The following is a 71,783-nucleotide window of genomic DNA, read 5'->3' as shown; positions in this document are numbered from 1 at the left end:
TCTCTCTCTCTCTCTCTCTCTCTCTCTCTCTCTCTCTCTCTCTCTCTCTCTCTCTCTCTCTCTCTCTCTCTCTCTCTCTCTCTCTCTCTCTCTCTCTCTCTCTCTCTCTCTCTCTCTCTCTCTCTCTCTCTCTCTCTCTCTCTCTCTCTCGTGATTTATTTGCCTCAGTTCTAATATTTGTCAGCACTGTGTTTTCTTCTCCTTGTCTAAATGTCATCCCTTCTTCGAAGACAATATGGAGAGAGAGAAAAAGAGGGAGCAGGGCAGAGGGAGGAAAGAAAGGGGGAGGGGGGACACTCGTAAAAAGAGCAACAAAAGTTTGGGAAAATTAAACATTAGGTAAGACACGTTCACACAGACCCATTTCGGGACAGGTCTGAGTACTTCTGCTGTTCTATCTATCAGGTTATTTATTGTTACGACACGTATTTCTCTGTCAATTTCCGCTGGCTTTCACGCACAACTCTTTTGTGAGAGTCTCAGGATTTAAGGGCAACATTTTCTGATGCACCCTTCACTGATACTAGGTAACAGATGCTCAAGTCACATGCATTGACAAAAGGAATTCCCCCTCTCTCTCTCTCTCTCTCTCTCTCTCTCTCACTTACACACACAGACCTGCAGATGTATGCATTTAGACAGTGATTTGGCACTAGACTTTTGGTCAGTTGCCCTCTTTTTGACGCACAACACAAATACAAACACACAGTTGAGTGTGTTAGCATTTGTATAATCCCACGAGTTGAAGGCACCATCCTGCGGGACTCATTAAGCAGAGGTCACATATTACGTCCTGAGTAAATTGGACAATGAGTGCAAGCTCATCCCTCAATGTTAATGTACTATGGCCGAAATCTTCACCCCTCCCTTCTCTGAGGTCTCCAACCCTCCCACCCTTTATTCATCCTTCCTTTATAACCCCACAACCATCACTTCATCCACACTTATCTGTTTTTTTTTACCTTTGGAATTGTTCATTTTGCTGGACAAATTGGATTACTGAAATGGAAACTTTTTCCCCCACATATACTAATACAGATCTGAAGGGAATGGAAGTGTTTTCTTAGGATAAAAATAGAATTTCTATTTTTTTTATAGCTTTTTTAGTTCATCAAAGAAAATGGAATTTCATAAAAGGATTCTAATCATTTATCTATACAACTAATACATTTATTTTTCCTGTTCTGATTATTTTACTCAACCAAAGAGATATTGAGATATAGATATCGATTTTTTTGACATGGATGAAAATGCCATAAGATGAATATCTCTCTCTGTGTGACAATAAGATTACAACTTAGAGGCATTTTATCTTTAAAACATAAGTGGAAATAATTACAATCATCAAGCTTGTGTTAAATTTGGATAATTGACAGATCTGGAACTCGATTTAACCGGTTCGTCGACAGGAATATTTTTTATCCTTTTGGACCTCAAAGTGGTAAAAATTTATCCTTTAATACATTGCGAAGGCTGTCTAATTGTTTTGTTTGAATTATTTGAATTGCAGTAAAAATATCTAAATATAGATATATAATATAGTCATAATCTGTAAAATTTTAATTATTATTATACAAGTCATGCATATAAATAAAAGCAGTGATTAAGTATGAGCAGTTCATGTTCAAGTAATTGCTAATTCTATTTATTATATAATGTAACAATTCAGTAATGTAATTTCCTGTCTATTGATTTTGACAGATATGAGGGGAACAACCCCAACGTAACAGGCACAACTGAAAGAAACACAGTTGAACACTAATTCAGAGACAGACAGGTAGACAGACAGACAGGCAATCTGATGCCAACAGTCTCCTCAGTGACTCTCACGGGACGACTCCTCCTGCTGTTGCTATGGGCACCCCACCTCACCATGGCAACCAACTGGCTGTAAGTTGGCTTGTGTGAAAGCGTTTGTTTGTTATGCCATAGGCTAACTTGTAAAAGATGGTGACATATTTCTTTCTCACACAATTCTGTTCGTTTCCTCTCCCTGTTTTTTTTATTTACCTGTCCCGACATTCATTGACAAAATGTCATCCTTTTATTCATATGCCAACTTTTTCTCTGACACTATTTTTCTGTTTTGTGTCTGATTTACTCTCCATGTTCTTCTACTACGCTGTACCTCTCTCTCGCTGTAGTTCTCTGGCACGTCTGCCACGCTCGCGTCCTGTGTCTGGTGCCGAACCATGTGGCCGTCTGAGGGGATTGTCACCAGGCCAAGTTGGGGTGTGCCGGGCACGGGGGGAGGTCATGGAGTCCGTGCGAAAGGCAGCAGAGATGGTCATTGAAGAGGTGAGAGAGCCTGAAACACAATGACTCACAATGACAATTTTGTGAACATTCTAACATTTATTTATTCAAGGACATGATGGCAAAAAAAAAAAAAATCATGTCAAAAATATACACAGAAGGTCCTTTATCACACATTTTACTTCTTATTTTGGAATGTCAGTTTTGGTTTAGTCCTGGCTACCAAAAAGTACTGTAAATTTCTACTGTCATTGTCCCAGAAAAAAATACAGTTCATTAAACCCACATAGACCATTTTGTACTGTCTATTCCTTGTAACCAGAGGTGTAAAGAGTGCCTGAAAACCATACTTAAGTAAAAGTACAGATACCTTGTAGCGAAAATGACTCCATTACAAGTCACCATTTGCAACACTACTTGAGTAAAAGTCTTAGGCCTGGTTTCACAGAGAGGGCTTAGACTAAGCCAGGATTAGGCTTTAGTTCAATTAGAACATTTAAGTAGCTTTTATAAACGTGCCTTAGAAAAAAACATTGCTGGTGTTCATTTTGAGAAAAAACAATGGCACTGCAGTGCAAATTGCTTTCAGTTAAAACAGCTCAAAAATGCTTTTTAGTCTGGGATTAGGCTCTGTGAAACACCAGGGGCTATCTGAGCAGTAGTGTCTTACTCGTACTGAATATAGGCTAAAATATGCACTAGTCCTCAACATAAGAGACATGCCAGTGAAAAACAAGACACAACTGTTACTGAACACCTCTATTGCAATAAATCAAGGTCGACACAACAGCCTCTTAAACGTAAACAAACACGGTTCAATATCCTTCAATATCCAATATCCATAAAAATGTGTCTTTAATATAACGAATAATTTAAATAATGTTAAGTAAGATTGAATAGTCAAAGCCTACTTGCACTGTACGTGTTGGGTTTCGGCCTCATCACCAGGTACAGCCATGTCCTCATCTCGTATTTGCTGCCATTCGTGTAAGGAGCTTTGTTGACAAGTTTGAATGAATAAGGGGAAAACGCACAAGTTATTGTATCTTCATTGCCCTGTAGATGGTGATATCGCTTCTTTTGTAGCAGAAATAAACTGTTGCAGAAAAAGTTAGGTGCCATGCTAAATGTAACGAGTAATTGCATTTCTGACAAATATATTCAACGTATATATTTACGTATAGCCTACTTAAAGTTAGGGTAGGTAGGATTTTTAAAAAGAGAGTATAAAAATCAAGTGACTGTAGACCTTTTAATCTGCAATAAACACAGCTCATTATTTCCATTCGGGACTAAACAATTGATTGGTTTGGGCGACTGTCACTCACTCTCGCAACCATGGCTACCACCCCTGTTGCTAGATCTGCCCATATGCGCGCGCACCCGTTTGATTTGAGGAGTGCAAGAGGCGCGGAACCTACGAAGAGTAAAATTATGGCAGAAAAAGAGCATTCAAAATTCAAAGCACCTGCATATGCAGTCAGCGAAGGCAAACAAGACAAAAACTACTTCCTCGGACCCTGGTTAGTTCTGCTTCACCCTCGACCCCGGACCTGTCCTCGAACCGACGAAGCGGTAACGTTACTTGTCTCCGGAGTGTAGTTCTCATTAGAGTCAACAATGTTTTCATCATGGAAACTCGCAAAACACCGTATATGTTATGAATCTTACACGAAATTCACCTTCATCACATTGTAACTGATGGTAATGGAAAAACGTGTATCAATGTAACCTGTTTTTAGCTTTGCCTTATAAATATAGCTCGTTACCTATAAATATAGCTCGTTACCTAAATATAGCTTGTTACCGAATCAAACTAAGTATATTTTAAACTTTACCAGTATCGATATGCTAGCTTGATAGTGAGTACTAAAATAAATCTTATTTGTTTATATTTATAGTGATAAAGTTAGGTATTTTATTACATGTGTTTCTGACATGATGTCACTGCATGCACTGCGCTCCTTCCTCTCCACTCGTCTCAGGTAAATAAATGCGTCTTCCAGCTGAGCCTGAGCATTTGGCGTCGCGCGATCATGTGTTTTGGGGGCGTGGCTTTGGAGCACAGAAGGGAGGGGGTGGAGTGAATGGAAATAATGAGCTGTGTTTACAACAGTCGTGAGAGGTCTACAGACACTCGATTTTTATACTCTCTTTTTCAGAGTACTTACATTTTAATTATGTATTGGTATATAAAGACAGTTTAAACAAATTTGGAATGTTTTTTTTTTTTTAGAAAAATCCTACCTACCCTGCCTTTAATAAAAAATGTAGTCAAGAGAGTAAAAGTTGCTAACATCTTTGATACTCAGTCAAACAACAATGTCGCCAAAAATATTGTAAAAAAAAAAAAAAAACTTTACTAACATTCCATTTCATCTTGTGCTACTATATTTCACGTGGAACTCACATGTGAAAATGTCAAAAACTTGACAAAATTTCAGATGCAACTTTCCTGCCTGGAAAGAAGTGAAACCATGTCTTAGTGTTTCAAAAAGCATTAAAAACTTTGTTTCTTTTTTGGAATTCCAAATCAATGATTGTAGTGAAATTCAACTTTTTGATTTTTCAACTCTTGAGACCAATAGGCAGTGGCATCTGACCTTTGGTAGTAGTATGGATCACATCTTCCAAACTGGCATATAGGATAATGTACCCAAACCTTATTTTCTGATGCACTGGCATCACTATCGTCAACTTTATGGAAATGGTACAGCTTTTCCTCTCTGTCTTCTATCAAATTCACTAACATCAACCTAAAACAGGCAAAAAGACTATTATACTGCCTGCCAGACTAGTACTGAACAATAGTGCCAGCTACACAGAAAATGTATCCTTTAAAATGACTTTGTCATTTATGCATGACGCACAGTATTTGTATTAATGTATTTTAAATGCAATTTATAAATTAGGATGTCCCATAGAGGGTTAAGTACAGTAACTAATTACATTTACTCCACTGCTTGTGATTGCAAGTAGCCCCGGTCACATTTTAGGACCACAGATGTTCCTAGACTACAAATGAGCCTTGATCTTTAAACTTTATGTGACTTTAACAGTTTCATATCTGCATATATTAACTCTGACTTACATGTTCCATTTTAACCACTGCAGTGCCAACATCAGTTCCGAAACCGGCGTTGGAACTGTTCCACCACTCCTCGTGGGATCAATGTGTTTGGACGAGTCATGAACCAAGGTTACAACAATTATGTCACAACATATCAGAATAGAACATATTGGATTATTTTATGCTACAACTTTCAAATACCTTGCTGTCATGGCTCAAGTGTTGATTTAATTTAACTGATAGGTTTATTGGTAAAAAACATTTTTTATTTTTTTATTTATAAATACCAATATATATGGTGTTAGTGTATGAATAGTGTTGGACAAAGGGTGGCCTTCAAGTCAAAAAAGTTGAGAACCACTGTGAATTTTTGTGTTAAATTATTCATTATTTACCCACATTCTTATTTTATTAATTTCACAAGATGCAATCAATACAATCAGCTTTAAAGGACAACCCCGTTTAGCCTTGCTCAGTTTATGTGCTGTCTTCAGGCACCCGTGAGGCGGCTTTTGTCCATGCTCTTTCATCGGCAGCAGTTGCTGTGGCTGTGACTCGGGGCTGTAGCAGGGGAGAACTGGAGAGGTGCGGCTGTGACCGAAAGGTCAGGGGGGTCAGTCCTGAAGGTGAGTCTTAAAACATGTCAATAACAATTTCACACTGACAAAAAATATATGCCAAACATGTGCCTCCTCTTGCTCACCCTAAGGTTTCCAGTGGTCAGGTTGCTCTGATAATCTGTCCTATGGCGTTGCATTCTCTCAGACCTTTGTGGACGAGCCAGAGAGAGCTAAAGGCATGTCATCAGGGCGACCGCTAATGAACATTCACAATAACGAAGCAGGACGGAAGGCAAGCAAGATGTTTCACTTATTGATTGATATCAAAACTTATCACCAACTGCGTATTGGTTTTTATGGTTTTCTCTGTCCTTGTTCAGGCTATCCTCCACAACATGCAGGTGGAGTGTAAGTGTCACGGTGTTTCGGGGTCCTGTGAGCTCAGAACTTGCTGGAAGGTGATGCCTCCGTTCCGCCGGGTCGGTGCTGTGCTGAAAGAACGCTTTGATGGGGCCACAGAGGTATGTGTTACAATGGCTCTGTTCCAGTTGCCTCACTGACTGTTGCCTACATAGATAGCTGTCTTCTAAGGCAGAATCCTAACTGAGACGGAAACTCATAAGTGATTCTCATGACTGATTTTTTAGAATGCTTTACTTAGGTAGAAACTGCATATGTTCCACAAATGGCACTCTACACTGAAGTTTTACAGTTTCAATAGAGTGCAATAGTGATCAGTCACTTTTAGCGGCCTTGGTTTAAGGCTCTTATCAACCAGGTGAATCACAACACTACAAACTTTGATTTGAAGCAAATCATTATTTTAAAAATCAGACAATAAGACAAAGGTAAAACTGTGTACTTAACGCTTTAATGAGGGAAATAATTACGATTCCATGAAGCATTGCAAATGACATATCAAATAAAATGGAGAAATATAAAACTATTGATTTGAAAGCTGATTACAGATGTAAAAAGTATGTTTATTGCAAAACATGCATATGTGTACAAATATTTAGGCATAAGGAAACTAACTCGTTTACCTCATTTGCAGTGCTTCATTGGTGTGGGTTGCGCTGAAGAATTCTTTTGGCATGATTTACGTGTAATTTTCTGACTGGTGGAGATTTCTCTGCAGAATCATAAGTATCATCAGAATTTCACAGTTAAACATGCTAATTTAAAAAATAAGTTGAAATAATGTGGGGCTGATGGCTTCATCAAAACCATATAACGGCGATAAACAACCTCATAGCTCACAGTAGGTCTGCTTTAAAGGTTTCTAAGTTATTGTCAAAAATTCACTTCCAAAATCCAACTGTTGCACTCTGTAGAGTTTGGTGTTAGGATGTTGCTAAGCTAACAACACAAAATTCTAATAAGCATAATAATGTGTTTCACACGGGTGAAATAGTTCATTTTATTAGTTTGAATCATTTCTCATCAATATTTCTAAGCACTGAGTGAAATCCACCATCTTGGATGATTTTTGGAGTTTGTCGCAATGCATTCTTGGATTACATTCTCTGTGAAGGATACATACAATGCTGCATTAGAATTTTGCTATTGCAGTACTGTAGAAGAAATCTGTGTATGTAATTTGCCAAGTTCAAGGGTCACAGCCACACTTTCTGCTTAGGTACGGCTGACACGCGTGGGCTCTCGCACAGCTCTCCTTCCACGGGACCCCCAAGTGAAGCCCCCAGCCACACGGGACCTTGTCTACTTGGCTTCTTCACCAGATTTCTGCCGCTTAGACCCAGACAATGGCATTCCAGGCACTGCAGGACGACGTTGTAATGGTAAAAGTGTAAAAATCCAAATTACCAACTTAAATAATCAGTATAAAATTAATTCTCTTATCAATTCCGTTTTTACATGTCATTTCATCGCTCTTTACTCATCCTTTCCTATTGTTCCACGTCCTAGGAACCTCACGGTTGGCACCAGATGGATGTGAACTGTTATGTTGTGGCCCAGGTTTCCGAGCAGGCCGGGCTGAGGTGGTGCAGCGCTGCTCCTGTAAGTTCTCCTGGTGCTGCTCAGTTCGTTGCCAGCAGTGTAAGAACACAGTGCTCATACACACCTGCCGAGAATGAGACATACCTAGAAAAAGCGCACAACCGCACAAGAAGCACCTCATCTCATGCCAGCCTGCATTAATGCCCACATGATGAAGAACAAACCTGCTCCATCCAAAACATCCTGCATCATGCCCTGAATTTGGTGAATTTAAAGTTCTTTTAAATGTGACATTACAATTATTTTAATCTTCAATAGCACTTTTGTTGAAGGGCAATGTGTTGAACTGGAACACACAGACACCATTACATTTCTTAAATGCTCAAATACACATAAAATACAAAAACCATTAACTAACTTCTTCAGACAACGCTCTTAAAGCCGAGATTACCCTTGAATAACAGCAGGAGAATAATGTTAGTTTAGTCTGAGGCCTTAGCATTAAATTCTAGTCTAGAGTTGCTTTCTCCCTGTGTACTGTATTTATACTTTCTTTTCAGTTTTGCTGGTTATGTTTATTTATTTGAGTTCATCATGCCTGTGTGGCATTATCTCTGGATGGAAAGTTCCACCTGCAAACTCTTCGGCTTCAGCTGTTTTGTTTCGGCTTGTCCTATTGCATAGATTAGAGGCTTGTTTATTATTATTGTCTCATTTTTATAATCTAAATGGCTTAAAATAAAGTTGTTTGAAATCTTAAATGTGGAAAGTGGTTTTGTGGATTGAAAATGTATGGATTGATACATTTTAAATGAATATTTACACTAATGTTGGGGTAGGTATAGGACTTTTTGAAAGTTGTCTCTCATGCTCATTGAGGCTACATTTATTGGACCAAAAACAGTAAAACCTAACTTCATTTTAAAATGTAATTTATTCCTGTGATGGCAAAGCTGAATTTTCAGGATCATTACTGCAGTCTTCACTGCCACATGATCCTTCAGAAATAAATCACTGTGATTTAGTGATCAAAAAACATTTCTAATCAATGATTTTCTGGTTATATTTTTGTCGAAACTTTTTTTTCTGGATTCTTTGATGAATAAAGTTTAAAAGAACAGCACTAATTTGAAATAGAAATCTCTTTACTGCCACTTTGATCAATTTATGCACCCTTGCTGAATAAAAGTATTAATTTCTTAAAAAAAAAAAAAAATAAATAAATAAATAACCTCAAACTTTTGAAGTGTACATGCTTTAACGTTTGTCTGCTGAAACACACCACCAAATACCATAATAATCTAATAAGCAGGATACAAATACAGCTGTGTCAGTCGCACCACTTTTATTACAAATATAGTGAGATTCCAAACACCGCAGAACTTGACTAAGAAAAGGCAACATTATAAACCGTCATCATCAGTTATCATCCTTTTTACTCACACGACTGTTATAATCGGTTATTCAAAATATTACATTTCAATTTGTTATTTTATTAATAAAATCACAATCAAATGGTACTCTAGCAAAAAAAATCATAAAAAAACTCAAGTTTCAAAATGTGGCACCACTAAATTCATTCACCCAAGAGAAAAACAGTAATACATTTAATACATCATACTCCAAGTCAAAACAAAAAGAGAAAAAGGCAAAAAACAAAAAATAAAATTCAGTTTTCTAAACAGCCAGCAGAAGGCACTGCATGGCTCGAGAGTAAATGCACTTAAGAGATTCTAGGAGCATGAACCACAGAAGAGGAGAACAGTCTGGCTCATACAGGAAGAAACAAATGCTTGTGAACTAAGAATCCATTGGCTCCCACAAAATGTCCCAAACTCTCTTATAAACCATATAACACGTTACTTCGGAGGGGATGTGGCCATACTGTGAGATTCCTATAGCCATAACACTCTGATCCAACATAAAAACTGTTTTTAATAATTAAAATATCTAAAATTGTTACGGTTTATTTTTGTATATGTTCTATCCAACGCCATTGTCAGTGATTAGAGCTAATTATACGCCCAAACCAATAACGTTAGCTTGCTTTTGTGCCAGATACAGTCCAGAACGTATTAACAACAGTAAGTGACCACATATAGGACAGAACCTGCCTAGAGGTGTCGTGTGAGTCCAACGTCTAGAACTGGCAAAAACGCAACATTAAAAACTGAAAACAGACCCTAAAGCAACACTAAAAGGCAAACTTGTCATGAATCGCCTTTGTGCCCATGGCAATTTTGCAATGTAGCGAAAATGCTCAACTGAAGAAATTCAAGAAAGCTCAAATCAGCTTACTGCACGCACGCTATCCACAGGTTAGAGCAAATAGCTGAGCCCTGCAGAAGCGCTCATCAGAGCAGTCAGCATGTTCGCCTTTACACTTCATGAAATGTGCTGTTTTTAGACATTGTGTGCTAACCACCCTTGTGCAGCTTAGAGCAAAGCATGTGTCAGGGACAAACCCGACATTTGTCCAGCAAAAGCATTTCAATTCATTCATTTTTGATGGCGATCAGAAACCTGAAGCATTTAATCTCATATATTTGTGCCACTGTCGCACATTTTTTTGGATCGATTACATGTAATTGACACTTAAAGCATTAAAGTGGATCTTTATGTTGTTCTGTAGGCATCACATGCATAAAGTGCGCCTGTATCTTTTTTTATCTTTGTTTGTAAGGGTGTTATTGGTTACAGGGTTCTCTAATTTCTTCCATTCTTCTAGAAACATTTAGAAAGGCACAGTGTGCATTTATTTGTTTGCAATACCATGTTTGTTGCCAAATTCCTCAAGTATCACGTTTTCTTTTTTTGCTGTTTTGTTCCCATGATTTTTCCCAATAATAACTCTACTCCAAATCCAAGCCCTACCAAACTTAAAAACCCCACCAGAATGTTTCCTTTTCTCTGCCTCTCTAGTTGGAGTGAGCGCAAAACCAACTGCTTGTGTTCCTACAAAAGGATGCAGCGCTTCTTGGGTTTGGTCTCTGGAGGTTCAAGGGCAGCGAGTATTGCCTCGTCGAAAACATTCTTAAGGCCTCTCTGTAAGAAAGAGATCATAAAATGAAACATCATTTGCAGTAGGTCACATGGGTGATGATAAGTGAGGAAGGCTGTTATGTCATCATAGGTGTGTGCGGCTGCTCTTTTAACCTGTGTGAGGGCGGAGCACTCCACGTATTTGACAGCTCTGAGGTCTCTGGCCAGCTTCTCCCCGCTCTCAGGTGATATGGGGCGCTGCTTGTTTTTGGCAAGTTTTTCCACAGTGTTACTGTCGTCCCTCAGGTCAACCTGAGTGCCCACCAGAAGGAATGGAGTGCGTGGACAGTGGTGAGAGATCTCCGGTACCCACTTAGAGAAAGAGAGAGGGGGACAAATGAATGGTGAGAGAGTATAGAGAGCTATTTATCATAGCACAATCAGAAACAAACATCCCAACAAACTCAGAATGACAAAGTGTGCAAAACTGGATAAGCTAATCTGACCATCGACAGAGAATCACGGAGCTGACAAAACATTTTCCTGATAACCAAATTTAGTCCAACTGATCACTTTATATTAGCGATGCACCAATACCACTTTCATTTTTGGTAATTGCTGAAACTGATACCTGTATTTTCACTGCATTTTCTTATATATTGAGTAGAGAAACCAAAAGAATATATATAATTAGTTGGCTTAATTTGTTTAGTTAAAAGCATGTTACAATGTATTGTATGAGCCTCTGTTACTTTAACTGTTCATTATGTTGCTCTATCATATTTTATCTTTCATTTAAATGTGCTCTAAGCGATGTCATGCGTTTTTTAGGCCAAAACACTTTTTGTCACATACAGCAAACATCTCCTCACCATCCGCTAGCTGCCTGTCCCCTGAACACACTGTAAAAAAAACGCGCTCTCTGTAGACACCCCATGCTCCACAAACGGCAACAAAAACAAACTGGGCTAACCTGCACCACGAAACATAACAAACCGTTCCAGCCAATAACCGACAAGAAGGATTTGGGGTGTGGTTTGGGGGGTTAGTGCGCGGATGAGGAGGAGGGAGGGTCTAGCTAGCCTCCGTTTTGTTTGACAATACTTTAAACGTCAACAAGAAGTGACGTCACCCAACATCACTTAGAGCACCTTTAAAGGGATGGTTCAGAGTAATTTCAACCTAAGGTCCTTTGCATCATGACCTCGAGCCAAACAGCTAACCCGGACGTCGAGGTCACTTCCATGATTTGGGAAAAGCCCGTAAAAGTCCTGGCAGAAAGCGATGCATAAGGATGTAGTGTAACGACGTCCAGTTCCAGGAATGCAGTAATATTTTGTTTGTAGTATCAGTTTGCAACAATTATTAGTTAACACTAAGTTGTCAACACCTCAGAAAAAAATAAAAAAACATTTGGATATGCCAAAAATACCCGGGCTTTTCCCAAATCACGGAAGTGACCTCGACGTCCGGGTTAGCGCTCAAAGTAATAATGCTCAGTAAAGAACAGTACTGAACCATGAAAATGTACTGTACTTTTAAATATAAATAAATATAAATATATTAAATATACCTTTATCATTCATGCTAGTTCATAGTGCATTAACTTAAATTAACAGATGTAACATTTAAAATTGTATTAGTAAATGTTAAAATCGAATGCATTTTTGATTTGTTTGTTTCTGTCGGCTGCATGAACATATCAGCGTCTCGCGTCACTAGCTTTAAATATGTAACTTATTTTGGCTAAGGAATGCATAAAAGAGACCAGCTGGATTGATATAAACTAATGCAAACAGATGGTAACAACTGTGACATTAAACATTTGGGTCAGGCTTACGTGTGTTTTTGTCAAATTATTCAAACTGCTAGGTGCTACTAATGTTAGCGTCCTCCCAGCCACGACAGCAAACAAACTGCTGTTCTCCTCTAATGCAGAATCTAGTCAACAAACTAATTACTCTATAATGATATGATAAAACATAGGGTAGTGTACTGTATAACATACCGATTGATTGTCTATTTTAAATTTGGAAGTCTCCCTCTCTGTGCAGCGCGCAGTCTCATGTGTCAAAACAAACTCCACGAGGCGTCAGTGATAGGTTTATTTTGCCTCTAGAGGCCGCTCTCGTACTGTCGTATGACGACAGCGGACCCTTCTAAGCCGCTCCAGCAACTGACGCAACCCAAAACTATCAGTATGGATTTTTGTCGATAACCGATGCGTTCCAGCGTTGATCCAGCGATCAATCGACAAAACCGATCAATCGGTTGACCTCTAGCTCTGACCCGACGTAGCCCCTATTCTCTTATATCGAAATCTTCAGACTTTTTAACTTCTCATTTTAGACTTCTAATTTGTGACCAGAGTTTTGTTCAGCTCTGTCCTCTGCACTTCCACATTCGTTAAATCTCACAGAAGCTTATGGTTTGATTACGTCATATGTCGTATGACAACCTTCCGCCGGAACTCGACTCTCTTGTGAACGCACGCATGTTTTCTTACAAAAACCCATTGCTTCACTTCAGAAAGGCATTTATTAACCCATTGGAGTCATATGGATTACTTTTATAATGGATGGATGCGCTTTTTGGAGCTTCAAAAACTCAGACACTATTCAGTGCCATAACAAAGGTGGGAAGAGCAAGGATATTATTTATTATAACTTTGGTAGTGTTCGACTGAAGGAAGAAAGTCACATACACCTAGAATGGCTTGAGGGGGGAGTTTTTTTGAGTGACCTATTCCTTTAAAGACTTCACACTATAAATCTGAAGAGAAAACGACTAATAAATACAAAATCTCTACATAAATCTGATGCACACACCGAGGTGCAATGAGTGTGCTTTTCACATACACACTGATTTAAATAGATTCTTCACATGAGTTCCATTCTCCAAGTCCAGCAGGAAAATCAGGTACTGCTAAGTGTGTGTTTTAATGACACTAAACATGTGACGTCAGTGTCATCAAAGTAAAACCTGAATGTATGAAACATACTATGCTGTTAAAGAATGTATCAACACTGTAATGTATCTGTACATGATACCATGCCATAAATATGGAGGAATAGTAAACTGAAAATGTAAACACTAAATCATGACATAGTTTAGTATACCACCACCAGAGAGAGGGAGCTCTTCCATGTCCTGATGCTCAAACAGTGAGACAAGCAAGAAAGCAGAAAGCACTTAATAAACACCCACCTTCTCTTTCACATTCTCAAAGGAGGAAGGAGAAACAACAGAGAAGCAAACAAGGAATACGTCTGTCTGCGGATAGCTGAGAGGCCGAAGTCTGTCGTAGTCTTCCTGACCTGAGAGAACAGAAACAGATGCAGTTCATTACAGCCTCTCTTCTGCTCTGAGAGTCATTTGAGATGCAGCTTTTTTTGCTGAACACAACAGCAAAGATTGAGTAATTCAATCCATCTTGAAAAATAGCAAGAGGAAATTATAAATTAATGTACACTATCATTTAAAAGTGTGGGGTTGGTAAGTTTTTTTTTAATTTGTCTTATACTCACCAAGGCAGCATTTTTTAATCAAAAATACAGTAATAACGGTAGTATTGTGAAATATTACTACCTATTAAAATAATGTTTTCTATTTTAATATATATATATATATTTTTTTTTTAAAATCATTATCAATGTAAATGGTTGTGCTGCTTAATATTTTCGTGGAAACCATGGAACATTTTTAAGGATTTTTTGATTAATAGAAATCTTATCTCTCATTATAAATGTCTTTACCGACACTTTTAATCAATTTAATGTGTCCTTAATGAATAAAAGTTTTAATTTGCAAACTTTTGAATGGTAGTCACCGTGTATATTTTATATCGGACCATTTTTTCTTATTGTTTCACCACTTAATTAATAAATCCTTATCCTATATCAAAATAAAATAGTTTTTATCAGGCTGTGGCATACATATGTAACATCATCAAATGTGTTTTAATGTCTAAAGCCATATCCGAATACACATTTTTGCTCCTCGTATACTGAGCTGTGTGACATCCACTAGATAGTGAATAGTGAATAAGCAAATAAGTCAGCGGGTCTAAACGGTATGAATTATTGCATAAAAAGCCTGTAACTTATGTTTTCTCATGAGTTCAGCACCGTGGCAAGATAGAAATGAGCAGAGGCCAAATTTCCAGTTTACCATCTTCTTTTTCCACAGAGACAGCTATTCTCTCATATCTCTTGGTATCATGTTGACACTTAAGTCAATATTATGGTAACCAAAGTTGATGTACTAGATACTGACTGAACAAATCAGTCATCATTACATAAAAAAAATTAAAGTGTGGGCAATCAAATCAGATTAATGTCTAGAGTAAACAAGCGCCAGACCGCATTACCTGCTGTGTCGAAAAGCCCCAGCGTATACGGTTCCCCTCCGATCATCACTGTGACAGCATAGTTGTCAAAAACCTGCAAAACAAACAAAAATAACTCATTTATATACATTGTATTTCAGACAACACTACACATCTAATACTAAAAAGGTTTCTACAATAATCTAATCAATATCCTTTGACATACACATACATGAGAGCTCCTAATTTGAAACGGCACAAGGCACACAATAGATCATAACAGCTACTATTATTACTCATAATCATTCATTCACTGTGCCCCCTTCCCCAAATCAATGACCCTTTACTCCGTTACCGTGGGAACATATTCAGAGGGGAATTTGTTGGTTGTGTATGAGATGAGGAGGCAGGTCTTTCCGACAGCTCCATCTCCAACCACCACACACTTTATGGTCTGCATCTATATGGTAAAAGAGAATGGATGAAAATTATGTTATCACTTACAATGGCCCTCGTGGGATTCAGAAATACCTCATTTAGGAATCATTAGTTTCGTTTAGTCCCACCGTTCACTGTCGCCAATGTCAGGGTGAATGCATTTAGCAGAATTGTCAATAAGCCCTAAGTGATGTGATTAGATTTCAGAGACAAAGGCAGGCATACAGAGAGACATCTACAAGAATGTGTCCGATTTTATTTGCTTCCGCATATTAACGCTGCTTAGAGGAAGGCTTTATTACTTTGTCATTCTCGCACTAACAATATCGCCTGCTTTTCAGCTTCATTGCGGTTTCTGAATTTTATTGTTTATATTAAACCTTATTTAAACTTTTCGTCTTTATTTTGAAGACCAATTAAGGACAATAAAACAAACGAAAACCCTGATAGCTTAACAGTTAAAAGTACAACACTAATGCTCCTGTTTATCGTTGATTCAAGGCTGTGTTTATTTTATAAACACGACACGGGACGCATTTTATTAAAAATAAAAGTCGGATTTTACATTAGAATGATTTAATTCAACTTTCTTCCCCCACCAATAAAGTTATACACTTCACCTGATAAATTTACTTAATTGAATACTACAGTGAATAGCGATGAAATTGGTAGTTTGGGGTTATTATAGAAAACGAAAATAATCCTGAAGAGATTTGTCAGCAGTGAAGTAAATCAAAGTTTTGTGTAAAGAAGGCGACAGGATGCTGCGAGGCTAAGCTAACGCGCTAGCACTGCCGAGAGGCCACAAATCACCCTAAATCAAAATTACACAACGGTAAAGCCTGACAAAGGACGTGTACTGTTTAAATACAGGTTGATCGAATAAAAAGCCATATAAAATAATGCTACAGATTAAGAATTGCTTACCGTTCCTCTCCGGCGACTAGGCGTTGGTTACGTCCGGGTTTGAGAGTATCAATCTGACGTGATGAAAGCGAAAAACGTCCAGTTGTAGACTCTGCGATATTCAGCATGCCCACTCTGCGCACACGCCCAACACAGGCTGCAGTTCCTCTCAAGTGGCCGCCAGGGGCGCACGAGGGCTTTTTAGGATTATACACATTTTTTATTTATACTTTCAAGTGGAATATATTAAAAAATACATTCCAAAATGAAGAATGAAAAGCGTGTGGTCCAAAGGTTTGAGAATGCTAGTAAAATCATTATATGTCTATGATTAAAATGCTTTTTAATTCCCATTTCTATTAGCCAATATATTATATTAATACATACAATTTATAATAAAAAAAGTCCTTAACATGAACACACTAGGGGGCTGCTAAACCCATATTTTTGTTGGCTATTATCCAAAAGTCATGGAGGACAAGTTTTTGTGCAGTCAAAAAGTTTTAGTCAAACCACTATGACTAAAAATTATATACAAAAAATAAACAAGATCTGAAATGAAATGAATAAAACAAGCTTGATATAGACAATCACGTGACCGAATTTGGAAACGAGTGGAAGGGTGGCTTTCCTTCTGTCGATGAGAGGCTCTCTGTTGGCGTCCTGTATACTGCCATCTAGCGACAGACAAGCAAAAAGCTCTATTATTTATATTTAATCTTGAAAAATATATATTTTTTTTCAACGTGAAATGTAAGGAATTTCGGAACACGAGAACAGAGAACAAAGCCTAGGCAATTTAAGGATTGTATCAGGATAAAAGCCCCCTCCTCAATCATATGCATATATATTGTACATATACATACACATATATATTGTAATGTATAGTACAATTTTACCATTTCAAATTACCTAATATTTTGCACACATTAATCAACAAATGCACACTCAATGCCAAAATAACAAATATATAAGAAAATAACAAATCCTAAAAATATCAATAAAATAAAAATGTATACACAAAATAAAACAAAATTAAAACGTATAGTGTAGTTAATGTCTTTAATGCAACTCTCTTGTTTCCTCACATTTTCAAAACATATAACGTTAACTTTATTGCACAACGTCCATACTGAGCTTATGCCCAAGCATCAAATTAATAATGCTCTAAAAACAATAAGATAACCTTCGAATGACCCACGGGAGACCAAAATATATAAGCATCTGAACCAAAATAATAATAAATATTATTATTTTGAGGGCAGAGCTTAAACTTTTATCTTGATTCACCGGAATGTGAACAGGGCTGTTCCCCTCCTCTTCCTCCCCCTCCCATCGCTCTTTTCTGTTGACGTTTGGCTTTTGTGCCTGCTTTACTAAGTGCACGTAATCTTCCTATCAAAGCCATCTCTTCCTCAATGGAGTTTATTTTTTAGTGTCAGCGCGTGACACAGCATCGGTTCTGATGTAATACACCCCGAAAAACAGCGCGTGAATCTCTTAGAAGAGCAAGATATTCGCCCAAGATCTTCAAGGTTTTGTTTCCTTTGTCATACTGTCTTCCTGTGCTCATCTGCGGCGGTTATTTCCGTCGGTCCGTCTGCTCTGCGTGCTGCTGTTTTTCTCGTCGGCTTGTCATAATTCACCTTGACTTGTACCTCTCCGAATCTTGTTGTGGTTTAAAACAAATCATTTCAGCGCGCTTGTTATTATGCTAGGCTAACGATCTGAAATAGCTTGCAGGCTGTTTTGGATTAGCACCTGTCTGGAATATTCGAGAGTATTCGCCTAGGTATAAATGTTCTGCAGAGCTGCTTTATTATATCAGGGTGTTTTATCTATTTCGCTCGGTAAATTGATGGTTTGCATTGTGGTCAAGTAATATAACGTGCAGGCCGAATTGTGTAATTCTCCAATTGAGCGTGTTTTGCGTATCTGGCAAAGGGAGCTTGATGATTGGTTGACCAATTAAGAGCCCCTGAGCTATTGTTGTGTTGGCTTTTGATTAAAGAGACTGAAGTTATTTATTGGTGCAAGTTCAACCAACCAAGAAAGACCAACAAAAATGTTTCACTACTTGAATGATGTGGATGACAACCCATACATGATGTGAGTATTAGTTCTTTTAAAAGGGCAAATGTTTGAGGATTACAAAACAATCAATTTGTGCTTTCAAATAAATGTTATGACTATAAATGATATGCATGTTATTTTGCGACAGGGATCCGTTCGCGGCACACAGGCACCAAATGAGGAGTCTCTTTGGGTCATTTGGGATGGATCCGTTTCCTCTCACCCCTCAGATCCAGCATCCGCGTACACGCATACAGGTAGCCGACAGAGCCACAAAAACAGGGCCCGGTTTGAACATTTTAAGTGAAAATGACCATGTTAATATGTTGACTATCAGTTTGATGCTGATTTGGCATCTCTGACGGCAGTTTGTCTCAATTGTACTTTTAGGTGTTATAGGTGATTTTAGATTTGTTTTAAAAATGAAATTGTCCATTTTTTGTATAGCCACAAGCTGGAGCCTTGACCCCCTTCGGCATGATGGGAATGGTATGATACTGTTCCTTGTTCACCCTTTTTGCCTGTTCAATGAAGTTCACTAATTTGATGAGTGACAGAAATGGTGCAGTATCATAAATAATTTTAATGTGAGTGCATTTTGTTTCTTCTCAGGGTGGAGGTTTCATGGACATGTTCAGTATGATGAGTGGGATGATGGAGAACATGGTGAGTTTCATGGTGGCCTGGCAGCCACAATTCTGAAATATTGAAACACTGTGGTTTTCAATAACAAGAACAAGGCTTCCGTTTGTTGATTGCAATGGTGCATTATTGTTTGCAGCTTTTGAACTGGAGTAAGTGCAGACTGTGACTTTCAAGTTTCAAGTTATTTTAATGTGAAATCAACATGAAATATTTGTTTTGAGAGAATACAATTGCACAAATGATTGAGGTCAACTGATCTTAGATCACACTTTCATAACTTCTCTTTGTCTTCAGGAACGAATGTCTGGTTCTCCAAACTGCCAGACCTTCTCCTCCTCCACAGTCATCTCATACTCCTCCACAGATCCAGGAGCACCGAAAGTCTATCAGCAGACCAGTGAATTCCGCACTGCTCCTGGGGGTGTAAGAGACATAGACACACAGCAGAGTGTTACCATGTTTTACATATACACCATGTATTATGTTATAGACATTGAGGCAGGCATGTCCATGACTGATTCTTAAACACCAATCTTGAATATCTGGCACGTATCTGGATATATGCCCATTTATAATGATGTTCTCCATTATTTGTTCATCATTTGCTAAATTGCTTCTGTCATGATGGCTAAAACATGTATGCAATTAATCATATTCAGAAGATCCATTAAAAAAAAACAAAAAAACACAACCAAATGATTTTCATATCATTTGGTTCTGTTAACGTAATTCACATGTGCATTCTTCCACGGATCAGGGCACAGCGGCAGATTAAAATACTCTGAAAGGGTTCCACGCATTACGCCAGGTTCACACATGCTCCGTTTGCGATGCTTATTTGATGTGTATTTTTTTCTGTGCCCACGTTAACAGGATAGAGCATTCTGCAGGAGTGCAGCGATCGTTTCCAGCACAGAATCTATTTTTGCTGTGCTCCACGCGTTGAATTAAAGTGACAGCACATTGTTCGCATAAAAATAAAAATGGATTGACATGAAAATTTAATAATCTAACCATAAATGCTTATAATTAAACTATCTTCTTTCACAGTCAACACTTGGCTTTTTGCCAAAAGTGTAAAGCAAGGAGAACTACTCCTTACCTCACACTTAAATAAAAAAGGCGACAAAATTGACGGCACTCGTCTCTTCGTGGAGGTGGGGAAACGTAAGGTTCTTTATGACCCACAGGATTTATTGTATATAGATTTAAATGCAAAATCTATATGGCATGTGAATTGGCTGTTTTTGTCAAGTGTAAGTTTTCATTTGAAAAGTTTGTGATTTTAAAATACGAAAAGTATATTTTACAACTTAAAAGAATGGTTCACCTAAAAAAAAATTCTGGCATTAATTACTCGCCCTCATGCTGTTCCAAACCCGCAAGACTTCCGTTCATCTTCGTATCACAAATTAAGATATTTTTGATAAAATGTAAGAGTTTTCTGTCCCTCCATTTGCAGCTACGCAACTACCACTTTGATGCTTCAAAAAGTTCATAAATAGCTTGTAAAACTAATCCATATGAATCGAGCGGTTTAGTCCAACATTTCTGAAGAAACTCGATCGCTTTATATGATGAACAAATTTATTTTGGTTTTTTATTCACATATAAACATTGATCAGTGAATATAAACAGAAGCTCAACCGAGCTTGCTTAATGTGGAGAACAAACCTCATTGGTTCTTGCGGAAGCTCAAACGTGCTGCGTAACACATTATCACATATCAAGCAAGCATGCTTGAGCTTCTGTTTACCATAACTGATGTGTGAGTTGATGAATGTTTATGTAAATAAAAGCCTAAATTCAATCATATAAAGCGATCACGTCTCTTCAGAAAATTTGGACTAAACTGCTTAATTCTAATGGATTAGTTTTATGATCTTAATTTGTGCCCCTAAGATGGATTGATAGTCTTACTGGTTTGAAATGACATGGGGGTAACGAATTAATGACAGGATTTTCATTTTTGGGTGAACTATCCCTTTAATATATAAATCTGTATAGAACTAATAAATTTAATAATCCGTTTAAATTTGAATGTGAATACATCTATGAGAGTTTGTATAACTGCACTGTGTACAAAGAGAATCACAATGCTGAAAAAACATTTTCAGTAACAACTTTTGGATTTAAAAAAAATATGAATACATGTTGTGTTAGTGGTATACAGCCGCAGATCAGTTGCGCACTGCAAATGAATCATATGTAAAAACAATGCGTTCTATAATACATAATGCATACGCACTGCAAACGGAGTATGTGCGAACCTGGCGTTGCTAAATAGCATGAAACATACATAGAGACCAAAAGTCTGATTCTGAGTGAGTGACTCTCATGAGGTTTTTTTTTTCTGTGTGTGTGAATTTCAAACATACAAAGCAACCATTTAAGGCCGACCCTGAAGTGAGTGACGCTTATGAGCTGGTTTTAGTGAATAAAAAAAAAAACCAGCACGCCCAGTGAAGTCCGGTTCTTGAGCGAATGACTCTCATTAGCTGTTTTTTTTTTTTTTTTTTTACAGGACCAGTCAAGTCTAGTTCTGAAGCAAATTACTCTTATGAGGCGGTTATTTTTAGTTGATTAAAAACATACTGCATGACCAGAGAAGTCCGATTCTCAAGCAAATGACTCTTATTAGCCAGTTCTTTTTTTCATACACTGACAAGTAAAGTCTAAAACATCTGTCTCTTGTAATGTAAATGAATCCCAATTTTTCTTTTCAATTAATATAACTCCCTGAACCACAAGTCATTCATTTAATCATGTCTGAATCTATGACCTAAGAACTGATACTGTTATGCTGTACTTGTAGCTCTTGAGACCTAAATCAGTGAAGTTCGCAAATGGTTGTTCATAAGACAACCTAAAAACAATAAGGTTGTTCATGTGTGTTAAAAAGATGAACATTATGTTTTTTGTCAGTGGTGTTTTATAAAAAAAAAAGAAATGTTCATATATTTTTGTTTTGAATTTGGCAACAGAAATGCACTTTTTCCTTACCAAATAATTATTCCTTGAATTTGAGATTTATTTAACATTAAAATTATTCTGATTACTCTTGATTCCCATCCCTAAAAGACTGAAAATGAGAGCGTGGCACGACTGTTAAATGACCCCTTATTGTTTCTGTGTGTGTATGTTTGTTTAGATCAGAGAGACGCGTCAAACGATGCGGGACAGCGAGAGTGGACTGGAGCGAATGGCTATAGGGCATCACATTGGTGAGAGAGGTCATGTGATGGAACGGTCAAGGAACCGTCTCACCGGAGACCGTGAAGAGAGACAGGACTACTTCAACCTGGAAGAGAGTGGGTCAAATCCCTTGTTCTTTATTCTTTTCTTATTTTTTTTCCCCTGTAACTGCCAGCTACTGCTTAAATTTTGTCTTGAAACTGTCAAAATAAATTCTCCTATTCACTATTGTAAAACTCTTTCTCTTTCAGGTGAGGCAGCTGCCTTTGATGAAGAGTGGAGGAGAGAGTTGGGGCGGTACCGCCCCTCTAATGCCCGTAGTTTAGATTACGGGCGTGACCGGAGTGCAGGGGTTGGGCAGCAGCTGGCCCTGACAGCGCCTCCGAGCTCCTCCTCCTCTCCCTCGCCCCGCCACGAGTCACCACGCCACCACCCTCCTCACTCCCGCCCTCGCTACGACTGGTGAGAGGTACGAATCTTACACAGCCCCAATGAAACTTGTCTATTTGGATTTACTATGTAGATTCGGGCTTCATTTTTTAACATGTTGTGCATCTGTTTACAGGTGGAGTTGTCTAGCTGATGCTGTGAAAGGCGAGAAGGGAGGAATAGAGAAGAAAATTATAACCGATGGGTCAAATGTTTGATAGATCTGAACTGTCTCAATATGTGTAGTCAGCTCCTTACAGGGATGAGTGCTGGCATGAGGTATCATAACACAGGTCGAAGTTTTTAGACTGCATCTTTGTTGTGTGGAATTTGGCCTAGCCTGTGTACTTCATACCATGTTACTACTCCCAAAGCATACACACCAGCATTCATCATAATTCAAACAGCTCTTCAACCTTGTGATATATACATACACACAGACATCTTTGTATTTAAATGAATTCTCATGCTTCCAATATTTCAATATCCAAATATTTAATGATACACTACACATACATACACTCACTCACACACGCACACATCCAGTGTAAAGTCCGTATATGTTTGTGTTGACACTAGGGTATCTGTGGGTTTAACTGTACAATGCTGACTAATTAAACTTATTAACTAATAAAAAGACCTTGTTACATCATTGACTGTTCCGTCAATGCCTCAATCGACAGCTATATATATATATATATATATATATACATTTCTTTTTTTTTGGGGGGGGGGGGGGGGGGTTCTCTAAAATTTTTAACTTTTTTTTTTTTATATATATATATATATATATATATATATATATATATATATATAATGTGTATTTTAATGTTTATCCTAGTGTAGTGCCTTGCCCCATAGAATTATTTTGTTAGTACATCATGGGAAACAAAGTCCGAATGTTCTATTTCTATGCTACTATTGTATTAAAGGGTTAGTTCACCCAAAAATGAAAATTCTGTCAGTAATTACTCACCCTCATGTTGTTCCAACCCCGTAAGACCTTCGTTCATCTTCGGAACACAAATTAAGATATTTTTGATTAAATCTGAGAGCTGATCACTCCTCCATAGGCTTCTAAGTGATTGAAACTTGCTGGCCCAAAAAAGTTATTAAAGAGATCGTTAATATAGTCCAAGTGACTACAGTGGCTCAATCTTAAGTTTATCAAGCGACGAGAATACTTTTTGTGCGCAAAAACAAACAAAAATAACGACTTTATTCTACTATTCATTTCCTTCTCTCTGGGCCTCGTAGTGTTTTTGCGTAGCGCGTCTGTGTTGCACGTCATCACGCATCACACACATGACAAGCGTCGACCAATAGTGAGCATACGTGGTGACGTGCAACACAGACGCGCTACGCAAAAACACTATGTAAACTAACTCGAGGCCCAGAGAGAAGGAAATGAATAGTAGAATAAAATCGTTATTTTTGTTTGTTTTTGCGCATAAAAAAGTATTCTCGTCGCTTGATAAACTTAAGATTAAGCCACTGTAGTCACTTGGACTATATTAACGATCTCTTTAATAACTTTTTTGGGCCAGAAAGTTTAAATCACTTAGAAGCCTATGGAGGAGTGATCAGCTCTCAGATTGAATCAAAAATATCTTAATTTGTGTTCCGAAGATAAACGAAGGTCTTACGGGGTTGGAACAACATGAGGGTGAGTAATTACTGACAGAATTTTCATTTTTGGGTGAACTAACCCTTTAAAGCCCATAACATTCCTTTGTTTTGTCTGGAATTAGACATTTTATCAGAGCACTTCCTGACCAATTTTTAGCAAGAAGACCCCTTAACCATGGAAAAATTGCTGTAATACATGGCTGCTCAGTTTTCTTCTCTTAATAGGTAAGAAATCCAACTATTTATCTATCTATATATGTATCTATATACAGGGTCCAAAAGTCTAAGATAACTTTTGAAAAAGGTTTTTTTATTTTGCATTAATGCAATACTTTTTTGTTACAAATGATATTATCAGCTCAATAATTTGAGGTGGGAAACTATATTATGAAATACTGCCAATTTTCTACTTTTGTGAACTCTATTTTTGATACCTCTTTTGCAGAAAGCTCTGCTGCTGATCATACTGCTAAAGGCCAGTATGATCAGCTCTGGGACAAATACAAGGGAGACTATAAAAAGACTATTTAAACACTGCTGTCTAGGACATTAAGTAATTGAGGAGAACATTAAAAGGTACACCATTAAAAGGTTTTTTTTTTTTTTTTTTTTTTTTTTTTTTACAAAATTCAACAAAAGTCAATACATTATCAATCCTTCTTTCAAATGTGTTTTTGTCGTACCCTGTTTCACTGTGGTTATAGCCTATTATAAGTGTTTATATTTTAGACCTGTCTGAATGGTTTTCACAGGAAATCGTGTCATATCATTGCGTCATCGTATCTGTAAATATAGAAAAGTTGCTCCGGCTACTTTGACGCATATATGGTGTGGGAGTGGCATAGGTTAGTTGTCACAACTAGCGAGAAAGGTTGACATGGAGCAGCTAAATCTTAAACCTCTGGAGAATCACCTGCCGAACAGAGCAGAGTCCGCTGGCAAAAAAAAAACACGACAGGGCTCGTAATAAGTGGCCTAATGGTTAGAGAGTCGGACGCACTGTCACATAGAGCCAAAGCACAACCAAAACAATGTTCTTACGAAAAATGCATGCAAAGTTACTCAGTGTACCTTTAACTTGTTTGTTTGTGTGAGGTCTTGGTAAACCTTTTGTTTCTGTGATGGGTATGTTAGAGGTATAAACCTAAAGGATTATTAGGAACACCTGTTCAATTTCTCATTAATGCAATTATCTAATCAACCAATCAGATGGCAGTTGCTTCAATGCATTTAGGGGTGTGGTCCTGGTCAAGACAATCTCCTGAACTCCAAACTGAATGTCAGAATGGGAAAGAAAGGTGATTTAAGCAATTTTGAGCGTGGCATGGTTGTTGGTGCCAGACGGGCCGGTCTGAGTATTTCACAATCTGCTCAGTTACTGGGATTTTCACGCACAACCATTTCTAGAGTTTACAAAGAATGGTGTGAAAAGGGAAAAACATCCAGGATGCGGCAGTCCTGTGGGCAAAAATGCCTTGTTGATGCTAGAGGTCAGAGGAGAATGGGCCGACTGATTCAAGCTGATAGAAGAGCAACTTTGACTGAAATAACCACTCGTTACAACCGAGGTATGCAGCAAAGCATTTGTGAAGCCACAACACGCACAACCTTGAGGCGGATGGGCTACAACAGCAGAAGACCCCACCTGGTACCACTCATCTCCACTACAAATAGGAAAAAGAGGCTACAATTTGCACGAGCTCACCATAATTGGACAGATGAAGACTGGAAAAATGTTGCCTGGTCTCGATTTCTGTTGAGACATTCAGATGGTAGAGTCAGAATTTGGCGTAAACAGAATGAGAACATGGATCCATCATGCCTTGTTACCACTGTGCAGGATGGTGGTGGTGGTGTAATGGTGTGGGGAATGTTTTCTTGGCACACTTTAGGCCCCTTAGTGCCAACTGGGCATTGTTTAAATGCCACGGCCTACCTGAGCATTGTTTCTGACCATGTCCATCCCTTTATGACCACCATGTACCCATCCTCTGATGGCTACTTCCAGCAGGATAATGCAGCATGTCACAAAGCTCGAATCATTTCAAATTGGTTTCTTGAACATGACAATGAGTTCACTGTACTAAAATGGCCCCGGGAGCTTCGTGCCCTTTTTTATTAAGGCAGTTCTGAAGGCGAAAGGGGGTCAAACACAGTATTAGTATGGTGTTCCTAATAATCCTTTAGGTGAGTGTAGTTTGTACAGTATAAAAGTCATTAGGTCCAAAGTCTGTATACAACATGGAAACCCAACGTGTGCTCTATCTGATTTTGAAACCATAAGACACACATGCTGCATCAGGGCCACTTCGGGCCTGTGCTGCATCTCTCCTAATGAGAGAAATTGTGTAAATTACACCTGTAAATGGCGACAAGTGACTGTTTTTATAAATGAATCATTGAATCATTCACTGAACAGATTAATTCAAATCACTTTACAGTAGCCTACAGAACAGAAAAAAATAATAACCATTTTTATTTGGTTATTTCATACAACGTTATACTTATAGACCAATTACTAAATTATAGACTAAGTATGAATAGGGTAAATAGATGTATACAATTTATCAGTTGCTACAGATTTATGAACATGCCTAATATGAAATTTTAGTTTTTTTTAATGTAGACTATATTTTTTCCTTTCTGTACACCTGTTTATTGAATGGTAATCGTGTGATGATGAGCTGTAACAAACTCCGACCAGTAGGACTAAGTGAACACCGCTCTGTGTTACACACCTGCAACAGTAAATCAATGCAAAGTACCTCTGCAGCCAGACTCTAAGCCTGTCGTGCTTCAAACAGTAGATGGAGCGCTCGTAGTGACGTCAGACATGATAACGCATGCGCACTTCTGCAAGGTTGGTTTCTATGGTTACAACACAATGGGAGCCGGGACAGAGGTCTATTCGAAAGGGAAGAAAAAACTGCAGGAGAGAGAGACTGAGGGAGATGAATTGTGTATGTGTGTGTCTGAGAGAGAGAGAGAGAGACCGCTTGACTGGTCACTCCATTGCGGTCTTACAAGAAAGTACAGATTTGGGAAATCTCTTTTAATCTAATGCCATTTTGCAAAGGCAATAGAGAAGCTGCATCTAAAATGGCTTATATTCCAGAAAAAGGTGCACTTCTATGTTAAATGCAACAGAGGCAGGATAAATGCATTTACAAAATAATGTTATGAAATTATTTTTAAAATAATATAATGAATATAGTAACATGAAATTAATTACAATATATATATATATATATATATATATATATATATATATATATATATATATATATATATATATATATATATATATATATATGAAGAGTTCAGATGCAAAAGCCTCTAAGTGCCATCTGAAATTTTCTTCTAGAATGATCATTTTTTATCAAGCTTGTATGTTTAAGTTCAGTAATTTCACTTAAATGACAATGAATAGGTAATTTTCATTGTCATTTAAGTGAAATTACTGAATTTAAACAAACAAGCTTGATAAAAATTATCATCCTAGAAGAAAATTTCAGATGGCACTTAGAGGCTTTTGCATCTGAACTCTTCATATATGCTCCGTCATGACAATGATAAAGAACCTTTTTTATAAATATATTTTGTTTATGTGACATTGCGTCTTCACACAATTTGAAGCAGGCAGAGAGCCACCTTAGAGCCTAGCCAGTGTAAAGATGCCTTAAAGCATGTGGGAATTGCTATTTTCAACTTTACTTCTGTAATGTGACATATTTCCAAGTGTAACTTGTGAGAATTTATAAGTCAGAGATGGTCCACTCATACATATATGAAAGGTAGAACTCGTAAGGGAAAAGGCCTGTTTACTTACTCTAGGACACGCGTTAGCTGGACCAGCCTAAAATACATTTTTTATTATTAAAATTAAATGCATGATTTTGGCTTAAGAAGTGCAGTTTTCCATACTGTTGTTGTCAGATTTTATAGATGTTGGTGGGACTTGGGTGGAGAAAAGAATGAAGCCAGACCGATTGAAGGTTTGCTAAAACAATGCCTAAATAGCTAATTGGCTAATATCATCCAATAGCTGATGTGGCCTTCATGACATCGGAAGACATTACCCTGGTTTCACAGACAAAGCTACTATAGTCTTAGACTAAAATGCAAGTTTGAGCTGTTTTAACTGAAGGCATCTTCCACTGACATATCTTAAAACATGTCAGTGTGATTGTTTTGTCTCAAGATGTATAGTAGCCTAATGTTTTTTTTTTTTTTTTTTCTAGGGCACTTATATAAAAGCAACTTAAATGCCAATAACTGAACTCAGGCCTAATCTTAGTTTATTCTAAGCCCTATCTGTGAAACTGGGCCATTATATTTGGACTATTTTCTTCTTTGAAATTATATGTGCCGATTCATCGTTAACATTAAGACCAGGGATGTATTTTTAAGAAGGTAAACAGGGTCCATTTTGATTTCATGTTGACTTTAACTTATGGAAATCTGTAGGTTTTTTTTAGGGAGCCTCAAACATGGATGCTCAGGTTTTAATGAACAAAATTGCTTATTTCAAAATAATAACTTTGCAGGAGAAATGACACCCCCACCTCATTAAGGTAGGCTACTACAATTAAAGCCTAATTAGCGCCCATTATCTAATCAAGCAGTTCTAGGTTAATTTCCTTAATGAAGTGTAGTAAATCGACAATTAAGTAAGCAGTAATTTACATAATGAATAAATACCCTTTTCTCGACATCTTTCATCCTTCCTATTTCCTTTGCTTTCCTTTCCTCACCTTCCCTCTTTTCCATGAAGAATAAGGAAAATCACGCCCCTTCTCTCACCCTCGAGTGGTCGTGCGTCCCTCGCTCACCCCTCCGTGAAGATTTGTGTCCGTACAGACTGCAAAAGAGTGCAAGTCGTCTTGACAGAGGAGCGGGAGAGGGGCAGAAAGAAAAGGGGGTGGGGAAGAATCAAACGTACGCATCAATTTGTACAGTCTTCAGCTGCACCCCGTTTTCTGCGCCGATTTCAGGGGGAGCGGCTGGGAAAACACTGCGTTATTTGCGAAGCCGCAACAATGTAAATCTTTCCGTGCATCGAGTTGCCTGTATGTTTGAACGCGTGTCGGTCAATGTACAGTACGAACGGCAGCAGGAGAGAGAAAGAAAGGGAGATACGCATCGCTGGATATTATAGGTAAGAAGGGGGAGAAAATGGATGCTAACATTTGACTCGTTCTTCTTTGGACATGTTCAGATGGTTCCCCTTTCCTCGCACTCCCGTCGTTGTGCTTTACGTATGTGCATATATTGGGCTAAAATCATATTGCAAATCGGGGTGCGTAACGTTAACCACTCAGGTCTCGAGTGCTCACATTCCACGGAGCTCGACAAGAATGCCATTCGCCATTCTGATCCCAAATCTTCCCCATATGAGAAGGAAAAGGCTGAAAGGGGGGGAGTTGCGACCCTCTCCTCGTTTTGTCAGGATCGAATGTGCAGTGCATTGTCTGAGAACTGTAATCCAGAGGTCGTCCAGTTAGTACAGTAGTGCACTGCCTCTGCATGCGTATCAATAACAAGCAGCAGAAGAATGGAAGAAAGGAACGTTGCGGTGCGTGGCCGAGAGATGATGCACGTTCTGGTGTCTAACTCACCCCACCTCTTCGCATTGTGCCTTTGCGTGCTAAAGAATTCAAAATCAAGGCTAATTATGTCTAATTATATTTTTATGTGCATGTGAAGGGGACAGAGTGTATGATTTGTTGTGTGTGTGTGTGGCAAGCCATTATAACATTTATTCATTAAAACTAACTAGTTGCCTATCTGTTTTTTTTTTTATTACTAGTAGGCCTACCTTTTTCATTTGCATTACTTAATAATCCAATATTGTGAACAGTATCTGTTTCAGTTTTGGTAGTAGGTACTACATGCACTAGTAATTATCCATTACTTACTAGTATTTATCTTAGCAGTGACAAGTAACTATTCCATTATTACTGCTAACGGTTTTTTTTTTTTTTTTTTACCATGGTTTCTGTGGAGAACTGCAGTGATTCTGTGCTTGTATGTATGTATGTATTCCAGTTGTTGCTGGTACCCATTTCAGGTTTACTAGTAGCTATTCATTAGGTACTAGTTAGTATGTATTTAAATAATTTCATTATTTTTCTAGTACTATACCTGAATACATACTAGAACATATTTATTAAACAGGCCTAGTGTACATTTGTTGTAAAAAAAAAAATTGCACTGTAAAGGGGCAATTCTTACTAGTCATTACTGACACATAAAAACCGTTGTAACTAGTGAGATCAAAAAAATGGACTAGATTACAATATCGTATAACTATGTACTAGTAAAACTGAAACAAAGTAAATATTAAAACCTATTTCGGTACTTACAGACACAGCTGGAATACATACTAGTCAAAAGTGAATAGTTGATATCTAAACTACTGTTCCGTATAAAATTCGGTGACCAAAAAAAAAAAAAAAATTATTACCAGAAACAGCTGTAAAATTGGCTCATTAACTTTACAATGGGGATTGTGGCTAGTAGCAAAAGAAGAGTAATGAATATGTACTAGTGACTAATTTAATAGATATTGTAATGAGTACTTATCTAATGAATAGTTACTAAACTGAAAAGATACTATTCACTAATGATTATTATTAATTGCCAAACAAGTACTTGTAACAAGGAATAGGTACTAGTTATGTCTACAGAATAATTGTTCAAACTGCTTGCCATATGGTGTGTGGCTGTATGTATACTGTAAGTGACGGTATTGCTGATTCCTTAGATGCATGTGTTTGCAGTGGGAGAGTGGAAGGCTTTTGGTATGCATGGAGCCTAGCCAAGTTTTGGGCAATGGACTCCTGATGAATGAAGTTTCACCTGTAGACAGAGTGCTGGCAGCCTTTATTGTTTGTCATTTGGATATATTACCTTGTGTACACCGTAATTGGATCACAAATATGCTGATTTTACATTTATGGGATATGCGCAAGGTGTAGTCTTTGTATGTTTGGCACTACTATTAATTCTTGTTTTACAAATGAGTATTTTGTTAATTGTGGTCATGATAGCCTGAGTATTCACTGCGTTGGTTGTCAGTAGCCTATAAATCTGTTTATATGTAATATTTATCAGCAACTGTGGTTCTTCTCTTGTGTTCAGTGGTTTAGGTGTAAATGTACATTTTGCAGTTTTGAAGGTGGCGCTGAATACACTCACTGGCTTCACTCAGTCTGTTAGTGTGCTATATATAGTCTCATTCACAATAAATGAAGTGTGTGTAAGAGAAAGAGTAGAGGTTAACTTGAAATACTGTGACTTAGTTAACGTCTTAGCTACGCTATGGCTGGTAAAGGAGTTATGTCTTTTTTAAAACTTATTATTTTATCATCTCTCTCTCTCTTTCTCTCTCTTTCTCTCTCTCTTCTCTCTCTCTCTCTCTCTCTCTCTCTCTCTCTCTCTCTCTCTCTCTCTCTCTCTCTCTCTCTCAAGCAAGTTATATAGTCTGTTAGTTGGTCTTTTGTCATGAAAAAAAATTGTTTCTCATGGTTAAGTTTTGAAAATGTTTTTAAAAGGCTAACATATGCTTCATAATCAGAAAAAATGGATTCACTTCATTTGTGATGAGGTTAATTATCAATGTTATTGTATATCAGTGGATTATTGGATCCCAATATTATCAGACTGTAATTGAAACAGAAAAATAGGCCTCAAAATTAAAAAATACATTGCTCTCAGTGAGGCTAGAAACAAGAGAAGGAAATCATAAGCAGGAAAGATGGAAGAAAAAATAACTAAATGTGTGCTGTAAAGAACCTTCCAGTCAAAATATCCTCTGACAGTGGTAAGAATTCTGCACAGAGAAAATTAAGATGGTTTCTATGACATTAAAGGGGTGTTTGAATTAACGTTTAACACCTGAAATGTGAATGAAACTTTTCATGTGACTATTTTTTTTACATATAAAATACATTTGTATTCATGACTATGTATGCACATGTATGAGTGTGTTAGCTTAAAATATTAAGCATGCATTTCTGTGCATTTTGCATTTAGAGATTGCTGATCTTGAAAGCAGTGCTTCTCCCTATGTTGGCTGCAGTAGATGATTTTTGCAGAACTCCATTCAACATTGATGACTAAAGCTCAGCTTCAGAGTACCACAAACCCTCTGAAGTACCATGCAGTCAACATAAAAATATATCTCTTAATTCTTATTCAGTACAGCAATACTGTTCCCCACTGCAAATAGTAGGATTGTTTGTTTATAAAACAATAATATCATGATCATTACAGATTGTTTAATCACAGATCTTTTCATCATTTATTATGATAAATTTATCAGAAAACATTAGATTATAATTTTGCTCTTAGCCAGTTTAATGCAGAACAGTGGACCACTCTCATCACGCATTCATATTACTTCAAAAGAGAATTCAATTGACAGTTTACTTATTCCCGGCAAGATCAAGATATTAATAACTTTACTGATTAAATATCTGATAACAAATGGATATATATGTATTAAATATATTAATGCTATGGCAAAGTTTATTTTGACTTTAGTGGTATTCACTCTGTTTCTCCCAGGTTTCAAAGATTCAGTGCTATGATAGGCAGCCTGTAGGCCAACCATCCCATTTGTGGTCACGCTCCCGCTTTCTGTAATGGCTGAGTGGAAGGAATGGACCACATAGAGAGCTAGTCATGAAGACCCGAACCCACAAAGAATCGGTGAGGGCATTACTTGAGATCAGCCTCAAATATGGACTATATGTAGATTTAAGTCTTTACTGATTTGTGCCATAGAACCATTTAAGTGCACTTTTATGTGTTATTACAAAGTATATGGATATGCTTAGTAAATTTCCCCTTCATTAAAATTGTATTTTACTACAGTTACACTTTATTTTAAGGTGTCATTGTTACAGTGTAATTATATATTTAAGTACTGAGTAATATTAAGCAACTACATGCACTTACTATAGTTAGGGTTAGGGTAGGATTAGGATTTGGTTGAGGGTTAGTTACTTGTAATTATGCATAATTTACTGTTATTACTATGGTAAGTACATGTAACATATGTAACAGGGACACTGTAAAATAAAGTGTTACCTTTACTACTTAGTATTTGAACAAATTATGCTTTTAGTTCTTACTCCTTTTCTGTCTTTTTCTTGTGCTATCATTTTGTCATGCTGTCTTACTTTCCTTCTCTTTCTTCTGTTTGTCTTTGCCCTCCCTCGGTCATGCCGGGCATTGCCACAGATGCCCGCTCGCAGTGGACGCAGGAGGGGGGGCAGCGAGGAAAGGAGGGGTAGACGTCCGCACCCCAGCCCCTCTCGAGCAGAGCGCAACGAAAGGCAAACAGTAAGAATTCTTTTATTTTTCCTTCCTCTTTATTTCTTCTTATGTATTTATTTTTGTGATCTCCATTGTCATAGTTTCTTTATCTTTGATTATGTCATCCTTGGTATACCTCATCTCATTTTTATCATCCCTGTCACTGAATTATTTTATGTCTCCTCTTTTAAGTTTAGATTATCTTATTCTGAATGTTCATGATCAGTCATTTTTCACACTATATTGTGTGTTAAGAGGTTCGGTTCGGTTGGCTATTGCTTTCTCTTCTAGGGAATAAAAAAAAAAAATTGTATACTATGTAGAAAAATGCAATTGTCTCACATCATGATTAAAATTATACTATTAAGCAGAGAACCGCTGGAGAGGAATTGGCTGCTGGACGTTTCAACCGACGATCTCAAGGTCATGATTCATCAGAAAGTGAGGGGGAGGAGCATGTGCTTCCACCCAAAAGACAGAAAGTCCAGGTACTGGTAAAATTAAAACTATGAATACAATTGCATTAGATTAAAAAAATAAATATATATATTGATATTTGATTTTGCCATCAGGACTCCTCCTCCAATCCCCCAGCCCCACCCCTTTCAACTACCACTCCGACTTCTGCTCCACCTCCAACGTCAAGCAACAGTCAATCAAGAGAAAGTGACAATGAGGATGGCCAATCACAAGGCAGTCGGAGCTCAGTTGGAGGCAGCTTAGCCAATAGTAGCAGCAGCATAAGCAGTGGTCGGGACATTGACCAGGACAATCGATCCTCTTCTCCGAGTCTCTCTGCTTCCCCCTTGGCAAGTTTGGATTCTGAATCTGACTCTCCAGATTCCCCAAAGCAGGGTGATAAAAACAAAGATGGAGGGGCATCAAAATGTGTAGCAGAAGACCGGAGAGGCACAGGGAGGGGTGAGGATGGCAGACCAGAGGACCAGAGGGACAGTGAGGTAGGAAATGAGGGGGATTTGTCTTCCTTGAAGTCCTCGTCATCCCTCTATACATCTCATTGTGGAAGGGTGGACAATGCAAGTGATACAAGTAGCAACAGGAAGTCGTACGTCCCCGTAGATTCCAAACTTGCGAGCAAAATTGAGTATACAAGTCCTGGTGGTCCAGAGACGCTACACGCTTGCAGTCGCATCCCTTCAAAAGCAGGCCCTCAATGTGGGAAATCTGGGGTGGGAGGAGCTGAGTTTTCTCATGGGAATTCAAATGTGAGCCATGCACCGACTCTCCCACCTCCACCTGCCCTGAAACCTCTAGAGGTGGGGCAGAATGCTCCAGGTGGGGAAAATAAAGTAGACAAACCAGAGAAAGGTGATAAGTCTGTTCCACCCTCATTGCTTCCACAAACTAGTACCGTTACTCAACAACCTCCTCCTCCCAACACTCACCATTACACCCCTACCAGCTGGTCAGGGGGACCTCCCTCTAGTTGTCCTAGCAACTGGGGATATGTACGTTACCAAGGTAACCACCATGCGCATCCAAGCCCGCAGCCCCCAGTGCAGCAACAGCTGCCCTCTGTGTACAATACTCCTTCGTCCACCCGACACTCCTCCCACCCACCTTACCTATCCCACCCTCATCCCCACCCTCACAAAGAGTATCTGCCTAGGTATGGCACTACGGCTGAGCGGGAGAGGGGTGGGAGAGAGTTTGGCAACAGAGACTTCCCTGCTAGTAATAGCAGTGGCAATGCAAACAGCAGCAGCAGTAGCATCTGTGGTAGCACTTCTGGTGGTGGTGGACCCAACTCTAATGTGGGCCGGGATTTTGGGAACTCTTTACCTGGACAAAGCAGAGAATATGGCTCAAACCGGGATGGACCTGCAGGACCAACGAGTGGTCGGGAATATGGACCAGGGTTTAGAGATCGCGAGCGTGGAACTGGGAGGGAGTTTCCTTTGCAGAACCAGCAGCTTCAAGCACAAGGCCGGGAGTTTGGACCTGAAAGCACTGGAGGGGGAGGATGTCATCCAAGAGACAAGGACAGTAGGTGGGGAGAGTTAGCAGGCCAGGTTAGGGAGACAGGGAGTAACAGTTATGCTGGTAATGCCAACCAACCGCCTGTAGGTGCCCCATCATCTGCTTTACCTTCAACGTCCCTGGTGACCCGTGACCCAGCCAGTTCACCACAAAACAACTCTGGTCATCCTCCTTTCTCCTCTGTCAATTCGATCCCCCCAAGTAGAGACTATCCCTCTCCTATGGATGCAAATGTACAGCAGACACTGCAAGGACATACTCCCCAAGCAGCCTCCAATGCTGCAGACCTTCCTCCCCCTCCGCACTATTTAAGAGAGTACCCTCCTCCAGGGACAAAGGATCCCTACCCACCCCCTGGACCGACCGCTTCCTCTGTCCCACTTTCTGGTGTCCCAAGGGAGTTCCCGAGCCCACCTGGATTGGCCCCAAATCTTACTCGGGATTATCCTGGAGGACCTCCGCATCACTCTCACTATCCTGGCCAGACAGTGTTGCCTATGCAGCACAGAGACAGAGAGAGGGAAAAGGACAACACTACATCTGCTCTTCATTCAAATCGCAGTCACCCTCCATCCCTTTCTCCTTCATCAAGTGGTTCTGGACATGGGCATCCCCCGTCTACTACTTATCCCCCTCTACCTCCTCCACCCTCCACTAGTTCACATGGTCAGCCCTCACCCATAACATCCCTTCCTGGCAGTCATGCTCGACAGGGCCCATATTCTTCATCCAATCAGACGCCATCAACCCCACTGTCACCTCTTCTCAGTCCCTCAACCAATCCGATGGGAGGGTTTACTCCTTTTCCATCAACCTCTGCTCCTTCTGTACCACTTCCTGCATCAGGTGTGTCCACCTCTTGTACATCAAGTTGCAGACCTACTCCTTACCATGGCACTTTAAGCAGTCATACTCCTTTCAGTAGCTCTTACCATGGCAACAGTAGCCATGGAAATGCCAGTGGCAATGCTCCCAACAACAGCAACAGCACTAGCACTCCATCACTATTGCACTCCCCTCAAAACACTAAAATACAACCTCATCTCAGTAACCCTGGCCATAACAACACTGCTTCAACCCCCAGCACATCTGTTGGAGGAGATGGTCACTCTGACTCATCTTCTGGCCCAGTGCCACCACCTGTCATCAAGGAGGAGCCAGTAGAGGAGACAGAGGAGTTGGAGAGCCCACCTCCAGTTCTCCGAAGTCCTTCCCCAGAACCTAAACCTGTTGACATTCCAATCCATGCCAGCCAATCAGCTCGGTAAGACCAGCTCACTAAACTGAAATCCAATTAAACATCATAAAAATGTAAATGCGAACACAAACAGATCAGAACTATCATGCCATTGATATCAAAATTAGATATGCACTATATAATGGTGTCATATACATTGTTCGCCAAAATTAGAGAATTTTTTTTTAATCGATATTGGATATTTAATTATTTGTTTATTTTTTTTTTACATATAGATTACCTTTGCCATTATGCACAAATTTTGTTTTGAACAGGCTTACACTCAAAAAATTTTTAGGTTAATGTACTATATGTCTTATCAATTGATTACACATAACTGCGTAGTTTCAACCTTACTTTGTTTCTCAATTATTGGAATTAAAGCTAACTGAAGGCAGTTAGCAGTTAGTCTGAAGGCAGATCTTACAACACACTTTTATGTCAAATGGCTATTGTTTGGGTGCAAAACAGGTTTTGACTTGCATGGAAAGCAATAATCAATTGTCAGGAAAACACAAGGGATTAGGAGATAACCTGATGTCCTACCTAAAATAAATGTTAGATTTAGATCAGCAATGTCTGCATGGGTTCTTGTATACCAGATTTTTTAATGAATTGCATTTATTAAAATACACAATTTGGTTCCACATGATAATATAAATATATTGTGGAAAAGATAATACATCTTTGCTTTCAGGTTCCACAGGGTTCTTGACCGGGGCAGTGGGAACTCTTGTGCCCGTAGTGACGTTCTATTTGTTCCGCTTGATGGTTCTAAGCTTTGGAAGAAGAGAAATGAGGCAATAGAACGTGCTCGTAGAGAGGTCGAACAGCGAGCGAGAGACCTGCGAGAGAAAGAGCGGGAACGAGAGAGAGAAAAGGAGAGGGAGAGAGACCTGGACAGACATCTGCAGGTAAAACAAGACAATGAAGTATGTTCGAAGCACTGCAAAGAAAATTATTTTTATCTAGTTTTGTGATTTCCGACTTGTTTTCATAGAAATCTAGCAATTTAGTGAGGTTTATACTTAAAACAAAAAAACCTATTTGCCAGTTGAGTAAGTTAAAAAACTTTACTCAGAGGGGGAAATGTTTTCCCACCACAAAATATGGCAAAACAAAGTTCTTGTCATGGCAGTGGAGTTTGTGTTTTCCTTGTAGTTATTAGATTATTTACACATTACTTGTCAGGTTCTTTACAAACATTTTTCTTTTTTTTCAGCAGAAGGACAGTGGCGCAAGTGCAGGGTTAGGAGCTGCAGGTGCACGCCAGGGCTCTTCACTCTTCTTTCCTTCTTCATCCTCCATCCTTCTAGACCCTTCATCTTCCTCATCCTCTGTGAACCCTTCACACCCAGCAGTCCATCCACAACACCACCCTGCCCACCATGCCTCACACCCCCACTCCATTCACCCCTCTCATCATTTGCATCCCTCTCTCTCTCACAGCATTCCTCATTCTCTTCTTCTCCCTTCCATGGCAGGAGGCTCTCAAGTTATCGGAGGCCCTCAGGGTGCTCTTGGTATCGGGCTTGGGGGTCCATACTTGGGCCCTGATACCCCAGCCCTCAGAACCCTGAGTGAGTATGCCCGTCCTCACGCCATGTCTCCGTTGGGCGCTGTCAGCCGGGCACAGGCACACCATCCCCACCTTCACCACCATCCTCACCCACATGCACATACGCACGCTCACGCTCACGCTCATGCTCACGCTCATCCCCATGTGCACCCTTCATTTTTCCTGTCCCAATTCCAGAACCCAGCCCTCGCACACCCCCACCACCTTCCAGCCGACGCTGCCACGGCTGCTGCCATTCTGGGCTTTTTGTATGGGGGTGGGCTGGAGGGAGGCCCTGCCCACCCAGGGCATGGTCCCGGGCCAGGGGGGTTGGCTGGGGCGGGGCTTGGAGGAATGGGATTCCCTCATGCTGTAGCAGCTCAAAGAGAGCGTGTGAAGCCAGGATTTGAGTTTAAGAGCGAGGAGCGTGTCTACACAGCTGGAGCCTTAGCCGACCCGGCAATAGCTTTGTCACACGCACATTCGCACGCACACTCACACTCCTTGCTGCTAGGGGGTGGAGCTGGAGGCGGGCCTCCTGGTAGTGAGGTTGCCCTTTATGGTACAACTCCACCTCCTGCGCCACCCCCTCAAGCTTTAGCTGCAGCAGCTAGGAATCCAAATCCCGTCCCTCCACCTCTGTCAGTCCCACCCAACTCTATTCTCCCAGCCTCACTCCCCACCCACCAGGCTCCTGCCGTAGCCCCAGTGACACCAGCAGCCCCTGCCCCTCCCCCTCAACCTCCTCCCCCACCACCACCACCTCCTCCTCCTCCTCCAACAGCCTCATCTCTTAATCACCCCTCTCCACACTCTACCTTTCCAAATACACACCCTTCCTGTCAGCCCCCATCCCTCCCAACCCAGGCTCCGCCTTCAGAACGATATCCCACCCCCGTTCGCACTCCTCCCAGCACTGAACGTGCAAGGAGCGTGGAGAGAGAGAGAGCGATACCAGCCGCAGAGAGGGAGCGAGAGAGGGACAGGGAAAGGGCAGGGACAGGTGGAGGAGCAGCAGGAGGAGGCACGGCTGCTGCAGGAGGCACAGGAGGAGGAGATTCTCTCGGCCGGCTACAGATGCTGAACGTGACTCCTCATCATCACCAGCATTCACACATTCACTCTCACCTACATCTGCACCAGCAGGACACAGGTATTCACCATACAGACACTCACACTTTACACAGTACTCTGTATTACAGCATAAACATTTCAGCAAATTCAAAATATGATTCTGTCACTATTAGGGATGGGTCAAGGTGGTTGACTAGAGTACAGTGGTTCTCAAACCTGTCCTGTGGGCCACTGCACATTTTGCATGTCTCCCTCACCTAACACACCTGATCTGTAGTTTTTTAACACTTTTCACTCGTGTTTGTAGTTCTAATCGAATCCTCGTCCAACACGCAATGGGTTGTGGGCAATATTAGCCGTTAAGAGTGTTCACAGATCTGCACTTTCGGATTCTGACCGGAAAAAGTAGACCATCCGGGTATCTTTGGAATACTCATTTCAACATACTACGATTTGGGACGTGCTAATTCTATTTTCGGGCGGATAGTTTGCGAATGGGGACGCACTGCAAGACTTGAATTGGGTGTGTCTAATGAGAAAGACATACAAAAGGTGAAGCGGTGGGGGGTCCCCAGGACAGGTTTGAGAACCACTGGACTAGACCACCTGTAATTGATTGCGTTCAAACAGTGTTAACTGTCAAAAGTGTTTGTTGAAATATTTTTGGATTGTCAACAAATAACAAAGACGAGCTAAAAACTGTGCACCATGATAAGATAATTAACCAGATTAAAAGATTAAACCAGTCACAAAATATGACAAAGAAAAAACAACACACAGTATATTAACAGTGGACAAATATTCACATATTTTTGTTAAATGTTGATACATGTTTTAATATATACAATATATTCAATATTTAGTTTAATTTTGCACATTCTCATCAACTAAAATATTATCATTGAAAATGACATACCATTTTTGTCACCTTATGAAAAATGTGACTACAACAAAATAAACTACAATTACCCACTTGACGAGTGTTTATCTAATTTTGCTTAGTGTTAATAATGTATTTATCAGCAATTAAAGGGAATACATTAAATTGATAGTTATTAAAAAATTATGTTATTTACTCTCCCTTGTCACTTTCTAGATCTACAGTATATCAAATTCTGTCTTCTGTGGTACACAAAATATGATCATTTAAAAAATGTCTCAAGTACTTTTTAGTCATACAATGAAATGCAGTAGTCAGTGATACCCCATTAATTTGTGTGTGGACAAAACAGTTAAAAAAAGTGATCTAGATCTGGAACAACATGAAGGTGAGTAAATTAAATTAAATTTTCATTTTTGAGTCAACTCTCCCCTTAAGATATGTAACATTTATGCTGTCAACATCACAAAAGCAGCGCTTCTGTAACTAATTCAGCACCATCATCAACAATACAATTACTGTCGGCTGAAATGTCCAGTTTCATTCGGAAATACGCCAGGTTAAAGAAGTAAAATGGGTTACGAATGCCAAGAATAATGGCAGCACTGTTCCTGTACACAACAAGCATTTTTAACTACAGTGCCATTGGGAAAATCTGCTACTCTTATTAAATTTCCCACTTTTGTTTTGTTACGTATTTGGGTGGCAGCCGCGGGAGGGGTACACCCCCTGATGGATCCGCTGGCATCAGGGTCTCCCCTGGCCCGTCTGCCGTACCCAGGGGCTGCTCTTGGGCCTCCCATTCTGGCACAATCCCTCACTGACAGCGAGGTGCTTCGACAGCAGCTCTTTGGTAAGAGGTGTAATGATGTTCTGTTGCGATGCATTTTATCTTTCTCTGTGTTACATGATTTCTGCATTTGCTTGCATGTTGTGTACAGGTGGTCCTTTCCGTGAGATGCCCCAGTCCTCGTCTCTGGGTGGGTCAATGTCTGCAGCACACCAGCTCCAGGCAATGCAGCAGGCTCAGAGTGCCGAGATTCAGTTCCAGAGGCTCGCCCTGGAACAGCAGTGGATCCACCACCACCATCATCACTCCCTTGCACAGGACGAGTACTACAGGTGAGCGCAAATATGTATACTGTACATAGATGTGAATGAACAACACTAGCAATAGGCGATACTTAGGTGATTTTTTTCAACTGTATCACTAATGTTGATACCTGTGAAAATCGCATTCATTTTTTTTCTTAGAGAAATTGATTTTTAACTATAATAACGTTTAACCCTTTTAAAGACAGGCCTACCATATTTTTTTAATATCCAAATTCCGGTGAATAACTACTCCACCCATAATCCTAAAGAGAGATCCTTGCATTCACCTGGTAAAGATTTTTCTGTTACCATATAAAAGAGAACTGCACAAAAATAGATCAGTAGTGAACAAATGCAATGATTTAATCGAGCTATAAAACAACTTATACATTTGAGCATTTCGCATTAAAACGACATCATACTAAAAATCAGTGACTAAGTCAACAATTTTATGTTGTAGGCTACCATCATTTTTTTTCATTAGCAATGCCTCATGGGCTCTGTAGTTCAATTTCCAGTTCATAAACTGGACATTGTAGTTCATAATATATTATAATAATAATAATAATAATGTCAAATACTCGATCTTGTACCTTTTGTCTTTTTTAAGTAATATTTGTCAAAGTTTGTAAAGTTGTGATTCATCTTGGAGCTGGATGGTTTGGTTCATGGTTTATTACTCATTATTGAGGAACTTTAAAAAAAATAAATGGGAAAAGTCAGCTGGATAGAGTTTTATAGCAATGCCTCCATTTCAATTTTATTTTATTAAATTTAGGGGAAATAATGGTTAATTATTGACATTTAGCATTATATTTGAAAGCCATCATTTTTTACTTTTATGTATAAAATATTATTCCACATTAACACTTAAGGCCAATATTTTTGTCAGTTTTAAAATATTTGTCAGTATCAAAGTCATCAATGCTCTAGGCACGAGTCACCTGTCCCCACCATGGTCGCCACACAAAATTGCAAATTTGAAAACTACATTGCAGTCTTTTCGTTCTTTCATCATTGACCTGATATAACCTTTTCCCTCCATTGCAGCCACCTAAAGAAAGAGAGTGACAAAACGCTGTGAGAAAAACAGAGGACATGAAGACAAGAAAATGAAGAAGGGATGAAGTGCAAATAAAAAATAAATAAAACAATCATTTCAGAATTTCAGCACTGAAAGACAACACATGGATTCAAGTTTGGATGTGCCATCAGAACACATATCATTAAATCTGAACTAACCTTAATACAGGAGTAACAAACAATGTGTATATTCCAAAAAGGTGAGATGTATAACTGGCACGCAGCCTAGATACTGTGGCACTGAATGGATATTCCCAAGCGTCCCGCCCGGAGGATTTCTCGCTGTGTTGTTTCATAACACCAGGCAGAGGCATTTAGGCTGGGGTTCAGTCTATGTACATTATGCCAGAGAAAATGTGTAAAAATCAAGTTCACTTTTAAGTCTTTGCATGTAGCTAGATACAAAAAGCCCAATGGGCTAAAATTATTGATTGTTTTTATTTGTTTGTTTGTTTTTGGAAAACATTACCACTCTGAAAGAGTGTTTATGAAAGGGTGCATGAGATAAACAGCTTACCTTCATAATGTTTCTTTATCGTGTTCTTATTAAAATTATTAATGTTGTTTGTTTGTTTGTTTGTTAATAATTATATGATTATATAAACATTATTTTTTATTATTTTTTTACATTTTCATGGTACCGCTGTTTATTTTTAATTTTTTATGTTGAATTTACCTTGTGGGGGGGAAATGCAAGATAAAAAATAATGAAAAAGAAAAATCTGGAAATAAAATACCATTTCTTTATGTGTGCAGTTTAATGTTTCCTTTTATTTGTGTCTGTGTGAGACATTTGTTTAACAGAGACTGTCAAGGTGACCCCAAAATTATTTAAACTTGATTTATAGGTTGTTCATAATGAAAATAAGGGTATTTTACCTCGTCCAAAATTGAAATTGTAACACCTGACTTGAAAGTATAGCCTTCTCATTTAATATTGTTATACTGTCATTTAATTTGTCTTAACCAGTGCTGTTGTTTAGTGACGCAAACCCAGTGTATGGTTTCCTGTTCCTGTTTTGTACATTATGGGAAGTTGCAGTCTCAGCCACAGAGAGCCTCAAGCCACTGTAGTAAAAGAACAGGCCTTTTCTAAACACTAAAAAATATATTGCATCCCTTAGGAAGCTCTTGTCTCTCTCTGTTCTGTTTCCCTCGCAGCATACACATAAGGAATTGCATAAGTGTGGCTAATAAGAGACACATGCAGCAAGCGTGAGACAGACTCGTAACGCTGCAGTGAGCAGCAGTCAGTGAGTGTGGGAGGAATAGAACGAAAGACAGGCAGCAGAGTTGTTTATAAAGGAGAAATGTTATACAGTTGTTCAGCTTTAAGCCTTACTCTGACTAAAAGTGACTTATTCCCAGAAAAGCACTGATACAAAAATGCACTGAACTCTGGACATCTTGAAAAAGTAGACATTTGACAGTCCTTTCCAGTAGGCCTAGTCGTTTTTTTTTTCTGCGACGCACGTTAACCTCCTCGGATGTTCAATTGCTCAAAAGGTGTTTTTGTGTGGTTACTATAATTTTATGGACGAATACCAACATAATGTTTGGGTAAGTGTGCATTGTTATCTTGTCTTCAATGATGTTCTCAAAACGTTCGCACAAAAAACATAAGGCCTATTTATAGCCTACATTGGGGGGGGGGGGGGGGATTCGTAACGTTTGGAGAACATTCTAAAGTAACATTCCCATAATGTTTGCAAAATTATAAAATAAAAAATTCAAAAAAACTCAAAAACTGTCAAACACTTCAAGGACAAATAAAATCATAATTAGCCTATACTATTCAAATGAAATTTAAGCCGGATGCATTTAGGCCTAATGTAACAAATGGCATGTTCAGAAAATCAATCGTGTTTCATTTTTTAAAAACTTAATTAATATTACTAAGCAGGTCATTTGAGCATACTCGCATCATATATGACACTTATGAGCCTCGGGATTTGTTCTGCCCTCTCTGTGAAGAGCAAACTGAAAAGTGGGTCAATCAGTTCTCAGTCACCTTGAATAAGTGTGTCAGAAAGCCTTACATAGGCTACTATACATAGGTGTATCATTAGAAGTCTGCACCTTATTAGAAAAACAATCTCTTGTTCTGTGTTAGTGAAGAATTTACAGAAACCTCACAAAATTCCCAAAGTCTTAAAAGCAAATCATGTAGCCTAGACTAGAGCATTTCTTTGAAACCTTTATGCAATGAAAAAAATTCCAATACTTTCAATTGAGTGACTCAGTTGAGAGTTAAATTTACACGTGTACACTTAAACACAATGGACAGAACTGCTTGACCATGGTGAAAAGCACACACCCTTACAAACCTATACAACAGTGAGAATGTTGAGGTGAGGTAGGCCTATGCCACTTATTACACCACTAGATGGCATCACTACCCTAATTATGTAGAAGCAAAATCAACTGCTCACAATTAAAGGGTTAATTCACCCAAAAATTCTGTCATTAATTACTCACCCTCATGTCGTTCCAAACCCGCAAGACTTTCGTTCTTATTCGGAACACAAAGGATGTTTTATTAACAAAGTTTGGGAGGAGTAGCCTACGTTCAGATAATTAATAGCCTAGGCTACTCTGGGTTCGGGCCAAATAAGTTCCGAGTAGGCTAATAATCTTAACTCTGTTTCATTTAATGTAGTGTGAACTCATTAAAGACATTTTAAATGAAATCTGAGAGATTTCGGTCCCTCCATTTGCTGCTAGGCAACTACCATTTTGACGCTTTAAAAAGTTCATAAAGAGATCGTAAAACTAATTCATAATGAATTGAGTGATTTAGTGCAATATTTCTGAAGACACTTAATCGCTTAAATATGATGAACAGATATAGGCTTTTATTCACATATAGGCTAAACATTCTTCTAAGATTTGCGGCACGCATCAAATGCATGCTCCTTAGTTAAAAGGAAGAACTTCGCTTGTTCAGTGGTAAAAGTTGATAGCTTTTGTTATCTCTTAGCTCTTAGTAGGCTACTAAGAACTGAATTTAATGAATCATTTGTAACAACCCCAGATTCCAAGAGCTCGAAATAGCCTACATGAGTTTTTTCACTTGCATCTGCCATTAGATACTACGGAGCCCGGGCGGGATCTGTTTACAGTCTATGGTTTGGAACGAGAATTTTCATTTTTGAAAACTAACCCTTAAATGCTGTTTTTAAGTCTTTATTATCATAAACTGTTCTTGGGATTATAGCTATATTTGACAACATGAACAGACTATGCCATTTCACAAAAGGTCAAATGATACATTTTTAAGAGACTTCCCATTTCTGCTTCCTATTTTCAAGCATCTAAATTCAAGTAGATTTTGAAGTATCAATATTATTTCACCACCAACCTGCCTCACTACTTAATTAAAAAAAAAAAAAAAAAATTTTTAAAAAGATTATTCAAAAATATTTTTCCATGAATTTCATCCTTTTAAAGGGTTAGTTCACCCAAAAATTTAAATTCTGTCAGTAATTACTCACCCTCATGTTGTTCCAACTGCGTAAGACCTTCGTTCATCTTCGGAACACAAATTAAGATATTTTTGATTAAATCTGAGTGCTGGATCACTCCTCCATAGGCTGCTAGGTGACCGAAACTTGCTGGCCCAGAAAAGTTATTAAAGAGATCGTTAATATAGTCCAAGTGACTACAGTGGCTTAATCTTAAGTATATCAAGCGACGAGAATACTTTTTGTCCGCAAAAACAAACAAAAATAACGACTTTATTCCACTATTCATTTCCTTCTCTCTGGGCCTCGTAGTGTTTTTGCGTAGCGCGTCTGTGTTGCACGTCATCACGCATCACACACATGACCAGCTTCGGCCAATTGTGAGCCTACGTGGTGACGTGTAACACAGACGCGCAGCGCAAAAACACTACGTGAACCAACTAGAGGCCCAGAGAGAAGGAAATGAATAGTGGAATAAAGTCGTTATTTTTGTTTGTTTTTGAGCACAAAAAGTATTCTCGTCGCTTGATATACTTAAGATTAAGCCACTGTAGTCACTTGGACTATATTAACGATCTCTTTAATAACTTTTCTGGGCCAGAAAGTTTCGGTCACCTAGCAGCCTATGGAGAAGTGATCCAGCTCTCAGATTTAATCAAAAATATCTTAATTTGTGGAACAACATGAGGGTGAGTAATTACTGACAGAATTTTCATTTTTTGGGTGAACTAACCCTTTAATAGCCCCTTTTTATTCATGAGATGAGTAAGATCATAACTCAGATGTGGACGATTTGTTGCAAAGTGACAAAAATAAATTTAGGCTACTGAATAAAATAAATGAAAGATTGATTGCATTCTACAGAACGCATGGACAATTGAACTTGAATTAAAATGTTTAACAATACATTTCATTTTCAGGGTGTAACTGTAAACATGGCCTTTCATTTAACTTGTCTGTTGATTAATCTTTGTTTTGAAATTCCTTATTTTTCACCCTGCACTGTAATTCCAATTGAACTTCCTGTGGGGTGTCGTCAGTTCTTTTCGGAATCCAACTCGGTAAATAACACTGATACATTGTTCTTTTCTTTTTTTTTTCTTTTTTTACAGAATAACAGCAACTGATGAAGCAAATCATGCCAACCCAGTTGTACGGCTATTTTCTGTTTTCCCAAGAAGTCCTCCATTGTCTTCCAGTTGGAAATCTCCATGATGAGACATGACTTAACTCCAGTTGAACCACAAAGACAAAGTTAACAGGAATTTGTCGAAAGAAGACATGGTAAGCTCAACAGCCATCATGACTCAGCTTGTAAACAAACACATACATCTGTTGCCCCTTGTAAAAAATAATTATGCTTAATTGTATTAAATGTACAAAATTAAGTTTGAATCTTAAAACGTTATTATATTTGTAAAATGCACTTGCAGATAATATATTATTTCTGAAATGAAATACCACTTAAAAGTAATGCACATCAAAATAAGTGTACGTTTTTAAAGCAGGAAAAAAGTTTGAAACATAATAATTTAAAATGTACTTTAAAGTACAACTTTGAAAAAATGTAAATTAAAGGCACTTAAAAGTGTAGTCTACTAAAGACTGTTGAAATATAGTCTTGAAAGTGTACTCTCTTTAACCGTTTCTGTCCTGTTATGATACATACTCTGAGTTGCAGAACACTAGCCTACATGTCAATTCCTGTAAGTGTGCCTCAGCCACGTAACCCGGGCGGTGCAACTATGACCATATCAGGCTCCTGGCAGCCCTGCATGTGACAGTAAATGTCCCTTTTATAGGAAATGAATGCATCTGAGGAAAGCCCTGTGATTATCCTGATGATAAGAGATTTATCTGTAGCAGAGAGTGAGAAAAGTTTAAAATAACCAAAGCCAATGTTATAGCATCGACTGCTGTCAATTAAGTGAGCTTGGATGCACTTAAAAAACAACAACTTTTTTGTCTTTTAAAAATCTCTATGCAGTTTATTACACTTCAACGTAGGCTCTCACATGAGTGTCGACCAAGCGGCAACCTCCCTGTTTCTCTCTTGAAACCAACACGGAAGTGAATTCAACGGCAATTCATCGACTGGCCGCTTGAGGCTGGATGCAGAAGTGAGTCAAATCTGTATCTCCCCCATGTTAAAATGCCCAACTTTACAGCAGAAAAAAGCATGTTTACAGCCTGGTGCAAAAAGTGGCTTTGGTCTATATAGCTTATTTTTCCCTTCATGACAACTGTGAGGGGGGTGAATTTTTTTATAACTCATCCGTTTAAATTATATTAAGCCTTAAAATTTCTGCATAATTAAGGGTGTCCACTTTAGAGTGACGGGTGGATTCCCGCTGCTGTGGTCACTAGTCATCATTAGCCGTTTGTCTGCTGTTTGTTAGCCGTCACATTACCTCAGTTCATTGTCTGATTGTAAAAATAAATAAATTCGGGAGTGACGTGCTGCCAAGATGGCAACGGTCGGCCACGCCCACTTTAGTCTTCAAAAACGGTCTTCAGAAACCTACAGGTGACGTCACGGACACTACGTCCATATTTTTTTACAGTCTATGGTGTCGACGCTAAACGCCATTTGTCTCTATCTTGCGCAATTCTCATTAGAACGTGTTGTTCAACGTTGTATCTCGCCAGCACTGATGACATCCACATTGTTCTTTGATGTCCTCTTTTTGTGGTAGCCTACCTTCTACTCTTCCGTGCAATGCGATGTTGGCAGTCCTGTTTTTATCCATATCCAAGTACATGACCAAGCTACTGGTGTTGTCTCTCATGTACTTTTTGCAAGATCGTTTCTATCTGATTGAGGGCCTTTCTGATGTCATCATTTCTAATCTTCTCCATGATGCGGACTCCAAGTAGTTTCTCTGCTTCAGCACTCCTAAGTGTCCATGCTTCACAAGAGTCCAAGGCAATCGGGAGTATGAGTCTCATTCTTTATATTTTTGTTTTTCCAGTTATTGTTGCTCATCACTTTCAATGCCATGGCTGTTTTTGTTCTGATGTCCGTAGAGCAGTGACAGTTAGCAGTTCCTTCCCTCTGAGCATGAGTCCTTCCTTTTTTTCTCACTGTTTGCTCCGATTTTGCACTCGGCAGCTGGAACCAATCTGTCATATCGTTCCTGAATCTTATAGCACTTTGCGTTTTCTTATACAGATTCTCAATCAGATTGATCATCTTAGGATGGATTCCATAGTGGTGTTGTACTTTCCAAAGGCCTTGATGCCACATTCGATCAAAGGCTTTCTTGAAATCAATAAAGATCAAGTAAAGTTTTTTATTTTGCAGTGTGAGGTACTTCTCTACTATCAATCTGAGTGAGAAAATCTGTTCGATAGTGTTGAATTATAATATAATTCGTATGGTACCAATTAGTACCGATCTTTGCGTTTTGCGCGTGCTCCGAAAGGCATGTCACGCACAAAGTGAATTTAATCCTTCAAATATTTGTTTGTGTCATCATGTATACTCGGCAGACAAAAACTGTGACTAAGCAAGGATTAGCTATTCTAATGTGGTCCCCTCATGTGAAGAACAGTGAGTCTAAGTTTTCTGAGGTTTAGGCTAATCTAATTATGACCACAGAAAATGAAACAAAGCAAAAAGCTCATGAAAAAATATGGCCGATGCCCTGAAGTGCAGAAGTGGTTTGGTAAAAACAAAAATAGAATGAAAAATTTGGATTAAAAAAGTTGGCCTAACAAAAATAGAATTAAACCCTGCACAAACTGAAATTAAAGGGGTTATGCAATTGCTAGCATACATAAATGTACACTATTCACTATTGTATCACTATTATTTGTAATGTAGAATGAGAACATAAATATATCTATACAATAAACAAGTTACAAATCGTCTTTTGTGGAGGGAAACGTCCAAAATTGTTACAGAAGGCAAATTCATTCTTGCATGAAAATGTACCACTCCCTTCATTATTGCACCTGTGGCTGTTTCCTCAGGCTAGAAATGTCCTTTTTTCTGTGTGGGAACTGCCCTTTTTGAGTGTATTAACTATAAAAAAGGTCTACTGTATAACTTATGTCAAACGTAGAGTGGTCATGCGAGGTCATGATTCATAGATTCAAGCTCAAGTCTGTACTTGTAGATTCTGATTATCACAATAACAAAGCCAAGTAGTAGAGAAATGCCACTGACAGCAAATGTCACGACATGAGTTCTGCCTGTGTATGGGAGCTTTACCATAGTTGTATCTAGAAGGAGAAAAGAGTACAAAAAGTTAATGTACGCACTTCTCTGTGAGTGACAATGAAAAAAATCTTTTCGCACATTGTAGTCAAGCTTCTCAGACCTTTTGCGACAACAGGTGCATTGGGACACTTATCTAGGGAACAAAATGGGGAAAAAATTATGGAACATAATTGCTGCACTCAATTAATCTAAATCACAGGGTAGCTCACTGAGTAGTGCTAAAAATAGCTCCAAGCTGTTTTAAGGAACAGAAAGAAGCAGTACTCACAGTCGCATTTGACCACCAAGGAAACCTAAGGGAAAAAATGCAGCCAAACATTAGGCATTTAGACTAAAAAGTTAGGCATCATCAGTTATCATTGTTATGTAGAATTGGTATTATATAAACATTATCCACATAATACACATAGATGGTTTTGTCTAGTTACACAAGTACATCAAAAAAATATTAGAAATCTTTCACTGGCCTACCCGAAGTTCCAGACATTCCGTGTGATATGTGACATTATGCTGACAGTCTATGGTGAGAATCCTTTGTGGTTCAGCATGCAAAACAACTGGATGGTAAATGTTCCCCTTCTCATCAACAAGCACAGTGTTCTGCTCACCAAACAATGAATATATTTGAAATATGGTTATTCTTCCACTTGGAACAAAAGTTTGGAAACACACAAGAACAAAGAAACTGGCTGTGCTTACAGCAGAGGTCCATTCAGGTAAGCAGCCAGGTCCAGTCGGCTCTGAGATGATATAAGCCACAGATTTGTTCTGGAACACTGACACACTACACTTTGGATTGGCAGGAATTTCCTTTAGAAAGAAAAGGGCACCTTCGAGGTGGAAAGGTAAACACAAAAAATAAATAAACAATAACTCAATATGCATATATATAAAACATTATTTCTGCATTTTCAGTATTTCCAAATTAATGTACTTTCCATAATAACATGACAATGACAATTGGACAATTTCCAAGTGACACCCTATGATTCCAAATCAAGATCAAGATTTTTCAAAAGAACGGAAGATAATGTAAAAGCGTTGGGCCCCCATATTTTTTTGCATAGAAAACCTGCATGAATTTTTACTATTTAAATGTGCAGTAAAACTACAGTAAACTGCAGCAATGCTCTCGACTGGGAAGCATTGTCTTTAATGATTTAAAGCATATTGACTCACTAGCCCCTTTTACACAGCAATACAAAAATTACCAGAACAATTTCCCTGTTAAATACACAAATGTACTGTTCACACAAGCAGTGGCATTCAGTCTTTTTACTGGTAAGATACCATTCTTCACACATCAGCCCCAAAATACCGGCAAACTCTGTGGTGTCAATTAATGGGAAATTACCTTTAAATTCTCAGCTGTCATTTATAATTCTAGGAAATATTACATTTCCTAGAATAATAGGCAGAAGTAACCGGATTTTGGCGTGTTCGCATTGTAGCCTACTTGACGTGTGTGAAATGAATGCGGTAAAAAATAAATACTCTGAACCCTAAGAAGTAGGTTTACACAAACTGAGAAAGTCAAAAAGCAATAGGTTGTGCTCTCCCCTACTAGGCTACACAGCCAATGCCTACTGCATGTGTATAAAATGCACTTACCAAAAAAGACAGCTGTCGTTATCATTGTCTCTTCTGTTGCCTACAAGGTGTTGACCATCACTGAGAAGTTTGACGTTTACTTTTTACATCAAGTTAGTGTCATGGTTTGTTGTACAGTCATAATGTACGCTTCTGCATCCTGGGTCGATGACTCATTAGTCCTTGTGATTTCTAGTTTGTGTCTATGCACAGTGGAAGAGGTTTGATTATTAGTTTTGCAGCCTATTTGTGAATTACTTTGAAAAAGGATGAAAAGAATGGATTTCACAATTTTTATCTTGTATCACTGTCCTATCCTAATCGTTTCACATCACCCCTGGATTGGACATTCACAGGGGTTGCTTATTTTACCGGAGCGTTGTTTTCCCAGACTTTTTGGCCGGTCGACTCGACACGCAGCAGTGAGTTCTATTGAAATTGTAGAATTATCTTATTACCATCAGGCGGTGCAGTTTCTGAATTCCTGCACTATTTCTCATATACGTAGGACCATCTGTGTTCTGGAATTTTTGAGGAAGTGGTAGCTGTTTTCTCAGAAAAACAACCAGTCATATAAAACATCAGTAAACACTACACTCAACAGTCTATATTGGTTAGCCTACCTCTGAAACACACTGAGGATTGGGTAAACCATAATTTTGAACAAAGAAACAAATGCTGTTTCATTTATTGCTGATTAGATGCAGATAAATATTTTATGGCATTATTTAGAACCCATCACAACATCAACCACCATACCTTAACTTTATATTCAATATAAGTAATAGGCTAGAAAAGTTCCATTGTCAGGGGACTCATCTGTCACAATTTGGTCTTGTCTTGGTTACATTTCATGTCATTGTCATGTTTCTGTGTCTTGTCATGTGATTCCCTGTTAGTCATGTGATCCTGCCATGTGTTCCCTTGTCTGTGTCATGTTGTCATTGTTTCATTGTTCACGGGTGTCCCTTGTCTTGTCATTAGTCTGTGTATTTAAGCCCTCGTGTTTGCCATGTGTCTTGGTCAAGTATCGTTTCCTGTAATTCTGCTGTGGTGTAAGTTCATGTTAATGCCATGTTTTTGTTTTATTTGTAATAAACTGCACTTGGGTTCTTTATAACTTGCCTCCAGTGGAATCCCTTTACATCATCTTGAATGTGTCTCAAACATTAATATATTTCTAATGCTATAATATTTCTGTCTGCTGCAAATTCAACTATTTTAGAAATCTGTATTGTTTAACTATTTAAATTTGATATGTCATTAACAGTTCTGTTGTTACAGCCTTCACTATATCAGGGTGGGTTGTAATACAGAAGACATATACTTTTACTTTTTTTTTATTTGCAAGTTATTGTGTAACTAAACTATAAAAATATTTATTATGAAGTATTAAACAAGTGCACACATCCACAATGTTCTTTTTGCACATTGAGCAAAAAGCTCAATGATGGTAGCCTACTCAATAATAAAAATAATAAATAAAATCACAAAAAAGAAATTAACATGACAAGCTCCATAAATAGAACACTTGTTTATTGCATGTTCTTACCAAAAGTGACTCTTAATTGTCATGTTTAATGTTCAAAGATGATGACAGGTTAAAAATGGTAACAAAGTTTAATAAAAAATTAAAAAAAGCACACAACTCGAGACATACTGCATAGCAAATGACAATACCGACCCAAGACAGAAAGGAAATGAAGAACTTAAACTCAATAATGATCAGCTGTGATAATTAAATGAATATACAATTGCTGTTTTATTTAGGCTATTACCAATCAGAGGCAGATGATTATGTTATGGCTGGAAAACTAGAGCAAAGGAAACAGATGATAAACAAACTAAATGTCCATTAGAAAGTGAAACTAACTGAACATAATTGTGACATTAATCAGTTATTTATTTTGTTATGACAATTGTGATAAATATTTGTTAAAAATACTTTAATATTGTATAGGTTAATTATTATATAACAATATAGACTGAGTGGCATAAAGATATAAAAGAATATAATAGAATATAAAACGGTTAGTTCCAGTCCTAATTCCAGATAGTTCCAATCCGTTTGAATGTCCGCTGCGATATCTTCTCCTGTGCCCTGACATAATAGTCATTTGGCACTTGCGTCTTGCTTCTCCGCACAACTTTCAAACTCCGCTTTGTGTCGTGCTAAACAACGGCCTTCAGCCGTGACTTATTCACGATACAGCACAGCCTCTCATACCTTATTGCTTACATAATATAATATAATATAATATAATATAATATAATATAATATAATATAATATAATAATCAATTAATAATATTATTAGCTTCCACAGCTTTTACTATAAAAAAAAAAAAAACCTCACTCCTACTTATGAGTAAGTGAGCAAGAATTTCATTTTTTTTTCTTAAGTGTTATCATTAATACTTCTTGTTCTGGAGGCATCAGTGACCTAGACAGTTGGGGTTTCATTCTTTGGCACTGCTTTCCAAATGCACCTGAAAACATTAAAAATAACAGAAATTAGAATATAATATACAGTGGCTATAAAAATATATACATACCCCTGTTAAAACAGCTAGTTTTTGTGATAACAAAGATAAATCAGATATTTTAGAATGCAACCAAGAAGATCTTACAAGAACTGCTGAGATTTATATGGAATTAATTCATGGAAAAGTGAGGAGTATACTATTCACACATGAGTTTGATGATTAGTTCATTCTGAACACCACCACATACCCAATTATAAAAGGATGTGCACACTTATGCTGTAGGTTTTAATTTAATTTTTATTTTTTTTCTCTGAAATGTATCACTTTGGTTTTCATGGCATTGCATAGGGAATATTTTTACATTAAAGTTTCAAAAGTTCTGATATGATTTATCTTTTATTGTGACAATTATTGTTACAGTCTGGTCTGTCTAAGATCTTTTTAATTCTCTGCAGTGATATTATAAAACCATTTTTTACCTTAAAGCTTGCCTTTTATTTCTTTGGAGACAGATGACAGTGATGATGATGATGATGGTGGTGATGATGCCGACAATGGTATACATAATAATGGCATGATCTCTGACTGTTACTTGAGTGGTGTCACTGGCTAGAAAAGATATATAAACTAGGATTTAGAGTAAACTTTAAACTTACAGCTCTACGCATGCAGAAGCAGGTAAAAAAAGAAAAGAAAATCACATTTATTTATTTATTTATAGCAACAAAAACAACAGTGTAAATTAAATTTTAGCTGGTGAAACTAAAATCCTTTAATAGTAAAAATTATTTCAATATTATATTAAAATATCATTCTTTAATTGTAATAGTGTGAAAATTATTTCACATTATAACTATTAGAATTGGCCAAAATGATATGAGATTGGTATCGCTATTGACATTTTTAAATCTCTGCTTTCCCGTTACCTGTGGAAACATGCCTAATATGCTGTATACTGAAAGGTATACAAACAGAACAAACAGAAGCACAGTCCTCTCTTATTAAAAAACAATGCTACTTTGTATCAAACAAAAGATTAAAACTCGTATAAGTATTTAATTAGTCTGCATACAGTATAATGAAATGATTATGCAGGACAAATTGAAGTAACATTATAAATATTTCTGCATGAGTAACTTACATAATCAAGTCTGATTCAGACTGTATTTCCTGAAACACTAATGTTACAACAACACAGAACCTTTCTCAAAGATATTGTTCCCTAAATAGCACATACAAATGTTGTAATGTATCAAGAGCCTCAAACTACTCATAAATCCATTACATGCAACATAAAAATTAATTTATTTTAAAAAATCATTTATTTGATCTTACCAAGAGTAGTTCTTGTCACATTCAAAGCGTCACAAGGATCTGGCAAGTAAAACAGAGATTTGTATTGTTTACTCAGACAATGAATCTAATACATCAGTAAACATAAAAGCCTTTACCGGCCAGGGCAAACTTCTTATCAGACCGTAACAATCTGCATTCATTTAACAACATTCTTCAATATTGCTGCTGGCACTCTTTTTTTATTTTTCATAAATTTTTTTTTAATTATAATTATTCAACATGAATAATGGGGGGCATGTTTGTGTCTGTTGGGAGATTCCCAAACTTCCCCCTAAAGTAAGCAATGACAGCGTATATGGTTGTTCAGTGTATTTCTTACAGCACCATAACAGAGCTAAAATAAATATTTTTATAACATATATTTAATACATAAGTAAAAAAAACAATGCATTTATAATTTAGTGCATATATTTAATAATATATGTACAATTATTGTGATATGCTCTTCTCTAGGTTTTCTAGCAAGATGACGCATTGTTCATAAGCTGTTTTTTGTCTAGGGTTGAAGAACTAATTGGGTTTGAGAGGTGATACCTATTTGAATATTGTAATAAAATATGCATAATTTGAAAGCCTAGACTTTGCTTTATCAAAAATATTATGTGTGATGGATGGTGTGTCACACGTGTTTTAAAACATTGTTTGAATGTTGATTTGTTGAATATGATCTTAAATCATGGAATAAAAAAACATTATAACCCTTATATTAAGGTATTTGGGCCCAACTTACCATGGCAATCTGCGTCGTAAGCCTGCTGTTGAACCAAAAGAGGAACATAGAAAGAAGAAGAGAAACACAATCTCTGAAGACTAAACAACATTCATATTTAATTCAAAATATCTTATTTAGGCTAGGCATGTTTACCCCAGTGCGTGGACAGTCCTTTCGGTATGTGACCTGCTTGACCTCTTCACCAATGTTTCCTCTGAGAATCAACTTCTGGGATTCATGATATACTACCTTCGTCTCATCCACATTTCCATGTTCATCAACCACAACAAATTCCTAAAAACACACACACACACACACACACACACACACACACACACACACACACACACAAGCAGTGCTTAATTGTCTGTGATTCCTTCTATTCTTTCCATATTGTTCCCATTTTATACTGCTGATATACGCCACTTCACGATGTTTTTGATTGTCTTTTGAAACGTGCAGAAGTGTTTGTATCTGTTCTCTGTATCCTCCAGACTTTGTGTTTTATTATGACTGTGTTAAACAAATGTTATATTAAGTGAATTAAAGGGATAGCTCATCCAAAAATGAAAATTCTGTTGTGATTTACTCAGTGTTCGAATTATACCGTGAGGGGTATTATACAGGGGGGAGGGGTCAGAAATATTCTGACATTGACGAGCAGTGACAGACCAATGAAGCTCAGATGAACACACACACACACACACACTGTACTCTGTTTCTGACGTGAGCTCTGCTCGGTGCCACTGCGGATTGAAGATGAAGAACGCGCTGAATCTGATTAACAAAACTGAACTGAACACAAATTTGTGTAGCCTGCCCTACACTTAATCACAAATGTTTAGGGGGACTAGGCAGAAGTTTAGGGGGCACATAGGCCTAGTGACGCCTATGTGACGAGCTGCTCATAACATTTACCACAAAGCACAATGCATGAATACATGATACATGGCGGTCAAAACCATAGGTAGAGATTAAAGTTGATTCAGCCCATTACTCTTAATTTTTCGCTGACACGCCTGCGCCTGTACCCGGTACGTAAGTTTTGACAGCTAGTGAAGAAGTGACATCAAAGAACCAGCCAAAGAATACAGTCTGAATGTAGGCTACCAGAGAAATGGTACAGCCCAATGGGGAGTGAGGGTTTGAAATATTTCATTAGATTTTTTCCTGAATTATTGGTATGTGATGGTAATACTGCATTTAAATACATACAATATTGGATAGGCTAACATTATATTTTATATAAAAAAAAAATAATAATTCAGTACCCCCAAACTATTATTTTCATCCCTTTTGGGAGGTTCCAAGTCTCATCTAGGGGGGTCGGACCCCCCAATACCCCCAGTAATTCGAACTATGGATTTACTCACCTTCCTGTTCTAAATCTGTATCACTTTCAATGTTCAAACCATGCCTAGCAGAAAATTAGACCACAATTCCACATCCTCTGTGCTATAAATTGGGAGCTCGCGAATTATTTTTAAATGTTGAAGAAATTTGGTTTCAATTGCATGTGCTTGCAAGGAAAATAGCTTAGTTTCATTTTTATATTCTATTTTCAGAGGGGTACTTTTGGACTTCTTGTTCCTACTTGAGTGCACAGCCATTGTCGTGTCTATTTCAAAATATATTTAGACTATAAAAATAACTTAAGGGTTTATTTCACCCAAAATGATAATTCTGTGATCATTTACTTACCCTCATATGTCGTTCCGAACCCGTAAGACTTTCGTTCATCTTCGAAACACAAATGAACATCTCTTTAATGGAATCTGAAAGATTTCTGTCTCTACTGACCACCTCTAACTTACTGGAACATAAAAAGAAAACGAATCCATATAAATTGAGCGGTGACTGCTTTATATGATCTGAGCTTCTGTTTATGTTAACTGATCAATGTTTTTATGTGAATAAAAGCATAAAAATAACGTGTTTATCACATAAAGCGATCAAGTCTCTTCAGAAAATATGGACTAAACCGCTCAATTCATAAGTTTTACGATCTCTTTTTAAGCGTCAAAGATCGTTGCATAGGCTATGTAACGTTAGCTGTTAACAGAGGAAGAAGGCTCATATTTTATCAAACAGATCTTTATTTGTGTTTTGAAAATAAACAAAAGTTTTACGGGTTTGGAACGACATGAGTGAGTAAATTCAGTTCGTTTGGTTTTTGTTGTTGTTGTTGATGTTGTTTGGCCTTTAATGCATGCCACAATGCCTGGTAGCAAATGATTTATTATGCTATGACTTTTTTTCTTTTTTTTAAAACTGAAAATATTGAGATGTGATCAGTAGGCTACTCACCATTGCTGACCATGTTGGTGTGCAGAAGTCTCCAGGTGGCTCGCTAAGATTATAGGAAACCGAGTGGTTTCTCAAAATCTCAAAACAGCACTTCAAGCTTGAACCATATCCCTTCATTGAGCAATTCAAGAGAATGTAAATAAAGCCTGTTCATGGAGAAAAGGAAAACTGATCATGTTCGACCCTCAATGTTACTAAAAAATTAAAAAAAATGAGAACAGAATTATCAGAATATAGCTAAGATTGTTTTTAAAATGTGCATTAATAATGCTAATGAAAATAATAAAATATATTTCTGTGATAAAACTCATAATACCTTTAGATTTAGAGAATAATTTGACTGATTAGTTTTTTTATATGTGACAAATATATGATTCGTCGATCTATTTAAAATATTAAGTTGAACTATTTGTTTACTAGCTATAGGCTATATTAATATAAAGTAAACATTAATTAACCTTTAGAAAAAACTTTTTCAAATTGTGTTTTGTCATTATGTGAGAGATAGCATATAGCCTATGCAATGATGTAAGCAAATATTCACAATTAGGGAAGGAAATGGGTTTTATTTCCAGGAATCACACATAGAGGCTATATAGCCTACTGTAAAAAGATGCACTCTAAATTCGCTTCTGCCAATGAGTTAAATGTTTTTATTTTTATTTAAAAAAACATTGGCGTACTAAATCTCAAACTGCAGAAATTAACCATGGTTTTACTTATTTAAAAAAAAAAAGGTTAGTTAAACCATAGTAACCACAAATTAACCATGGTTTTGCTATTAGCCATAGTTTAGCTATGTTATTTGAAGTAAAACTTGTGGTTATACAAATGGTAATCAATCCGCAAATAAATAAATAAATAAATAATGGTTACTAGCCTACTCTTTTGCCACAGCCCTTTTCGAAAGGGCTGATTTACTCAGATTACCCCGGTAAATGGGAAAGCGTTGCTTACTTCTCGTGTGGATATACTATAGGTTCTATACTATTATTTATTATAGATACAAAAAGAGTAATTTTATGATTATATTTCCGAAAGTAAATAGCCTAAAGGACAGTCCTCCAGATGCAAGCAGACCTCACCCTGCAAACAGACCTCGTGTTTCCATTTCGAAACCGTTTTCCATTAAGATAGGCTATAACTGAAATTTAATAACTAACTGGAAAGCAAATTCTTAGACAAAATGGCATTAGCTAAATCACTTTCACTTTTAGAAAGATTTTGAAGATGAAAAATAAAGACTTGTTGTTACTGCACGCAAATTAACTTAAATTAATATGATTAAGTTTATTCTAACAAAATATAGAATCTTAAGGTACTTACAGACTACAAAATCCTTTGGGTTCATAGTTAGGGATTGACGTAGAGTAGACGATTTAATGGTTTATAAGTTCCGGACACGGATCAACTGACAGGGATAACAAAAGTTGCTTACTAGCCTACTTTCAGAGCAGCGAAAGTCACGGTGCGAACGAGATGGTCCTCAATGCAGAACATGAAATCCACGGGGAGGAGTCGGATCCAGATCCAACTCCTCCCACCTTACATACCTAAACCTACCAATCTCCACCCCCTGATCCCTAAACCCACCCCTAAACCTACCCATCTCCACCCCTAAACCTACCAATCTCCACCCCTTATACAAGATCCGACTCCTCCCCCCGGATCTTGTGTAGGCTACTGCATTGAGGTGCTACTGGTGCGAACAGCACAGCACAGGCACAACATTGGGCGTGCCAAAGGAGGCGTGCTGAAATAAGTTGCAGTGGTTCTCAAACTTCTTTGGTCACGACTCACGCCCCCCTTTAAACCTTTAAAAAATGTATGCCTTTGTTATTCACCATTAGTGGAAGGGTGATGCGCTATACATGAGAAAAGTACTTCGCCTACTCCAATTTGCGGATACCCTCACTCGGAGAATAAAGTATCTGAATGATATCACCATATCATCATGACACCATAAGCATTCTGCAACTATGTCAGCCCATTACGTCTGTTTGCTTCTCTCCTACTTTACTGTGCTCACATGTTGGGGGAAGATGCTCCCCTTAAGAACAATGTGGATTTACTTTTTAATTGTAAAATATAGCCTATATGTTTAGCATGGGCAAGATGGTGATGCAATAGAAAAATCTGCTAATTTAGTTGTTATAGCACAAAATGTCAAATATTTAAAAACAAATGTGTCTACTAACAAATAGACACAAAAAACACTTGATATTTAACATAGCCTAATACAATAGATCCTATTTTCCAGAGACACAATAGATCAACCTCAAAATTGTTTCGACTGACCAAATCTCAATGTTGATATTCAGATTAAATGACAAAATTAAAAATAGCGTAGCCATAATCATCAAAGTTGCTGACATGAGATTTTGTGCCATATGGTCAGGAGAAAAAAACGAATAGCCTACGATATGTTGTCTGAAACGTAAATGAGCTAGTCAGCTGATTTTCTGCACCGCTTATGCTAATAACAGCTACATGCTAGCCGGCATTTCAACGTTGATGGGATCAAGGTTGAATCAACGTTGAATTATGTTTCGATTTAGCGAAACGAATAAACGTTGATATCGTGACGTTGTTTCACAGTCTCTTCTTTCAATATGGGTGAATAAAGGTTGTATGTCGACGTTGAACCAATGTTGAATTATGCTTCGGTTTTGCAAATTGAATCAACGTTGATATCGTGAAGTTGTTTCACTCTCTTAACTCTCATCATGGGAGAATACAATTGTACATTCAATTACAACCTAGTTTGCAGTTGGAAAATTTTTGTGATTAACTCTACATACTGTACACAAAATTGTTAACTGTCAAATGACTGGCAGCAATAGTTTAATACATTAAATAAAGAGTTAACACATACTCAAGATTTTAAAACAAGTTTTATTTTGGAAAACAAACAAACAAACAAAAAAAAGTCTAAAATACCTTTCTAAAACAGATGAAAAACATCTAAAACTTTAAATTGCAGCGTTTTCGAAATAATGTTAAAAACCTGTAGAAGTAGAAATCTAAATGGAATATTTAAAGTTTTATTAGAAAGACAAAAAATGTCCAGGGTGCTCAGGGAGTTAAATAAGTGTTTGAAGGTGCTCTTTGGGGTCGGGAATTCAAATAAATGTAGAAAAGAGAAGATCCAAGGCACTCTTCTTCAAAATCATTTTAAAAGCCTTTATTAACTGGCTATATCATGGTAGAAATTTTAAAAGACATGGGGGGAAAAAGCAACCCACGCGTAGTGGCACAAACAGCCTTCTTCAAGGTCTAAAAGGCCTTTTCCAGTGACCTAAAGAAAGGACTGATAAAGGTGACATGATTCCCCTTTCAGTGCGCCCACCTCAGCGGAAGAAAGACAAAAGGACAAAGAGTTACTCAGACTTTATATCAGTAAATGTCTTACTTTGAAGATGAAAATCATACTTAATAATACTAAAGTTATATATTAATCCCAGTGTAGGTTTTCGAAACAGTGGGTAAAATTGACTAATAAAAAATTAAATAAAATAAAATAAACTTACTGTAGTTGGTGGATTTGTCTCTCTGCTGGGTGTCCTCCCGGATAAAAATCTTATTCTAATTCTAAAAAAATGAAAACAAATATCTTTTCATTTGCAGTTATCAGTGTTTGAAGAGGTTATGTAAACATACTTCTAACGAATAAATGACGCTTTTTATCACTTTACTCGTGCACGCTTTTTTACTCATGCGTTTGAGTTTTAAACTAAGTTAGCTGACAACATTAAACACGAACACACAACAACGTCAAACACACACAGATGTAACTTATTTATCTTATGAGGTTACTATCCGTTACCCGTGTCCTTAAACGTTGTAAAAACGTGGTAAAAAGGACTGAAAAATGTTTTCTTACCTGATATCACCAGTACAGACCACGACCCTTTCCTCTGTTCACATTCCAGCTTTTATTCTTCATTGATATGTCAACTCAAATTCGCTCAAAATAATAATTTAACAGGCAGATATAAAATAATCCAGGTCTGACCGAGTAATTACTGTCACACACACCGACCGACAGTAACGGACGTACTTTATTTTCAAACTTAAAATAGGCGCGCACATTGTCATTGGACAGTTTCCTGAAAAACAGACAGATTAACCAATCATGCTCAAAGTAAAACGGTGAAGCAACCAATAACAATAGTTTCAGCGAGTTAACATAGCGAAATGTGCACAGTTTATTAAGTTTTTATTTGAAGTCTGTATTATTTAATTAATTGGTCAAATGACACGACAGTGTATGAATAAAAATATAATAATGCATGGTAAACTATTAGGCAAGCAGACAAAATTGTAAATCCACACAAAATCACATGCAAAAGGTTTCTGCTGCACTGCTCTTAAACGGTTTCTATTTTTCTGCGATGTCGCGCTGGAACAACAAACACAAAGTGTGGCAGTGATAATCTCAGGTACTGTTTATGTGCTTTATTTAATTTTAAAAGCGTGAAAAGTGACTTTGAATATCATTTAGTGCTCCAGCTTTGTAGCTGTAAAAGCAACAATGGATATATTTCACCTCTTGAAATTAAACAAATGGAAACATGAACGTTAAAACTGTGAACAAACAAGTGTATTATTTGACAAAGATTGTTTTAGTAACTCAGTAGCCTATGTATTTTTTAAATGGTGTAACATTTGTGAATTAGATTATGTACTCAGTGGCGTCATGCCCATTCAAAGTGACACGTGCCCCCTCAGATTTTTCCTCCCTGATATTTTTTTTGTCACAACTTTATTCCTATTATGCTCCATAATATACCAGAGCCTATAACGACTCAAATGTATTCTTCTGGATGTGTAATAAATCGGGTAGCATCAGCCCGTCCCTTTTTCCTAATATGGTGTCTGTGTCAAATCTAGAATCTTTGCTGTGTATGTTCAAGTAAAACTCACTCGTCTCGCACGTTGAGCTGGCAATGTTTTACAGATGGTCTTGAAGTGGTAAGTGGGCAAAGCAACAAATCGGCATTGAATTAGTTATTGGATGATATTAAAAGGTAGTGGGATTATTTGTGGTTGACCTGGAAATTTTAACTTGATAAAAAAGTTATGGATTTGATATTAGCTGCGAATTCAGAGCATTAACTTAAGTTGTGTCAGTGTAACGTTATCGATAGCTAGCCTAGTCTAACCGAAAAATAGTTGGCTAACGTTACATGCCATACAAAGCCATAGTAACGTTATCTGATCGGTTTTGAAACATCTGTTCTGTTTTGTCTTGTGTCAAAGTCTCCAGCTGGTTCAATTGTTTTCAGTTTAATAGAAACGAGGGTGTTAAATTTGTTGTAGGCTAACTGCAAAATCCAACCTAACGTTATCAAGGCATCGACTATCGCTTAAACTATTATTGTTAAAAATGAGAATAATAATTATATTTTAACATACACTGAAGAGCTGTTATGATCAACATATCATTAAATGCTAATTCATGATCATAATAATACTTTAAAAGGCAAATATTTATGTTGTATGTTGTTGAAAACATTACGTTGTTTCAACGTACAGATCTTGTAAAAAATTCAACGTTGATTTGAACGATAAGTGTTTTAGTTAACCTTTTATCAACCATTTAGCATTAAACGTTATATCAAAGTTGTTTCAACGTTGAAATAACAACTGATATTATTTCAACCATATTTCAACGTTGAAGGTCGGTCATGTGCCGGCTGGTCTGACAAAATCATCGTAGGCCCTATATTAAGTTTAAGACAATGGCTGTGCCATGATTTTGGCTGAATTTACATAAATTATATCTTTATAAATGATAACTCTGAGAGTGAAATTTGTGTGTGTGTGTGTGTGTGTGTGTGTGTGTGTGTGTGTGTGTGTGTTGTAAAAAATAATTTATTCTGAAAAAATATTCTCATCCGTGTTCAGTCAGCTTTTACATATTTAAATCTGCATATTTATGATATTGTAACCTTTATAACAAGCATTTTTCCCTAATCGTTTTAAATATATGCTTCTTCTTTCATTTTAAATTCTTAAATTTGATCAATAAATCCAATTGGAATAATAATACTCTATATGGCTTTTGCCAATCAAATTAATTAATTTACACTGAAAAATTACAACTGCATAAATAATGTTATGAGATTGTTTTAAATATTTTTGGAATATTAAATATAAAATATTGGAAAGAATGATAGCCTACTTTAAGGCCGTGTGCAGTAGACATCGACTGTTTTTGCAGTCGCGACAGGTGACCGTGTTAATGAGTGAGTTATTGAGTCATTTATTCAAATGATTTCTTCAAACGGCTGAATCGTTCAGGAATGAGGGTCATTGCATTTTACTCAACCGATTCGTTCAAAGCACTGAATCATTCAGTAATGCGGTCTTGTGTTCCGTAGATGCGCTTTGGTTCTTCTGTGATCTTTGTTTGGAACTATTTTCGCTGCACAAATTGAACAAACAGTTAATATAATATTGTGTCTAAAATGTAAGTGACTTGATATTAAAGCAACAACATGGAACTTTTCCTCAGCGGTCGCCCTACAGGTTGGAAGCGGAATTGTCCATTACCGCTGTCGTAAAATGATTTACGGTTACTGTATATGAAGCATGTAGGCTTTTTTTCATATGGGCAATGATAATATTATTAATCTTCCTCCTTTTATAATTTATACATATTTAGTAGACTAAACATTTTAACTCAAATATTTGCGATTTGCATGTCGATTACAATGCTCAAATCTGAACGAGAATAAAAGCGATAGCATCCTAACCATCTAAAACTAACGCATGTTAGTGTTTACTAGCTACCAGATTGATAATTCGCTCATCTACTAGCTGATTCATGAAGATAAATAAATGGAGGACCAGATAGTTTCCGTAACGTAGCCAGGCAGACAACATATTAGAAAAACTAAAGATAGTATGCAAGCAATTTACAGTTACTTACTAGTTCAACAGCATGACGGCCAAGTCAGCATCGGTCTGGTAACACTCCTCCTCCATTAGCTCACGCCAGCGAGCAAACGCTCGACCCATATTGATCCTCGTCCTGCCTTTCAGTTTATCACTCTCCCTTTTCCTCTTCCGACTCTACTCCGACAAAACCTTGGACTTCTTACGTTTCGCTGCTGCTTCAGCCATGACGAAAACAGACGCACGAAAACAAACGCGCTGGTTGGCCACATTTGAGGAAGTGTTGGGCGAAGTGACGTATGCCGTAAAGCAGTCGAATTTTGTAGTTCTTTTTGAGCTCTGGTTACTACCCGCACCCCGAAGTTACATAGTGCCAGTAAAAGCGATACAGACCCCGTCAGGCTCTGGCAGACGTCTCATTCAACCTATTGTAAGTCGATGTACTATCACAAGGGTCTTGGAAATATATTATGAAGGTTGAAAAGTTACATGTTGTTGCTTTAATTGTTTATTGAACTGTCAAATGAAATCGGTACCTGACCACACGTGACCACAACCGCTCTTGGTTGGTCGTAACCCCAGTGAGGAGTAGGTTTAGGGGCGGGGTTGGGGTAGGTGGTGGTCGTGTACCAATCGTGATGGTATTCAGCAATCGTGGTCGTGTGATGTTGCTTAACTGTATCATATCATTATAAATATAAAAACTTGTTTCCATTTTTCCTCTGCAGGAGCCTCAACAGCACAACAACAGTCAGTGGCTTTTTGCGGATTGGTTGGCGGTCAGAATGTCGGCAGATTTTTTTTTAACGATTATAATTTAAACATTTAATTTAATTTTAAATTTACAAATATTGTAAGTAGCAAGTAACAATAGTCCACGTTTAAAAAAAAAACCTATGAAGACTTCTATTTTTACTCTGTGGCATAGGCGTAGCCACGGATGTGGCATAGCATATATAGGCCATGGTGTGCCGGTGACACCCACAGTGGCAGCTGGCACACCCGTAGCTACGCCTATGCCACAGAGAGTCGGAACCTCGGTTTTGTACATAGGGTTTTGTCTCATCTGAAACACGGTACTTCCCTGTGACTATACTGGGGGGTGTTAGGACGTTTCTTATACTGTCTATGGTTAGGACCATAGACTGTAAAAAATAGGTTAGGACTTACACAGACCACAGGGTGAGCAGCGCCCCCTGCTAGCTTCACTAACACGTCTTCCAGCAGTAACCTGGTTTTCTCAGGAGATCTCCCATCCAGGTACTAACCAGGCTCAGCCCTGCTTAGCTTCAGTGGGCAACCAGTGTTGGGCTGCAGGGTGATTCGGCAAATAATTTTTGACGTTTAAAAATTTACATTTAAATTTGCCAGGCTGCTGGCAAATAATCAAGTTACCGAAATATTTATACAGTAAAGTAATATAATCAATGGGAGTGAGCAGGTTTTGTCAAATTTCTAGTCTCTCAAAGTCATTACACTTTAAATGCTTAAGGCATTTAAAACCCACAGATGTGGTCAAAAAAAGGAATTGAAATTAAATTAACCCCAAAAAATGTAGGCCTAATCTTTATTAAATAGATAAGCTTTTTTTTTGGTGCAAAGAGGATGGTTAATTTCAATAGGGAGTGAGAGTATAGGCCTATGTAGGAGTATGGATATACATAGTATGGAAATGTGAGTGTTTTTACGCAGCATTCTAGTCTTGGTGGTTATTGAATGCTGTAATTACTGCTATTACTAGAAAGATGCATGTTTTATGTTCTGTGTTTGAATTTTGGCATATTGCATTCTTTTCAGTGGTAAAATCCCTGTGTGCTGCTCTCAATCTTCGGGAAGCACTGTGGGCGTTTCAGTTAATGAACAACTCAAACAAGCTCTTAGAGTACGCCTAAATTAAATATAATTTACGACGAGATCTAAATAAAATATAATAGCAAAATTGTTGTTGACCCTGTTATGTGAAGGTGTATGTGAGATTATTGTTTTTTAGGACCTCAAACAAGCTGCAGTCGGCAAGTCTGGCAGATTGAGTGGACTTAGCCAAAATTTTGAATGTTTACAACTCTCATGCCCCTCCCCCACTACCAACAAGCACCCGCCCATCGTCAGTGCGTGTGTACCTGATTTTCGAGATGGTCCTCAATGCAGAACATGAAATCCACGGGGAGGAGTCGGATCCAGATCCAACTCCTCCCACCTTACATACCTAAACCTACCAATCTCCACCCCCTGATCCCTAAACCCACCCCTAAACCTACCCATCTCCACCCCTAAACCTACCAATCTCCACCCCTTATACAAGATCCGACTCCTCCCCCCGGATCTTGTGTACTGCATTGAGGTGCTACTGGGATTTTCTGTGAACGCGTCCATCTCTTCAGCATCGATCAACACCATGGACTCGGAGGTAGGCTGCCCTGGCTAATCTATCCATAGATAGCAATAACCGTGGAATTGGAAGCTTGTTAGTAGATTTTCTCTCTGTGGCGTGTGCACGGCCTGTGATTGACAGTCAGATCTCACACCCCCCTGCGCTGATTGGACCCGATGAGCCGGGAGCGGTGGATTTTTGCAAAACAAATAACACGCTCCAGGTGGAGTTAGAAGCTCGGGTTTTTTTCTAAAACCACCTTATTTATGTTTTTCTGTCGGATTATAGTGTCAATTTCACTGAATTTGATCAAAAAAATGTTGCCGACGGCAGCTTCCTGTGTTCATTGTCTTAAGTAAGAAACAGTTTTATTTCATTCTGTTTGAAAAATAGGCTACATGTGGTTTATTTGTTGCGTCACAGAGTGAAGGGTGTGCCCCAGTAATTGGCAATGCATCATGTAGTTCATGGCTTAATTATATACCTGGTTGAAACCTGAAACTGTGAGTTGTGACTTTGTGGTATTATAGTTGCCTGCATATTAGAGAGATGGGACATACTAACTGAATCAAAGGCAGGTAAAGAAGAGCCGTAAATGGTAATCCAAGGCAGGGTCAAAACACAGGCAGAAGATACAATGATAGAATAACGCTCAGAAATGCAGCCGGGGGAAACAAGCTCCTGACATGAGTCTAAGAGCACATTTGTCATCAGGGTCTTCCTCAAGGTCGTGGGGCTGGTCTCTCCGGGTGGGTCCTATGAAATTCAACAATGAGATTGGGGTCGAGTCATCCGCATTGACCCAGGACCTCTCCTCCAGGTCGTTGGATCTAGCGTCCCAGACGTCTGGAATCTAGCAAATCTCGCACTTGAAATGCCTCCTCGCCATCCACGATCATGGGTGGGGGGCCTGAGTCACCGCCTTCCTCCTTCACCCTCGGGCCACCGGCAGGTTTCAGCAGAAAGACATGGAAAGTAGGAGAAATGCGATAAGTGGCAGGTAATTCAAGGTGGTATGACACAGTATTGATTTGTCTCAAAAATTTGAAAGGGCCCACATACCTGGGACTGAGTTTCTTGCACAGTAATCGAAGGCGGAGGTCTCGGATTGAAAGCCACACCCACTGTCCAGGAGTGCAGTTGGGACTGGGGCGGCGATGGTGGACAGCTTGCTCTTGCTCTTTACCCCCGTTTATGGCATGTTGTAGGTGGATATGCACTTGGTTCCAAACAGCCTCACTTCGTTGAAACCAATCGTTCACAGCAGATACTTCGGACGGCTCACCGCAACATGGGAAAAGCGGAGGTTGGAACCCCAGAACTCTCTGAAAAGGTGTTAATTTTGTGGAGGGTTTGAGAATTGAGTTCTGTGCATATTCTGCCCAGGGAAGAAAGCGGCTCCAGTCGGATTGGTTCTGCTGACAGTACATTCTGAGGAATTTGGTGAGTTCTTGGTTTAGTAGTTTCGTTTGGCCATTAGATTGGGGGTGGTGACCTGAAGTGAGACTTATATTGACATTGAATAATTGAAAGAAAGCTGTCCAAACCCTTGATGTGAACTGGGGACTCCTGTCGGAGACAATGTCTTCAGGAAGACCATAATAGCGGAATACAAAGTGGAAGAGGTGTTCTATGGTTTTGAAGGCTGATGGGAGCTGAGACAGTGGTATTAGTCAACATGCCTTGGAGAAACGATCAATGACAGTTAATATGGTTGCGTTACCCTGAGAGAATGGTAGATCGGTGACGAAATCAATGGCGATGTGGGACCATGGTCGTTGTGGGATGGGTAGGGGTTGTAGTAGTCCTGCTACACATGGTAAGAAATCATGTGTTAGGCAAACTGTAATGATAAAAACACAGAAATAAGCAGTCCTTGCCAGACAAGGATTCATCATGGCCCAGGATCCCATTGTCCTCTGGTCTAGGTTTTGAATCCTGATCTTAAAACAAATAATATTTCTGCATTATAAGCCCAACATTTTAACAAAAATACATGCATTTATAAATAATAAATAATAACATAAATACATTTCTTAAATGAATAGTTCACTTAAAAATTAAGACAGTTGATGGACCCCATTGACTTCCATATAGGAAAAATAACTGTCTGGCTACCAACATTCTTCAAAATATCTTCTTTTGTGTTCAGCAGAAGAAAGAAATTCATACAGGTTTGGAACAACTTGAAGATGAGTAAATTATGACAGAATTTTCATTGTTAAGTGAACTATTCTTTTAATGCTTGTTTTCTCAATTGAATAACATTTGATTGTCCTTAGTCAAATTAAGGTCCTTGACATTAGTCAAATCATGCTGTCCCTGTTTAAAACAACATTTTCTAACGTGTGATGACAAAGATTGCTTCAAATAGAAGATTTTAACAATATTATTGCAACATTTGTACAAATACACCACAAATATAATTTGATAACATTAGAACATTGTTTTATTTATAACAGATTTATATCCTTATCATAATTTTGGCTAAATCCCATGTGACTGACCTTTGAATGGACTTCACAATACGTACTTCCTGTTTGATAATTTTCATGGCTGCATTTATGACATAATTTTCATAAAGTCATGTGATTTAATTTACTTGACATCCCTGCTTGTATACAACATCATGTTCACTTTAATGTTAAGAAGAGTTAAATGCACTGAAGCTTGTGTCCCACATTAGAAAGTGTCTCACATTACACTATTCCACCCTAGTCTGAGTGAAGCTGAGGAGAGATTATGAAACAGAGAAATGATTGTTGTAAACCTGTCCCATTTTATGCTCGCAGTAAACACCTTAAAAAAGGCTGTGGTGCGACCAGTGATCCGCTACATGAGAAAAAGACTAAAGTAAACATAAAGAAAAAAAACTTTAAATCTAAGGTGGTGTGTTAAAAGTGTTATTTGCTGTCATGTTTCAAAATTAGCATAATGAAATAACAAATATTCTGCTCAATGATCAGACACAAATCTTAAACATCATTAAACTCTTTTAATGTACAATTCAGCCACAGAGTTAAAGCTTACACTTTAGTGAGTTGAAAAAAAAAAAGATACAGCAATGACATTATAGGGTCCTAATGGATGTGAGATAAAATAATAATAACCAAACTGTCTGGAAGAAAGAGAGAAGGAAATTATTAAGTGAACTAAACTAAAGAAAATAAACTCTGCAAACAACACTAAGAGAAATGCACAGAAATCTAAAAGATAACAGACAGGTAAAATGAAAAAGCAAAGAACACAGTGCAGAAAGGAAGTGAGGAAATATGAGAAAAATAGGTGAAAAGAAAGAAGACAGGTGAAAATAAAGAAGACAGGAGAAAAGAAAGAAGACAGGAGAAAAGAAATCAGCTGTAAGAATATTAAATAAGCCTTATAAGCATAGTGAGAGTCAAAGTGAAGGAAGAGTAATCAGATAATAAGATAGATCACAGACATATGCATGAGTGAAAGCATGTGCACAACAACATCACCCCAGAGAAGAAATGAGAGATAGAAAAACAGTCAAATGGAAATAAGATGGCGTGACTCGTGTGAGAAAAAAATGTAATATTAAAAGTGGGGACACTAACATTTAATAGTAAAAGTAAACAATCAAGCCAACCAGCCAAAGAAAGAAAGAAAGAAAGAAAGAAAGAGA

The 71,783-nt window shown here is 38.0% G+C and overlaps 6 protein-coding genes across 9 annotated transcripts in view; 3 read left to right on the top strand and 3 right to left on the bottom strand.

The window, feature by feature from the left end:
- Positions 1–1,801: 1,801 nt before the first annotated feature.
- On the top strand, positions 1,802–7,985 carry wnt4b (wingless-type MMTV integration site family, member 4b; the record flags this gene model as incomplete). The annotated part of the gene is made up of 8 exons (XM_081388250.1): positions 1,802–1,890; positions 2,145–2,298; positions 5,371–5,455; positions 5,821–5,952; positions 6,036–6,178; positions 6,267–6,407; positions 7,526–7,688; positions 7,816–7,985. The coding sequence occupies 8 exons, from the start codon at positions 1,802–1,804 to the stop codon at positions 7,983–7,985; spliced, it is 1,077 nt and encodes a 358-aa protein (XP_081244376.1).
- A 1,193-nt stretch (positions 7,986–9,178) lies between these two features.
- On the bottom strand, positions 9,179–16,878 carry cdc42l (cell division cycle 42, like). The gene is made up of 6 exons (XM_081389356.1): positions 16,523–16,878; positions 15,513–15,617; positions 15,200–15,272; positions 14,038–14,147; positions 11,005–11,202; positions 9,179–10,893 (listed from the first exon to the last, which is right to left on the bottom strand). The coding sequence occupies exons 2-6, from the start codon at positions 15,615–15,617 to the stop codon at positions 10,804–10,806; spliced, it is 576 nt and encodes a 191-aa protein (XP_081245482.1). The 5' UTR covers positions 16,523–16,878; the 3' UTR covers positions 9,179–10,803.
- Positions 16,879–17,784: 906 nt separating this feature from the next.
- mlf2 (myeloid leukemia factor 2) lies at positions 17,785–23,495 on the top strand. Its single transcript, XM_081388301.1, has 8 exons — positions 17,785–18,610; positions 18,723–18,831; positions 19,022–19,063; positions 19,187–19,240; positions 19,514–19,642; positions 22,371–22,530; positions 22,666–22,883; positions 22,980–23,495. The coding sequence occupies exons 1-7, from the start codon at positions 18,567–18,569 to the stop codon at positions 22,878–22,880; spliced, it is 753 nt and encodes a 250-aa protein (XP_081244427.1). The 5' UTR covers positions 17,785–18,566; the 3' UTR covers positions 22,881–22,883; positions 22,980–23,495.
- A 5,950-nt stretch (positions 23,496–29,445) lies between these two features.
- On the top strand, positions 29,446–43,471 carry atn1 (atrophin 1). Of its 4 annotated transcripts, none has more exons than XM_081388857.1 (10): positions 29,446–29,630; positions 33,044–33,187; positions 33,722–33,823; positions 34,168–34,284; positions 34,369–37,061; positions 37,732–37,948; positions 38,260–39,745; positions 41,256–41,399; positions 41,488–41,668; positions 42,692–43,471. In XM_081388857.1, the coding sequence occupies exons 2-10, from the start codon at positions 33,161–33,163 to the stop codon at positions 42,723–42,725; spliced, it is 5,001 nt and encodes a 1,666-aa protein (XP_081244983.1). In that variant the 5' UTR covers positions 29,446–29,630; positions 33,044–33,160; the 3' UTR covers positions 42,726–43,471. The 4 variants fall into 4 exon arrangements, with proteins under 4 accessions (XP_081244983.1, XP_081244981.1, XP_081244982.1 ...); XM_081388855.1 differs by having other exon boundaries at positions 38,257–39,745; XM_081388856.1 differs by having other exon boundaries at positions 34,165–34,284.
- Positions 43,472–54,374: 10,903 nt separating this feature from the next.
- On the bottom strand, positions 54,375–60,306 carry LOC308704215 (uncharacterized protein). The gene is made up of 7 exons (XM_081388359.1): positions 60,190–60,306; positions 58,864–59,009; positions 56,710–56,850; positions 56,575–56,599; positions 55,824–55,862; positions 54,968–55,097; positions 54,375–54,491 (listed from the first exon to the last, which is right to left on the bottom strand). The coding sequence occupies exons 1-7, from the start codon at positions 60,212–60,214 to the stop codon at positions 54,446–54,448; spliced, it is 552 nt and encodes a 183-aa protein (XP_081244485.1). The 5' UTR covers positions 60,215–60,306; the 3' UTR covers positions 54,375–54,445.
- A 10,811-nt stretch (positions 60,307–71,117) lies between these two features.
- The window catches only part of rbfox1l (RNA binding fox-1 homolog 1, like), a 13,507-nt gene continuing 12,841 nt past the window's right edge, over positions 71,118–71,783 (bottom strand). The window contains exon 12 of the mRNA XM_081389685.1: positions 71,118–71,783. This exon is cut by the window's right edge and continues 1,295 nt beyond it. The gene's annotated coding sequence lies outside the window, so the exon portion shown is untranslated.

The sequence above is a fragment of the Scardinius erythrophthalmus genome (assembly GCF_964197995.2).
Source record: "Scardinius erythrophthalmus genome assembly, chromosome: 16".
Taxonomy (NCBI): domain Eukaryota; kingdom Metazoa; phylum Chordata; class Actinopteri; order Cypriniformes; family Leuciscidae; genus Scardinius; species Scardinius erythrophthalmus.
The sequence above is the reverse complement of the archived record's forward strand: the minus strand, read 5'-3'. Positions and strand labels throughout refer to the sequence as shown.

Bases quoted from the DNA above. Each gene is read 5' to 3' on its own strand.
- cdc42l (XM_081389356.1), bottom strand. From the start codon at position 15,617: ATGCAGACCATAAAGTGTGTGGTGGTTGGAGATGGAGCTGTCGGAAAG. The intron at 15,273-15,512 runs GTAACGGAGTAA...TTTGTTTTGCAG, and splicing joins CCTCTGAATATGTTCCCACG to GTTTTTGACAACTATGCTGT. The intron at 11,203-14,037 runs GTGGGTGTTTAT...TCTTTCTCTAAG, and splicing joins TTGAGAATGTGAAAGAGAAG to TGGGTACCGGAGATCTCTCA.
- mlf2 (XM_081388301.1), top strand. From the start codon at position 18,567: ATGTTTCACTACTTGAATGATGTGGATGACAACCCATACATGAT. The intron at 18,611-18,722 runs GTGAGTATTAGT...ATTTTGCGACAG, and splicing joins GATGACAACCCATACATGAT to GGATCCGTTCGCGGCACACA. The intron at 19,241-19,513 runs GTGAGTTTCATG...CTTTGTCTTCAG, and splicing joins GTGGGATGATGGAGAACATG to GAACGAATGTCTGGTTCTCC.
- atn1 (XM_081388854.1), top strand. From the start codon at position 33,161: ATGAAGACCCGAACCCACAAAGAATCG. The intron at 37,949-38,256 runs GTAAAACAAGAC...CTTTTTTTTCAG, and splicing joins ACCTGGACAGACATCTGCAG to CAGAAGGACAGTGGCGCAAG. The intron at 41,669-42,691 runs GTGAGCGCAAAT...CCTCCATTGCAG, and splicing joins GCACAGGACGAGTACTACAG to CCACCTAAAGAAAGAGAGTG.
- LOC308704215 (XM_081388359.1), bottom strand. From the start codon at position 60,214: ATGAACCCAAAGGATTTTGTAGTCT. The intron at 56,851-58,863 runs GTGAGTAGCCTA...GTGTGTTTTTAG, and splicing joins CACCAACATGGTCAGCAATG to GAATTTGTTGTGGTTGATGA. The intron at 56,600-56,709 runs GTAAACATGCCT...TTGGTTCAACAG, and splicing joins AGGACTGTCCACGCACTGGG to CAGGCTTACGACGCAGATTG.